This window comes from Plodia interpunctella, chromosome 28 (assembly GCF_027563975.2).
Source record: "Plodia interpunctella isolate USDA-ARS_2022_Savannah chromosome 28, ilPloInte3.2, whole genome shotgun sequence".
Classification (NCBI taxonomy): Eukaryota; Metazoa; Arthropoda; class Insecta; order Lepidoptera; family Pyralidae; genus Plodia; species Plodia interpunctella.
The window spans coordinates 2030802-2088322 of NC_071321.1; the positions used below are offsets into that span (position 1 = coordinate 2030802).

The 57521-nt window shown below is 36.3% G+C and overlaps 3 protein-coding genes and 1 non-coding gene across 4 annotated transcripts; 3 read left to right on the top strand and 1 right to left on the bottom strand.

The window, feature by feature from the left end:
* Nucleotides 1-535: 535 nt before the first annotated feature.
* Nucleotides 536-20138, top strand: LOC128681867 (scavenger receptor class B member 1-like). Its single transcript, XM_053766137.2, has 12 exons — nt 536-810; nt 7631-7722; nt 8264-8427; nt 10818-10956; nt 11480-11595; nt 13005-13104; nt 13955-14082; nt 15342-15462; nt 16210-16357; nt 16839-16989; nt 17237-17333; nt 17822-20138. Exons 1-12 carry the CDS (start codon nt 573-575, stop codon nt 18026-18028), a joined length of 1701 nt encoding a protein of 566 aa, XP_053622112.1. The 5' UTR covers nt 536-572; the 3' UTR covers nt 18029-20138.
* A 783-nt stretch (nt 20139-20921) lies between these two features.
* Nucleotides 20922-26585, bottom strand: RpS3A (Ribosomal protein S3A). The gene is made up of 7 exons (XM_053766138.2): nt 26435-26585; nt 26036-26132; nt 24824-24909; nt 24125-24220; nt 22852-22999; nt 21768-21929; nt 20922-21089 (listed from the first exon to the last, which is right to left on the bottom strand). The coding sequence occupies exons 1-7, from the start codon at nt 26494-26496 to the stop codon at nt 20946-20948; spliced, it is 795 nt and encodes a 264-aa protein (XP_053622113.1). The 5' UTR covers nt 26497-26585; the 3' UTR covers nt 20922-20945.
* A 1024-nt stretch (nt 26586-27609) lies between these two features.
* Nucleotides 27610-55638, top strand: ifc (infertile crescent). The gene is made up of 9 exons (XM_053766139.2): nt 27610-27872; nt 41949-42125; nt 45982-46121; nt 46783-46897; nt 48163-48261; nt 49198-49263; nt 49864-50009; nt 50814-50959; nt 52346-55638. The coding sequence occupies exons 1-8, from the start codon at nt 27791-27793 to the stop codon at nt 50952-50954; spliced, it is 966 nt and encodes a 321-aa protein (XP_053622114.1). The 5' UTR covers nt 27610-27790; the 3' UTR covers nt 50955-50959; nt 52346-55638.
* On the top strand, nt 29858-29930 carry TRNAK-CUU (transfer RNA lysine (anticodon CUU)). The gene has a single exon. It is a non-coding gene; the product is annotated as a tRNA-Lys (tRNA).
* Nucleotides 55639-57521: the final 1883 nt, after the last annotated feature.

Below are 57521 nucleotides of genomic sequence, written 5' to 3' on the forward strand. Positions count from 1 at the left end.
AGAAGAAGTCAGGTAGACGACCGGCCATAAAAATAGAGCAAAATCTTTAAAATATTTTTTTTTTTTACCAGGGCTTCGGTCGCCACACACGCACATACAGGTCTACCACTTTTGTAAGTTACACCGATGTACCTGCACAGAAGTCTAATTTTTGTACGGCGTAATATTTTAGCTAATCAGAGCGCGCCATGTTTGTTTACCCGCGAACAGAGCTGTCCGCTATTGGCTGACGCATACGCGCAGTCACGTCGTACGCACGAAACATTGAATTTTTTTGGATTATAAGACTTATGTCCTAGTAATACGGTCGTTATTTTATTGAGTTTGTATTCGGTTTGATTCGGCGGTACGACGCGCTATTCTGCGCCGTCGAATATTGCCGATGTAACGTATGAACGTGGTAGTACTGTACACGCATATACGAAACGTAAATATGACAGGGCAATAGACTAGTCACTACCACTCGCCTTCCAACTCGCTCAATCTAACAAACTCGTGTGACCATTAAGAATCAGTCCTGATAACACATGATAAACTTAGTCTCATCGAGTCCACCGTAACGTACGGTCGCTATGAGTCATATAAACTTGGAAAACGCGCCTTCGACAGCTCTAATGCTGCCTAAAGACGAAAAAGTTGTTGTTATTCCCGCTCAAGGCGTGGGGAAGATCTTGATAAGGGAGGACACGATATTAGCTGGTCTCCAGGGCTGTGCCGGATGTGGAAGGGCGCAGTTTTCGTGTGCTGGAGTCAAGAGTCAATGGTCTGTGCTTTGTTGGGGCAGACAATCTGATAGGAAGTACTATTTTTGTGAGTGTTTTTTTGCATAATTTTATTTTAAATTTCTATTATTTATGTTAAAATGTGGTTTACATTTGTTGTTTGTTATTACTACAACTAGTCCGACATATTAGCATAAATTAATAATGTTTTGTGAGTGTTAAATAAAATATTTAAAGACACTTTTTTATGTTAACATAAACATTTAATCATTTTATTCTTCTTATATGGTGATCCTAGGATTTCACAATATGTGTTTATGTATGATGTTCATTTGTATATTTTACATAAGTATAAATATACTATCCACCACTATTCTTGTATATTATAAGACAAAGTCTTCTTACGCGTCTGTCTTTCTGTCATGCGCATTTCATCAATAGATATAGCGATTCCCTATGAAGATTTTTAGGTGTATAATTTAGCCGGCACGGGCCGCTGGTATAGTGTACCTAAAAAATCTCCCTCTGTCTGTCTGTTTGTAAGCTTTCTTCTTTTAAACCACAGTGTGTTCTTTCGCTATAGGTTCATAACAGTGCGGTCTTATCACTTCAAATGATAGTTAAAGCGATATTTACGAACGAACAGAGCGATATTAAGTTCACTGGAACAAGCAAAATGAGATAATAGTCACCAAATAGACTAGTGATACTCGTGTGGCTCCGCCCTAAAATAGGACCATGTGGCTGGTGTGATTCCGCATTAAAATAGGACCACACAATCTCTCTCTCATCTTAACCTTTTCCGGTTGTTTCCTCAGCCGTTCATAGGCGGAGCTTAGAATCCACTTTGCTACATTTTCGTCTTCACTTCAGACCACCTTTCACATCATCAAATCATTAAAAATAAAATAGGATCACATAAAATCGTACGAAGCGATTAGACAATTATATAATCTTGGCAGCTGACAGGCAACAAAAGCATCCCGGGAAAGGTTGACGTCAAGCAGACATTGTAAATCACAGCAGAATTTTCAAAAAAATTAAGGTTATTTTTTATTATGCTGACCCTGTGATTTGCGGCGTCACAGCCCTGTATGCAACGGGGAATACTCGAATATATTTTAAGAAAGAGTTTCTACTCGTATACAAAATTTTATCGAAAACATCTCAGAACAGCCTAACATCTCAGCCTAGAACTTTACTGCGGTAACCACTTACCATTGAGTTGCATGCCTAAAAAACATTTTACAAGTTTTATTTTAGTTTCACCTGTCCCTATGTTTTCTGTCTGTAATCAAATCGTGCAAGTTAGATTGCTCCTACTTCCAGTTGTCCTACAGAGTTGAAATTTCCCACGTCGCTTCAGTTTCCATGACAATGCATAATTATGACAAGCATGACCAGATGGTGCACCCAGAATCGGCTCCACACTTCGAACTCCACAACAGTTTACACCACGGACACGGGTTTTTTATACCACTGATATCCCTGACGACAATAAAAGCTTGTGGACATGTTTTATAAAAAACTTATTTCTTGTATCTATTACATAAACTACACGAATGTTTATGAATGTTTCAGTGTAGGTAGAGACCAAACATTCGACTCCGTGAGATTAAACGGAAGGACAAATCAATTGTGAGCATTAGGTACAATACATTTCAAAAGTACTTAAATTTTTCTTTTCATCAGATTGACATCGAGTATGTATTTTGTGTTTTTTTTTAAGTTAAAACTTCTTTAGCGCCGTTGTGCACTTTTTGTGATGGGTAAAAAATGTTAAACCCGACCTGATTAATGCACAACGTTAATATTCAAGATTTCACCTCTGCCGGCACTCCCGGAGTGCAACCAGATATTTTTTGTTGATCTATGTATGGCAAGGCGAGATAAGTCTACAATTTCCTTAGAACTAATTTACTTATTAATGTAAAAATAACTCACACGAACGGGAAAAAAATGTGATGGTGGTAAAATGGTGACCAAAAGCTAGTTTTAGTCGTATTCCTCACGGCTGAGGTTCGCGGCCATTATGTAGAATGTAACAAACACACACACAACGACTTAGATAATAAAAACAAATTATTTAAAAAGGAGTGGTCGCCACGGCTTTCATCCATTTCACACACAAAAATTATAAATCAAATAGATTAAACGACGTTTTCCTGAAAAAAGTTCTAACAAAACTACTTACATGCACAGATCAGATGTGTGTCACAATCTTTTGTGGCATGAGTAGGATTCGAACCTGGGACCTTTCGGCATAGACCACCACCGCTAAAACCTGGTTACTGTGCCTATATTAATACTGTGGCAATAAAAGATTAAGAAATTCGGTGTTCTGTAAACATGATTAATCTTTTGACTAGGTCACCATGTTAATAGGGTGTTACAAAGATATGGTATGTCTTGGGAAGATCATTAATGCCATGTTTCAAGTTAATAATTACACTTCTTGCTTTTACTCCTAAACTCTACGAAGTTGTTAAAATTAGAAGATTATAAAAGTTTTTTTTTTCAACAAAAAGATTTTTTTGTGATAATCTGTAACTGTTTTTCTGGTTAAATAAATAAAAATAAAAAAAGTCGATGAGGTATGTGCTGTTGGATAGACAATTTATTTTGCAAATGTTTCAGTAATACCTTATCGATATTGTGTTATAAGTATTTTTCAGCACGACCTAGGTCATTAGCATCTCTTTGTATGAAAACAATATGATAAAATGCTATCAATTACATTCTATCCGGTACATTCTAATACATATACAGACGTAGATGATATAAACACTGACCAATCAGAATGGGAGAGATAGAATAGATTTTTTTTTCCACATTATTCCAAAAAAATATACACAAATTGTGGACATGACCATCACGCCACTATTTTATCAATTTCTTTTAATTAACACCGAAAACTAAAAAAAAATACCACTCGAGATAATGTCACACTCGATTCATAGACGTATTCCTCATGGCTGAGGGTCGTGGTCATTGCGTGGACTGAAACACACATAACTTTCTTGACACTATTAAATGGAGTGGTTTAACATTGCCTTCTTCATTTCACACACAAGTTATATATAAGATAATCAAACAGTGTACAGGTTTCCTCACGATGTTTTCCTTCACCGTAAGCAAGTGGTGGTCGATGAAAACTACTATATACGAGTCAGATTGGTATACAAACTCGTGTGACACGAGTAGGATTCGAAACTGGGACCTTTCGATCCACAGGCGGCTGCTAACACTATAAAACAATCTGAAGTTACTCTCTTTAATTCCTGTATCTGTCTTGCACCCCGTCCTATCGCCTTTGTCAAGTGTGCTAAAGGTAAATGGCAGACAGTGATTACCATTAAGTTGTACCTATTGTAACTTAATATAAATTACAATAGGTACAACTTACTAGGTACACTTTTATTACCTAATGCAATAAACTTTAAATAAATCACGAATGAAGTCGCGGACTACCGGTACCTACTATTGATGATATTACCAAATGTTTAGTAAAATATTATAGAATAGCCATTTCAATTACTAAATATCCGTAACTCAATGATCCTTCTTTAAAAACGGTAACCACAAGTTTGGGTCACGTGTACAAAAATACCCAATAAGTTTTTTTTTTAATTTACTGTCAAATAAACAACTTAATGGATGTTTATGAATATATATAATAAACAAAATATGCTAAAAGTGATAACGATAAGAGATCAGGCCATATTATTTATACTTGAATGAATAAATTATTTAAATGTTCGCTACGTTGAGATAACTATATCTTAGTAAAAGGCGTTGAACTGCAGAAATGAACCATTTTTAAATTGATTTACTATATACATAATATACATATACATATTAGCTGTGTACCCGCGGGTTCGCCCGCTAAATGCCACCTGGAACAGTTCTTTCTTCTTATTGAAATGGGTTTAGGATAGTTGAAATAAAATATCATTTCATTACTGGTTGGACGCGTTTCATTAGTGTCATTTTTTAAAATGAAGAATCTTTTTTTTTTAATTAATCATTTATAAAATCAACATTGTACCAGTACTTTATTTATAAAATATGATAATTAAATTGATCACTGTGTATGGTACAATTTAATAAACACTAATGACACTAATGACAGCCCGCGGCGGAGTTCAAAACTCGTGAAATTCGTCCCATGTAGCGCTTTTCGAATAAGACACACAGCGCAATTGTTTTTATTGTAAAGTTTATTTTATTTGCTAGCGCTACAGGTTTTTCGCAAATCCCACGGGAACAATAGTTTCTTTTTCGGGATGAAAGGTTCCTGATGTTCATACTCTTAATTAGATATTGGGAAATTTGAAGAAGACTGGTTGAGTAGATAACGCGTGAGGAGGTAACAAACAAACAAACTTACTTTCGCATTTATAATTAGTTGGCATAGTGAATTTAGAATGTTGATTTACTCAAATAAAAGTAGCCACGTGCGAGTCGGACAAGCGCACGCACGGGTTCCGTGATCTATAAAAAATAGTAGGTGAGATCGTGTAATTAAGAAACAATTATCATGACTTTATATAATTAATTAAATTTTATGTCATTTTAATCGACTGGGTTAAAAATAAAATGCATAGAGGTTAAAATTTAACCTTTTTATTAAAATATCTAGATAAGTTAGTTTTAAAATTAAATTTTCTTTTTAAACCCCGACGATAGAAGGAGCGGAGTTATAGTTATAAGTTTAACGTGTCTGTGTATTTGTATGTCTATCCGTGGCATCATAGAAGACAAACGACTGAACTGATTTTCATCTAATTTATTTTATTTAAAAGATAATTTCATTGAGAGTGTTCTTAGCTATGTGCGTTCATCCGTTTGGAACCACACGCCACAACAACTATCATTATATCGATACGTGAAGGATATGTTTACAATAATCCATTAATTACAAACAAGTTTGTATGTTATATATATATCATTATTTCATCTCATAAACTATTTTTCTCGATATCTCGGGTTCTAAACAACGTATCGCAATAAAACCTGTACCAGATTTTAAGTTAGACCATACGCTATGCAACTGTGAAGACCGCATTAAATTCCATCGAGCAGTTTTTGCGTGATGCGCCAACAAACATACATACGAACAGAAAAAAAAATGTTTTGGCTTCTATAAGTCATATAAAGACCCCCAATCAATAAATTTCTTTAATATCTCCTATGTACAGACATACATACTTACAGTTTTACTATATGTATAGATTATTGAATTACTGAATGGAGCGTAGTTAGCTAGCGCGTTTTATTACAACACCATCTCATAGATATTGACGCAACGTAAGAAAATCAGTCTGAGTCTTATCGCGGGTCACACTGATAATAAAGATCTACGCAACTATATACATATTAAAGTATAGTGTCGATAGTTTAGTCTCGTTTAATTTTTAAGTAAGCAGTTTATTTATCATTCGCACAAAAAAAACCAATACTTAATAAGATAGACAAGACATTAATTTTCCATGACAATATAAAAAGCAAAATAGAATTTTATTCTTATGTAGGTAATTAGAACATTTCAAAGTTTGATTTAAGTTTATATCGTAAATATTTGATTTCAATTACCGTTGGTTTTTATAAGTTTGGAAATTACACGTACTATAATATTTTATGTCGGCTCCTAACTATCGGCGAATTCAAACATTGCAAATAAACCTACATTGCGTAGTAAATATACCTATGAGCTTTTTTACCGCAAAGAAAAACCAGCAATATACGACGAATCCAACAAGTTTGGCAAACTGTTCGCTGATAGGTATATCCTTATCCTTACGTATTATAAAACAAAGTCCTCTGCTGCGTTTGTCTCTCTGTCTGTTCGAGATAAGCTCAAAAACTACTGCACAAATTTTGAGGAACAAAAATACATATTTTATAGGTATGTATGTAGGATCTGTGAATAGAATTTTTAAGTTCGTGGGGCGACAAAACCGGTTAAGCCGTTTTTGAAATATTGTCAGTTTTGTAAAAATTTATTGTGTTCGTGAGATCTAAGTTCGCGGCGAACAACTAGTAACCTTAGTTATAAGATAATTTTTAATGACCACAGATTTCGATGATGGCCGTAAATTATTTCCGATGATGCATAGAAACATATTTTTTTGTTGCATAAGAATTGCAGATGCAATTATATGCCTTGTATAGCTAGCTCTAGACTCGCGTACGAGTGTTATATTTGTAATTATACGTCAACGTAACCATTTTACAACACTAATTAGATACATTGTAAATAAGTTTTTATTGAGAAAGACAAGTTTTTTTTTTCCTTTTCATGCTCGCAAAGTTTAACACTGGATGTAAACCGCCTAAAATTTTAAGTTCTAGATCAGTGAAATCTTCGTATTTAAATTTCTTTTTTGCACAATAGCTTTAATTAAAATTTCATACAATACTCTAGAGTACCTACCTACCTATAATAGAAAAACAAGCTGCGCCCCCTGGTTTAGCTTCCGTGGAAATTTCGGGATAAAAAATAAGTTACGTGTTATTCCAGATTATATTCGAGTATTCTACCCTAAAATTACTATACATAAGTCAGATTGGTATACAAACTGATGTGGCATGAGTAGGATTCCAACCTGGGACCTTTCGATCCACAGGAACAGACAGTCTTTAACCATTTACACCACCACCGCTTCAAACCCATTTCTAAAATGCTTCGCTATACTATCTCAGTGTACAATCTACTATTTTTCAAGTTTCGAGCGATTAAGCTATGTCAGACAGACAGACAAATTTTTTCGTTTATAAATATTTGTTTAGTAATGGACTGGCCACAGATTATATATTATATCATGTTTCATGTTTTTGTGCTAAATAAACGTTTCTTTTTTCTTTCCTCCTATAGCTGTATGTCTGAAGAGTCCCGTTTGTTTCAGTGGTAACGCTGGTGTCGGCCATATTTGTTCTGAGTCTTATCGGCACCATTTTCTTTTGTTTCACAAACGCCATCAATGATGCTATATTATCTGTGAGTATATTGTGAAATTTGTTTTTTGTTTATATCAGCGATAGTATATGAAATTCAACCATCTGGCGGGACGGCCTTGAATTTTATAAATAGAATCTGTAAAAGAAAAATATCGATAAAAACAAAGAAGAATGCCACTATATTATTAATGTATTTTATCAGCTAGTATCATTTAAAGAAACCGACTTTATTATTAACTAGCTTATTGCCCGCTATTTCGCCTGCTGAAACTTCACACGGGATCAGTTATTTTTCCGGGATAAAAAGGTACCCTATATCCTCCACACTTCGAACTAAATGTACGCAAAATTTCAAGATGGTCGTGATGAGGTAACAAACAAACATTTACTTTCGCAACAGCTTACTTTCGCAACAGCTTACTTTCGCATTTATAATATTAGTTAGGATACTAACTTACCTACTGTACTTGAATAAATTTATAGATTAAGTGCATTCTTATGTACCTACCTATAACATCTCCATTACTTCACGTTCAAATTATTTGATACGAAAACTTTCTAATACCAATGTTTTTACCCAGAACATGGTGATAAGGAACAACTCCTTGGCCTTCTCGATATGGAGACGACCCAACGTGCAGCCTCTGATGAAGGTCCACCTGTTCAACTACACCAATTGGCAGAGGGTCAGGGACGGCTTCGAAGAGAAGTTAACGGTGGAAGACGTCGGTCCTTATGTGTATGCGTGAGTACAGATTGCATTACAAACATTTATTTGAAGTCGTACAAACTTCACAAGTTTTACAAAAGCAACACATTTATTGCACTTGAAATATCAATGAAAATAATTGGACTAATTAACTATATAATTGTATATTTTTAATTAATTGTTTAAAACTGGCGATAATTGTCATAAACAATTATTGATTATATGAATAACAATAGTATGATGGGTACACGGTGTCATTCGAATTATCAGGTAGGCAGAAAAATGAATCTTTGAATGGAATATTATTTTTGCACAATGCATTACATTCAACTTCATCATTTTCTCACATTATAGTTTTTAGAAAAAACTTTGTTCACATTTACACGAATCGAGACAATATATAAACAAGCTTTTGCCCGCGTGAATTGAAAAACTCGGTCATTCTTTAAGAAAAATTATGAAGAGTATTAGAGTTTACCAATTATCAGCTTTTTATTTTGAAATTTGTATTCCAAGACCCATGCAATCTTTCACCCCTTTCACTTTTTGAAGGGTTTGAGGGTTAATTTTCAAAAAATCTGAAACACGTATTCATTAATTTATTGTAAACAACCAAAATGCAAATTTTCAAGTCATTAACTTCAACGGTGGAGAACTATCATATGCTTAAAAGTTTTTCACACCTTTCACCCCCTTCGGGGTGGAATTTCCAAGAATCCTCTCTTAGTGCTCACCCACACTCCCCAGGGAACCTACATGCCAAATTTCAGCTTCCTACGCCCAGTAGGTGGCGCTAGTGTGTAGTTATGTATCACCATAAGGTAGACGATACTTTTTACATCTCACAATCAAGTCGATTCGTAGTGAAACGCAGCTGGCGCATTGTGATTGGTTAGCTGCGTCTCACTCTGAATCGACTCGATCAAACAGCAAAGTCGCTACTAACGCACACAGGCCCCACCGATTTTAATATCCTCAAGTTTATAGTTATCATAAAACAGTAATTTTGGCCACAATCATACTTATCATACGTGTGTTATCTAAAGCTCAAGGGTTCAAAACAACTAACAAATGCCAGCCGCAAATATTGTGTTTTATTCTTTTTCTTTTTTGCAAGTGTGTTATTATTATACTGATGTCAGATTTTATTTAAGTCGCCTAAAGGCATCTGGAATGACTTTTACGACTACTTATCAACCCCTACTGACAAATAGTCGCATAAATACTAGTGAACTTAAACTAATATTAAAACAGATTTTAAAAACTATTTTAACAGGTTATGCAATAGATAAATAATTTTAGTAGACACAGTTCATTAAACGGATTTTGATGGTCACCGTTTTCGGTTTAGTCAACTGTGACTATATTGTGTAATGGAAAAATATAATACTTAGTTTCTAATAAAATTCTTTATCTAGTGGGGCATAATCGGTTAAAACATTTTTTGTATTTACACAAAGAAAAAATAAATTGATAAGAATATTATAAATTGACAAAGATATTGTATAAAAACAATGATGGTTCTAGTGTGCAGGTGCAAGTTGCCTTAATATATTATGCCCTGTAAAGACACATCGAAACAAACTGCTGCTTTGCATGAGATGTTGTATGAAAATGTACTTTGTTTTTTGGATATGCTAGTTCGTAATTTTTAGTTTCCATTGTTCTAAACGAACACCAGGATGTTCGGGTTAATTGCCCTTGCGTATCTGCTCAATAAAAAAAGAAACAATTATAAAGTAACATTGAAATATTTCAATAAATACTGTCAGGTCGTTTATTGAAACATGCTAATAAAGTTTTTTTTTAATTATTGGAACACAAAGAAATTGATTATCATTGTTCTTATAATCGAGTAGAATTATTGAGATAAACTGCATTTATCGATGTCGATGAAGGCTGCGCAACAAATTTTAATTCGAAAATTACTTGTGATTTGTCCTGTTGATAGACAAAGAAATGTAAAGGCGATTTAATATAATCAATCAAGATAAGGTCCTTTACCCGTGGAACGTCATATTTATAATTTAACTAGCGGCTCGTCCCGACTTTACTCGAGTAAAACTATAATAAATTATACTACTAAACCATCTTCAAGAATTCGAGCCTTCCGTCCGGATTTTATTAAGTTTATCGCGATCATACGCGATATGCTACTAATGTTGTATATGTAATGATAAGAATTGGGACATAAGCGAATAGATTTGATGAAATGGTTCCCAGAAATGAAGGACCGATCATTCGTTTGGTGTTGCGCAGGCGTCTCCAAGCAGAACTGAGTCAGATACCTTGGTATATAATTCTAATTGTTTGAAACCCTTCTTTTAACACAATTTACATTTGGTTTGAAACCTTTCTTTTAACACAATTTACCATAATAAGTATATTAGTGAATAAAACTTAATAATTAATTTTATTTGTTCCAGACAACAGTTGGAGCGAGTGAACATCAAGTTCGAAGATGACCAGCTGAGCTTCCAGGAGAGGAACTACTTCAGGTACCTGCCTGAGAAGTCCACTGGAGCTCACTTCGATCAGGTCATCGTGCCAAACCTACCACTACTTGTGAGTTCCTCCTTCTCCCTCATTGCTGAGCTTCGTGATTCTCATTCCAGCTCCACGCTGTCGCCGAACTCGGATACATGGCGACGCTAATGCGTGAGTGAACATTGCGTAGTTGGTATGTGAGCTTTTATTTACCGCAATGAAAAACCAGTAATGTATACCGAATAAAGTTTGGCGAACTGTTCGACGACAGTGTGGAGCCGGAATGATGTGACACGTTGCACTGCGTTCCGCAATTCAGATACTCGGCCGCTCGAATTACGTCGCCGACTTTGATCTTCACTCTCAAGCGAATCTAGTCGGACCAACGCAGGAGGCAATGTCCTCTAGATCTTCTTCCATGTATTAACGTATATTTCCGTTATACGTTTATCCGACGTATAAACGTATATCTCCGTTATAAGTTTATACGTCGCTTCATGCGTTGCCCCGATCAGAGTATGTAACCCTGAATGAGTCAGTGACCCTGTGCTCACGCCATTGTTCTTTCTGTGAACGATTGAATGATCTCTTTTGGTTCCAGGGCGTGGTGTCGAAAGCCAAGGACATGAACCTGAACAAGTTCCAGGAGTTCTCCTTGCAGACTGCGCTCAACTTCGTGCAGAATAAGGAGGCCTTCGTCAGACTGCCAGTTCACAGGTAAATAAATTTAATAAAGTTGTGTAAAATGGGACCATCCAATAGAACTGCGTAAAAGAAGGGAAAATAAATAAGTACTAGCTTTTGGCCACTTGCGTCTGGTCACTTGAATATATAATTTTTCATTCATTCATACGTTTCGCCCGCGGCTCCGCGTGAATTTCTCTGCGAAGGCGGAACAGACACGATTTTCATATAAAATTTCACCCCCCATTACAATCATTTGGGGTTGAATTTTGAAAAACGTAGCCTAGATTCGAACGGGGGTATTTAATACATGGATAAGCCCTTCAGGCATCTTCAACAATATATCCTCTGGTGATTTTTGCGAGTAACGCCCAAAGACAAGGTTCGTTCTCGCCTGGGAGCCGTTTGCGCTGCACAGTTTTCGGCTGTACGGCCCTTGCGATTTTAGCCATATCTCCTTGTAGACCAACTGCAAGTAGGCTTCGATAGTTAAACCTTTATTTATGTAAGTACTCACTTCGATCGTTAACTACAATTATAGAGAATACTATCGCAAGTTCACGATGCGTGTTCATAGCAAACAATCGTCAATTACTTAATGAAATGTCAACAGACGCAACCCGCTTGTATCGACGTGAAACAAATAGGTCATGGGTTAGAAAATTAATAAATATTTTGTAATAAAACTTACTTACTTGCTTCCTGTGGCAGTACTTAGATACTATAACCGCCAAGTTACATTAGAAACGAATGCCGGCAGCCTGGCCCTGTCAGAAAGGCCAACCAAACCAAAGAACACAGGAGTTGATAATCAAAATAGAGACCAAGGTTCATTACTACACTTAGCTATGAGAAAAATATTGTAAATAAAATTAGACGAAAAAAAATCCAACAAAACTTAATATAATAAAACTGTAAGTGGGTTATGTCTGTATATATATGACTTATTAAAGAAAAACAATAATGGGGAGAAGAAAAACAAAAATTTAATAAATAAATATATTAGGACAAATAACACTGATTGAGCTAGCCCCAAAGTAAGTTCGAGACTTGAGTTATGGGATACTAACTCAACGATACTATATTTTATAACAAATACTTATATAGATAAACATCCAAGACCAATCAGAAAAAAATCATTTTCCATCATGCCCCTACCAATAGAAGCCAAAACAATTTGATTTAGAATAATTTTCTCTCTGTCTGTCTGTGTTTATTCGTAACGAGATTAGAAATACGAGGACTTCCTTCTTCAGTCGCCGTGCGCTACGCAATGAAGTGCGTGTTTATTGGCATGACTAGTAAAAGTCCGGTCTCGAATGGAATACGAACGGGATCCGGTCTTTTCTTTGAAAGTCCGGTCTAAACTGGATTTATCCGGTAAAATGGTAACCCTAAACCGGGATGGCAACACAGTGAATAATCTAGTATTTTGTCGACAGATTCCTCTGGGGTTATGAGGACACGATAATCGACTCCACAAAGCTGATCCTCAGTCTACAAGGCAAGCTGAAATTCAAGCAGTTTGGACTCCTGGCTACGGTAAGAAAAATAATATATTTTCTTCTAAAATACGCGCCACGAAAACCTCAGCATCACCTGTAGTTAATAGTCAATAGGGATAGCTACACTGGAGGTCCTGGGTTCCCCAACCAGGTCAACATGGAAAATGATCCTTTTCAGATTGACCTGAGTTTTAGATGTTAATCCATCTATACTATTTTTATTTATAAAGAGGTAAGCGTTTGTATATTTGAGGCGCGTTATTTCCGAAACTACCGAACCGATTCCAAAAATTCTTTCACCTTTAAAAAGGTACCTACGTTATCCAGGTTTGCTATACCTAGGCTATATTTTATCTCAAAATTCCCACGGGAGCGAAGCCAACATCTAATATGTAATAAAATCTAGTATCGTTGAGTTAGTATATAAAAATATAAATTATATGAATTTTGAAGGTTCGGCTGTAATTGACCGTTTGCTTGACTTCAACCGTCCTTGGGAATGCTACTGTTGCCTGTCAACTATCTAGGCTATGTTTCCCTTACTCGTACGACATCCACGGGAGGATGGAGTGGTCGTATGTTAAGGCGGAATCACACGCCATAAAGCCGTCTAAATAGTGATAATTATATTGCTCTATTTAGCTTGGTATCGGTGACATGTGAAAATAAACTCGTACGAAACGTAATACCTACACTTCTTTTAAAAATTGCTACACATTCCGGTACAGCCTATACAGAGTAGAAAAGAAATGAGAGCGGGCAATACTGGGTGTTCGTCAAGCAATCTTGACCATTATTGCAAATGGCAAATGAATGTAGTTCGTTATGAGTACGTTTTATAGTCTTAGACTTTATAGTCTGTATATTCCCCCTTATATTTTTTTCAGAAAAACGACACATTATCGGACAGAATGACCATCAACACGGGAGAGGTAAACAAGGACAAAATGAACCTGATTGAGAAGGTGGAAGGGGAAGATCACCTCAACTTCTGGGGAAGCCCTGAATGCAACAGGTAACCCTTATTTTCAAGTCCTAACTAATATTACAAGTGCGAAAGTGAGTTTGTTTATTTGATACCTTTCACGCTCTATCTACTCAACTAACTATTTAATCTTCTTGAAATTTTGCATACATATAGTTTGAAGTGTGGAGAAGGAAATGGGTACCTTTCATCCCGGAAAAATAGCTGTTCCGCGAAGCCGCGGGCAACAGCTAGTTAGGAGTATTTATCCAACCTAAGAAGAAGTTGAAAGTCGTGTCAGATGTATTAAGGCGACTTGAGTAAAGTCTGCCACAGTGTTAGCAATAACACTTATACGATAAGGAAGAATGATAATAAATTTGCATAAGTTAAAAAATTAATTAAATTACATAAACGAAATCTACTGTTGAATTCCAAAACGCAGAAGAAGACAAAGCACGGTTAGTTCATAACAAATCATAGATTTATTATGAACTACCGTAAATTGTAGATTGTACAAATGAAACACTACTAACGACAAATACCATACCTAAGTTTTTTCGTGAAAAACAATAAGTGATATAAACAATGTTTTCATACAAATCCAAATTCGAAATCAGTGTTCTAAAATCCAAATTATATAATGGCGGCACATTCATAGTCCAACGAAAATTAAAAATGTTTGCGAGAATTAAAAAGCGATCCATTTTTTTTTAATTTACTTCACTTTTGGCGGTAAAGAAAATAATATTACTTTTCCTATTTCTATTTGTTTATTGTTTTTTGCTTTTCGTCGTTCAGCAGATGCTTTATATTTTATAACTTTCGCATTTATATACCTATTGAAAGCATCTATCGCATTTATATACTTATACATATATATACCTATTGAAAGCGCCAGTGTAAAATAGGCCATTGATAATCTCCTTTCAATGTAGTTAGAGTAATATCTCGCTAATTACAACAGTTCACAGTTTATCTGCTTTGATAACTGTCGATAGAAGGGTGTTCGCCAATTTCGTATTTCTGTATGATATATGTATTTTTACCCGTGTTATTCCATTAAATAATGGAAAACTATACATTACCGCTGTGCAGTTTGCCGAACTTGACGGATTCGATAAACATTACTGGTTTTTCATAACGAAAACTATACCTACTCGTATACAAACTACACAATATTTATGCACATGGCGCGTCTTCTGAGTTCGGCTAACCGTGTAATCCAGCATTAAATACCTATTTATTGCGCCTTCCTATAACGAAAGTATATCTATCCATATTATCTAAGGCTTCTTTCCTCCTTCCAGCATAGAAGGGTCAGACGGCTCAATCTTCCCGCCTTCCCAGCTGGACCGCAACAGGACCCTGCACGTCTTTATGCCAAACCTATGTAGACGAATCCCCTACATCTACGAGAAGGACATTGAGGTGAGTCCCCATATTAATTTCATGAAAAGAGTTCATGCTCATCTTTTGGACTCCTTTTCCTCCTGATTTTCTCTTTTCTGTTTAGCTTTTATCTGTATTTCTTGGACATCATTTTTATTATTTTGGTTTGTATGTATTCATATATTGATATATATGTAGTCTTATCTATATGCTTTGCTATTTATATTTTATATATGTAGTTATTATTGTATTTTAGTATGTGGTAGTACTTATTTGTGTTTAAGATATTTTTGCGCCGCACAACTTTTCTCTGTTTCTCCTAATGGTTATCTGGGAGAGAATGCTTCTCGTAGCATTAAGTTCGCCATTTGTTTATAAGTATGTTTATACTTGGAACAATAAAGTCTTATAAATAAATAAAAATAAAAATTGATTCTTGTCACTTTTCCTTTATGAGTCCCTTATGTCCAACCACTAACCACATGCACGCGGCATCTAACTTTTTAACTTCTCCCTATCGAGTCGATTCACAGAAATTCAAATCATTTATTTATTAGAAATTAATTACAGTGACAACTCAGCCAACCAATCACATTGAGGTGTGGTTGTCGTTGCGTCACAATGGCGCACTATGATTGGTCAGGCTGTGTCCGTCGGCTGGCAACACTGGGTGTTTATCAACCAATCATGATGGTATTTCAATGGCAAAAAAATGTAGTTCGTTAAAAATCAGTTTTCTCCATTTTCTTGACAGACTGTAGAATGCCTCTAATTCCCCCCCCCCAGGTGGACGGCATCACCCTGCTCCGCTACCGCCTCCCCCTGGACGTGTTCGACGACCCCGGGCACAACCCCGGCAACCAGTGCTACTGCGAGATAGACACGGCCACCTGTCCGCCCAGGGGAGTCATCAACGTCACAGCCTGCACCATGGGTGAGTTTTTAACAATCTCTCATGTTCCGCTTATCTTAATCTCCAAGCCCGGTGACCGCATAAAAAGCAATCCTAAAATCAAACCTGCTTAAGATCAACAATCTTCTAAGAATACTATATATTGTTGCATATCAGCTGCCCAGCCATGTCCATATCCATGAGAAGATATTGAGTTGTCGTATTTTAGGACGGGACCACACGCTACAAGTTATTTACACCGGACAGCATAAATTGTTTTGCATAAACTGTATTGCGCCTGCTAGCGGAAAGAAATCGACCAATGACAGTGCCCAAATTTCTACCAATCAATACACTTGTCATTTCTACGCATTTATAATTGGACCGATCCTAATAAGATGTACCTAATGGGGTTTGTTTCGGCGTGTACGAACCACTGCATAATCTACCTTGGAAATCTTACGTGATGACTAAGTATTTTTAGTGCTCTAGTACATTTTAAAATTGATATCTTTTATTCTAGGCGCACCAGCCATGGTGTCGTTCCCCCACTTCTACCTGGGCGACCCGGCGCTCCGCGCGGAGATCCTGGGCCTCCGCCCCGACCCCGCGCGGCACGACTCCTACCTCGACGTCCACCCCACCTTAGGCCTATCACTTAACGGAAAATCCAGGTACCTACTAACTTTGTCACTCACATGGAATTAGTAGGTACTCCGAAGTACTTATTTCATATAATTACATGGTCACTCACCATTATTTTTCGTACGTTTGACGTTTTTTTTCCTTACGTGGAAAGTCCAATTCCACATACAATGTCTGTGTTAAACTTAAATATAGCCGCACACTAGCGCCACCATCGCCAGTAGTCTCTCGTTTGTAAACTAAACCTGTAAATCACAAATTAACCATTGTTTTCAGCTTGCAAATCAACTTCCAAGTGAGGAAAACTGGCATGTTCACGTCTCTCGGTTTCCTGAAACAAGGCATCATCCTACCGGTTGCCTGGATTGAAATGGTAAGTGATAATCTATACAATCTGTACAATTTTGTCAATAGAAATGATAATAATACAGATTTTCATGCGTGCTTTAAGTCCTAAGTAATTAGAAACACTATCCAACGTGTAACGCCGACGCGAATGCTTGAACATTGCGTAGTTTGTATTGTAACTAGCAATGTATAAAATTCGACTAAATGTTTCGTGATACTGTATACAGCCGGCATAATGTACTGCTACATAAATACCGACTATAGATCTATAGCCAAATAATGGTCTCTTTCCGTTATACTACTTCCCAGCATGCTAAAAAGAGATAACTAGTGTGTGGACATAGCGTAGTCTATCAAGAAAGTGAAGAAAATGATCTATCTGCTGGCAACACTGGGTATTTAGTATTTATCAATCAATCTCGACGATTCTATTTGGTATTGCAAATTTGTTAAAAATCAGTTTTCTTCACTTTGTTACATATTGTTTACCAAATATTCTGCTTTTAATTCTAGAGCGTAGATGAACTACCGGAGAGCCTTCGCTCGCTAATCTACCACGGCACATACTCGACGGCAGCCGTCCAACTCGGTCTAACAGTGACGTGCGTGGTCTCTCTGGTCGTGTCTGCTGTGTGTCTACTAATGCTGCTGTTCGGGAGGCGACCAAAACCATGCGCAACTCTAAAAGTACCCATTGAAAAAACGCAACAGTTATCGTAATGTGTAAATTGAATAGGATTTTTGAAATTATCCACCGATTTATAGGTGTATACTTTTTACTTTTGATCTGGAGTTTATCTGTCACAGAAGTAGATCAACAAAAAAAAAATACGAGTCACAGATAATCTTTGGGTCAACATTTTAGAGGAAAAGCGAAGAGCAGAAATGGAGATGTCCCAATTAATATTATAAATGCGAAAGTCTGTTTTTCGATCCCATCGACAATTTTCTGGAAATTTCGCGTACACAAACATTTTGAACAGAGGGGATAGAGTACTTTCATCCCGGAAAAACTACTTATACGGCGAAGACGCGGGCAAATACTAGTTATTTATTGTTTTAATATCATATCGTTCTTATTGTAGACATTTACAGATGAGGTTTAGCTTATATTTTAGCTTAAAATATGTTTTTACTTTTTTATGTATAAAGGGCTTACCCCCTTACTGGACAAACTCCATAAAATGTGATTTTATTGAGTTTCAGTTGAGAAAGTCTAGATCTGCATATTTTTTTACACTGTGCACGTCATACTCAAATAAAATTGTACCTTACGAATTTGTTGTATAAAATTCAATTTTATTTTGACATTGTAGGTAAGTTGTCATGAGAAACGTGCAAAAGCTTTTATATGTGATGTGAATCTAACATTCCAGTAACAGTAAAATAAGATAAAATAAGTACATAAAATTCCAGTGAATATATAGATTACAAAAAAAATTGAAATTGTACTTAGGTGTGTTAATTTTACTATATATAAATCTTCCCATAAAAGAAATCTCACGACATATTGAGGAATTATCAGTAAAGGGCGAAGTGTTGACTTGCATTTCACTACCGAGTCGATTCGCAGTAAGACGCAGCTAACCAATCACAGTGCGCGATTGTGCCGCGAGCACAACTGCGAATGAGACTCACTGCGAATGGACTCGACGGTGAGATGTACCTAATATAGCAAAGTCGCACTACGCACACAGATCGGCCACGTTATTTTGTCAACAGTTGTAATTTTAGGATTAAAATGCGTTAATCAATCATAATGGCGCAACAATAGTTTTACAATAGACAGCGTTTTCATTGAAACACAAACATTGGATATAATTATTATATAACGTTTAGGGAAACTATAATAAGTACATTATTATATTTTTATCTAGCTTAAAGTTAAGTAGGTACATGTGTAAATAATGTGTAAAACTGCTATCAATAAAATTTAGCAAAGATGTATTTTGATACGGCCATTGTAGTTGGTTTTCAATGTTTTAACCATGGAATTATTACCATTAATTAATTCAAATCATTTATTCAGAAATTAGACCATCACAGGCACTTTTTCACGTCAATTTTTATATTAAATCGGTAGTTATTTCTCACAAGCTACAAACTACTGGCATTTCGGAACGACCACTGCTAGAAGAAATGTCGAAAGAAACTCATTTGAACAGTGTTGGTCCCTATCATGCCAGAAGGGCTTACCATTGTTTCTTACAATTTTTTTTTCTAATAATATATCAAAGTACATAACGTTATCATTATATTATTATTTGGTTACAACAAAACTTTGAACAACCAAAACGGCATCCGCTCAGCATATGTCGTGGGCCTTTAATTCGTACCATGAAACTTACCAACACGTAGCACGTTACTGACATCCACATGCTGTCTCTTTTTCCCATATAGTGTATGTATCGTGTAAAAAGAGAGACGACGTGTTCTATGTATTTCATTGCATACGTAGCCAGTCATTGCGTTCGTAATTGTAAATATAGAAAGTAAGACACGATTTTTTCAATATTTTAATTGATTATATTTTGTAATAAAATAACAGTATACGTTGCGATGCTCTCTCAATACATCTCTAAAATGAAAATCATCAGAAAACCTTGTTGTCTCGGTGAATATGACGTTTAGGAAGTATAAGTTTGGAATGCAAGTAAGATGGCATACGTATAAATCCAAGAGGTTTTTGTAAAGCTCGATACAATATTTTTCTCCCGTTAATTTTACTCATATAATTCTTGTAACTAATGTTTTAACATTTTGCACTACAACACACTACAAAAATTCCCATCGTGTTGAAAGGTTGGGGAATAAAGTAGAATTATTTCAATTCAGTGTTTTATTTTCTGACCCTGACCTGACACGACACAGTGCCCTGGCGCTTGTTCTCACGCATACGGAATTCATTTAAAAGGAAAAAGTTCGATCGGTCGATTAGAGGGGTAAATCCAACCAATCACAATCACATTGCGCCATTGTGACGCAACGACAACCACACTGCAATGTGATTGGTTCGCTGCGTCTCACTTCGAATAGATTCGATGGTGAGAAGTAAAATGCAAACCCGCACTTGCCCCTAACATCGATCGATCGAACTAATCGGAGAAGTCACTCGTATGCGTGACTCACTTCGCCCAGAGTTCACTCTTCAATTTTTGAGTTATTTTTTCTGTAATGTACAGAAACGTAAAACCTCCAAAATCAAACAATTGGAGCGCCTGTTCGATATGTATAAGATTTTTTAAATTTTAGAGTACCCGATCCAGAGTATTTTCCCAATTTCTGCCGGCGGCATCGCCCGCGTGTTTCGTTTCTGAACAAATTTATCTAAAACTCATTTATGTTTGCTGTTTATCTCAAATTTTACGTCTCTTGCTCCAAAAATTAGATTTCATTTCATATAAATTTGCAACCCCTAATTCACCCTGCAATTTTCAAAAAGTAACTGATGCAATTTTCAAAAAGTAATTGATGCATTTTCATAATGACGTCAGCAAAGAAGACTCCAATGCATAAATGATTTTGATAAACACAACTACCTATCGGGGATAGTTTAGGTCGGAATGGTAGTATGAGAAGGTCAGAGATGGTATGAGAAATAAAAAACCGAAAATTCCTTTTTCACATTATAATAAAGTTAGACGCTCTCCTGCACTGGAGGTTCGTATCCCTCGGGGCGTTCAGACTTGTCGCCGACCTCCCCCCTCTTGCCCCCACCACCTTCCCCGTGCAACTCCATCAATTTGGAAATCTCGAAACGCGGCCTCTTCAGTACCTTGACCTGTGGAGAAATATCTTCTTAATGGCTGGATTTCTGATAGACATTTTTGAGGATAGGAGGGTTTGTCAGAGGTAAATCAAAAGGGAACATGAATTTTCATCATGTATGTGTCATTGCGAGCTAGGTGTGTCATCATTGGAATATTTCTAAGATAGTATTGGTTTAAAATAATATCAGAGAAATCTTATTACATTCAACAGGTGACAAATCATGTCCGTGCAAACCGTTGAGGGGTTCCCTCGTCGGCACACGACCTTGGGTGCATTTCATAATAATTCATTATCATCCAAACTAAATGTGTTTAAAAAAATATTTTAGCTCAAACTGTTAAAGATATCTGAGAAGCAAGTGCCTATAAAAACTACAAAATACAAGTCAGATTGATATACCAATTTGGATTCGACGTTTGGATTCGAACCTGGGACCTAATCATAGTTGGACGGTCTCAACCACTGGACCCCGACCACTTCATTCTTCATTCAGAAATTAGACCTTCACATTTTTCATCATATTCTCAATTAAATATTTACCAAAGCTACAAACTACTAGCACTTAAGAATGACCATTGCTGAGAAATGTCGAAAGAAACTTATTTAAACAGCGTTGGTACCTATCATGCAGCCACCAGCAGGGCATACATTTTTTGAAGTGCACGACAGTGAATACACGAACACTCACCTTCCTGATACAAACATCCCGGAGCGGGTAGATGCCATGGCAGGCCTTCTCAATGTCCTTAGCGATAGAGTCCGGGATCAGCTTGTTGACCACCTCCCGCAGTTCAGAGTTCGTCACGTCCCTGGTGATTATCTCACACATCTTCTTTCTGATGGCACGGACCTTGTGATGATAAATACATTATGTTAATATAATGACAAATTTTAATGAAATTTGGCACACATGTCAATTGAAATGTGGAATAACACTAAAAGAATATCTCAGTCAAACATTTTTCTCCTCTATACATGTAAACATCCCAACTAATATTATAAATGCGAATAAGTTTGTTACCTCATCACACATTATCTACTGAACCGATTTTATGAAATTTGTTACACGGTTAAAAAAATAACCAGGAATAACACATGGATACTTTTTATTTGCAATTCTATACAGAATTGAAGACGATCTTCAATCATCATCTCATCGAAATTGATACCAAATTGCCGATCTCCTTTGTAAGTGAGCATGAACAAAGAGTTATGAGTATATAGGAAGCAAGTAAGCTTTGTCGGGATCGTGGCATGTGGCAATCTCTGTCTCTGTCCACCACCATTACAGATAGGCATGATAATATTTATGTATGTAGCAGCGACACAAATAGCCGACGGAGAACCGCAAGCCGCGTTCGTGTCATTGCCTGTTGCTCTGCGCAGCGAAACGAAATCACAGACCGGATTTAACACCAAATCCATGACGACAATTACTGCAGGCTAAACTTAAATAGCGTAGATAAAGCAAGCCTGCGGCTGAGGAATAAACACTCAGATGAAAGAGCATATCGGCGTGTGATTCTGCCCTTAGAATACGGCCCACTCAAAATCCTCTCGTGGATGTCGTACAAGGCGACTAAGGGACACACAGCTTTAGCAGTAAATAGGCAACAAACGCGAGCGTTGAAATCAGAGCCACATATTCAAAATTCAAAAGGTTCATTTTTTACACGGCTTAGCCGCAAATGCAACACGGAACGCAAAGATGACATTTGGCTGATATTCAAAGGTTAACCAAACCTGTGTTAGATCATCACAGGGCCACTCACCTGGGTGTGCTGAGCGTAGCAGGTCTTGCGTTGGCTGAGCGTGTCCTTGTTGGTGAAGCCGATGCAGAACACGCGGAGCAAGTAACCGTCCGTGGTCTTCACGTCGATGTTGGCCTCCACCAGCGTCTGCCATTTCTTCACCATCCATCTGTGGTGTTGAGATTTCAAATTACTCCAGGGTAGGTATAGGGAAATTGTATGGTGTAAATCAATGTGAGCTAATTTCAGTTAAGTCACCTAACAAGATTGAAATGTCGTATATTGATTTGAAAAAACAACGGGCTTCAAGTATTACAAATGTTTTGTAATTAAACAGAAACTAGTTACACATTGCCCATCTTCCGCAAGCAGAAGACGTGGCCGTACCAGTGCAAGCTTACGCTGGTACGGCCACGTCTCGCGTATATCACAAATATCTCAACAGTTTCCGCTAATATCTTCGTCTCTAATCATATGTCGACTTTGAACCTATATAAAGTGGATAATTAAAAGGCGCGTCTATAGTTTTCTTAGCCTGTATTGGTAATGTAGCAATGACATGAAGGGCCTATGTGTACAAACACAGAAGCGCTGTATCATGTGACGGCGTTCATATATGCAGCTTGAAACGATATAATGGCCATATTGGGCTCGTCATATAGCTGGACTGCAAGAAATGGAACGAAACACGATCATGAAAGAAGTGGCGTGTGGTTCCCGCTCTAGGATAGGGCTACTTCATATCTTCCTGTGGATGTCGTGCATGACGACTAAGTGTATAATGTATTCACAGATGATATCCAACAACATTACCAAAGAGAGTTGATATTAGGTAGATAGATCCTACATCTTTCCTTGATAGTATTCACTGTATTGTAATCTTAGGCCTTAAAACGTTAGAGCGACGACGCGACGCAGCAATGAGGGCGTGCGTGATCTAAAAACTAAGACCATACAAAAGTAGTGAAAACTTTTATAGGAGAGTTTTACGACCTAAGCCTAACGTCAATCATTATTGGCAATTGTTATGCTATGGCTGACTCCACTAATCTTTTTGCGTGTAAATGGCAAATCTACACGCTATAATCGAGACTAGATATTATTCTTGCCAGAACCAAGCTGCTTCAATGGCTTTACCTAGCTTGGTGACAATCTGTTAGTTGGTTTTTCCATATCTGCTGTCATGCTTAAAGTATGTATATGATGGAAATATCTTGGTTAAATGTTTTTTTGTTTTATGTTCACTGAAAGCTGCCATCGAATCTAGACTAATAATCTTATGTCAAAAACATACCTGAGCTTGTCAGTGGTGAGGTCCATGCCGTGGAAGTTGCACAGCACATTGCGACCCTGCACGTCTTCTGCGATCAGGCGGAACTTGCGGAAAGACCTGGAAAATATTACGTTTGTTGAAAATGACAATTCTGGTAAATAACATTGTACAAATTATATTGGTCAAACAAAATACCCTTCTGATATATGACTAGATTTATTGCTAAAACTGATGTCAGATTATGTTTAAGCCGCCTAAAGGTATCTGACATGAGTTTTTGTACTATGTAAATGAGCTCAATAATGTAGCAACGACACAAAAGGCCTCCACAATAATACGGAGGCACTATATTATGTGATAGCAATTATATCTGCAGCTTGAAACGATACGAAGACCATAGTGGTGCATCATATAGCTGGACTGCAGGTTTTACAGAATAATCTAATCTTTTTAAATAAAAAAGAATACAATTAATAATCATACCTATTTCTTTATTTGTCTTTCTGTCTCGTCAAAGAGACAAAAGATGTGTAGTATTGCAATTTGTTAAATAGCACTTCTTTTATGTATAGACAGATTCTAAACTACATTTTACATGGGCGGACATCTAGTATGTTATTCAGATGTAAAGTGCACCAGGAAATGCTTAAAAATTTAAACATCTACAAGTCCTAGAAAAAATTAAGCGCACAAAGAAAAGGATAAAAAATACCTACATACCTCTCAGCATCAGTGTCTGCTTGAAGATCGGCCAGCGAAACTTCAAATACACGGCCTTTCAGTCCTTCCGAAGCGATTTTGGTACCCTTAAATGAAATTATAAAATTTGTCAATGGCAATCTTAACTATAATATTAGAAAAAGTTGGTTGGTATATGATTTCAGTGGTAAATCAAAAGGGAACAGAATTTTTCATCAGGTCTGTATCATTGCGAGCTAGGTGTGTCATCATTGTAGTACTTATATGGAATTTTAATATTTATAACTGGTGATTTAATATTAGTTATATTATGTGCTAATTTCAAATATTTCATTGACAAACCATGTTGTGTGTAGCCCAGTTTGCATTTGATTGTATTGCACTGATTAGTATGTGAAGATGTTAGTAGCAATACTTGGATTCACACAAATCAGTGCCTGTCCAAATTGAACATGATACTTGCACTTAACAGTACTAAATCAAAATGCAATTTGGGCTTATGTTAATTGGTATATAATAAATATAAATATATTGGGACTAATCACATAGATTGAGATAGCCCCAAAGTAAGTTTGAGACTTGTGTTATGGGATAATAACTCAACAATACTAAATTTTATAACCAACACATATATAGATAAACATCCAAGACCCAGGCCAATCAGAAAAAGATCATTTTCCATCATGACCCGACCAGGGATCGAACCCGGGACCTCTCGGTTCAGAGGCAAGCACTTTACCACTGTGCCACCGAGGTTGTCAATACGGTTGTTACTATAGTTATCTTTACAATTTTTCATGACATGTGGCATATATTTACATTTGTGGATTTATTGTTGAAGTATGCTGTTGATTTTCTTAAATTTACTTATTGTTCAACAGATAACTCAATAACTCAAATAAATTACCAAGTTTTTACCTACATTATTGTTACATCCAATCTCGTTTATAACGTGGCAAAAGGACTGTTGACCAAGCTCACCTATTATGTCTACATTTATAGCTCGAAATCATGGGCATGGTAATTATCTAAATACGATAGGTAAGCATGATTTACAGTCCCAAAAATTTTGACGCCATTACAAAATCGAAACTCACACCAAAATTAATCACGATGTGACTTTTAAAGCATCTTTACTGTGGTTTCAAAAAACAGGTAGGTACGTACCTAGGCACTAAAAAACACATCCCTACCTTTTAGGTTATGATAGCATCCGAATAATAAAAACCTTACCTGGGTACGGTTGACGAGGGTGGTTCCCACCTGTCTCTTGGTGAACATAGACGGGGCCTTAACATCATACCAGTCTTTACGAGTGAAGGGATCAACACTGAAAATGGAAGTCAAAAGTTAACCTCAACATATAGACGTACAAAACACATGGAACTTCACAAGTTTACAACTCGCCATATATTCAAACATAAGCATCCGCTAACAAACGAATTGAAAATCACCATAGAAATGCCAAAGCCTAAGAAGAAAACTGATATTTCTCAAAAAGTTCCAACACACGAGACCAAACATTTGTATCAATATAAATCACAACAATCACAAATATCACAGGTTTCTAAAAGTTGTTGGTTGATAGGATATCGATGTACCGAATAGATTTTGACTGTATTGCTAACTTACATCTTCTTCTTCACACCTTTCTTTCCGCCTTTCGAGAGGCCTTTATTTTTACCGACCGCCATGTTCAAACACAAACTTTGGAAAGAATCTGAAATTGACAGACTTGACAGTTGTTTATGACCGGCCTAGATTTCATTGGTTGGTTAGTGGACTTGAGAGATGTTGCCAGATATAAGAATTTAAGATTACCTGAAACCTACTAGTAAATGATAGGTGTTTTCAGGAAGAAAATCTTATTATTACTAACCGGATTATTAATAACAATAATAAACTGGTCGAGAAAACTTTGAGAATGGTTTAAAAATATAATCTGTTGTTATCTGTCACTACAACAGAAAAAGCAGACATGTAATAAAAAACAAGTACATATCGTTTTTCTATAAATGAATATTTTTCTCCAACGACTAAACTTCAACTTTTGACCTAATTGTTTTGATTGGACATTTGTGGCGTTGAATAATTATTTTAAGCAAAATCGATTGATTATTCTGAATATATTTCTCCCGAAATATTGGGAAATTTATAAGAAATGGCAACTTTGCAATCATAGACAATATTATATTTTTCTTTACATTTCACCATTTTTGTGACAATGACCGAAACGAGTACCTAACCAAACCAAAAAAAACCTTTTGAATTTGTGGAAAGAAAACTGTAGACCTCGTCAATGTCATATCTTTCATTTCACAAACGTACAAGAAAGTGATGAGATATATTGAGAAATAAAGCAGAAGAAACGAGACAGAGAGCAGTCATCTGTTGTCTGTCCTTCATCACGTGCCTGGCTCCATCTAATCTGCCACGTTATGGAAATAGCACAGACATATAAGCATAATTAGGTGGATTGGGTCGGGAAGTTGTAACGTAGATACCTACCTAGCTTTCTCATTTGGTTGGTTATATTCATCCGTCGTGTACCTATATTCTTGATGTGGAAATGAAAAACGTTATTTTTTTAATGAAATACAAAAAGCTATTGAATCATTTCCATGGATCTAATAGGTAGTTCGTACGAAGTACTTACCACAGAGTACTTTCTATTTATAAAGAAAGTATTTACTAAATCCATGATCATTTCATACCATTCATGATATTATATTTCATTCATTTAATTAAATTCATTCATTCATTCAAATTAGTAATTTCTATTCCGCAAGTTAGTCAGTCAGTGTCCTGTCATATCAGTCATTCATTATCTGTCATTGTGGGAGGCTGTGTTGAATTTGTGTAATTTTATTATACGTTAATGTATATGTAGCGGCATTTCTCGATTTTCCATTATTTCTGTTGAAATTCCATTTAGTTTAATTGAACGGCTGTGTTGTAATGAGTGTTTAAATTAGATTACTGTCGAAAATGGGTGCAAAAGTATCTAGAACGGATTTCGAATGGGTATACACGGAGGAACCTCATGCCAGTCGCCGAAAAATTATTCTAGGTATGTTATTACGTCATGTATATACTAAGTAAACTGTTTAGGCAATACTAACAATTGGTTTATGATGATAATTCATATTGTTACCTCTGGAAACAATTTCAAATGCACAGGAAAGTCATGGGGACAAGTCATTAATTTGGGACATGCTATTTTGTAACCATCAAGTTTTTAGTGACATCTAATTATTGAAATCGAACGGCACATCACATTATTACATTTCACATGCGACAGTTTTCTCCTGTATTTTGTAGTATGTGTTCGCCAAAAATTCAGTGGATATTCAAAAACCCAATCGAATAAAGGCGCAGTGCAGTTAGCAGATTAGTATAAATAAACCTTTATATTGTATTCTTTACATTTCTAGCGTACTAGATTTTGTTCGCGACTCCGTACGCGTGTAAATAATAACGTTTTGTGGGAAATTTGGGAAATCAAGCTCAACATTCCCCAAAGAATCAACATATGTACAAAAAAAAATGTAACACCTATTGAGGTTCATTCTGTCTCTTTTCCATGATGTCCACTGATTTTAAAATGTCCCTTCTCCAAAATGTCCAATTCCCAAAATTTCGAAATAAATACAGCACTTGTCTATGAGTAGAAATCCTAGAATTTCACCTTGTAGCTGAGGGGGATACCTTTCATCCCAAAAGAAAGTACCTGCATTGTGTTCCTTAATAAAAATGTGCAGGTAAAGCTGTGGGCAATAGCTTGTTGCCTATAAAACTGTTATCACCACTTTACACCACATTAATGCTGTGTAAATGGTATTTTCCTTATCAAATCCATTGTATTATTGATATTATTGCAATATATTCCCACAAATGTATTACTAGCGACCGCCTGTGACTTTATACAACTGCACTACATTACAGTCATATTGTGTCATTCAGTGGATTGAAACATACAATAACTTGGCACTAATATTTTAGTAAAGTGGTTTTCCAGTTGTCTAAATTGTATAACAATCCGTCCAGTAGATTTTGCATGAAGAGTAACAATCATACATAAAAACTTACATCCTCACAAACTTTCGCATTTATAATTATTATTAGTACGAGTTATCTAAAAAACAATGAAAACTGCATCAAAATATGTTGTGTTTTAATAGAAGAAAGCTTGGAAAAAGGCAGACAGATAATATGTATGTAGTGATTGTGACCACTCCATAATCCTATAAATTTATAAATGAAAGATCTATCCTCCCATGGAGTGGACATATGAGGCGGCAAAGTGACACAGCCTTGGCAGTTTATAGGCTACAATAGCATTCCCGAGGAGGGTAGACGTCAGGCAGGCGACCGGTTGTAAAATCACAGCTGCATCTTCAAGGGTTAATTTTTTATGCTCACCGCTTGCAGCTTCATAGTCCCGAATGTAACCGGGAGAATGAGGGAAAAATTAATGATTCAGTTTATATTGCTTTAAAATATATCCCTAGACCTTCCTCAGGAATCACTCTATCTATTGGTGAAAACCGCATGAAAATCCAAGTTTTTTAGTTTATGGCAAACAGACAGACAGACGCGGTAAAGGACTTTGTTTTATAATATGTAAAGATAAGGATATCTTCTTTGAAGCCACAGTGTAATAATATAGAGTACTGAAGCAGTGAGCTCAGACACAAACATTTGTTTTCATCTAATCTCGACAAACAAGATAATAAGAGCGAAATTTTATGCCGGCTACACACGCTCGCCGAACTCCGACAGATGCCGACTCGAATGGATGAACATTGCGCAGTTTGTATGAGAGCTTCTATTTGTACCGCAATGAAAAACCAGCTATGTATGTACGTAATTGGCAGAATGTTAATGGGAAATAGTACCTTTTATCTTTTGTGTTAGAGATATAATTATATCGAGAGATCGTTAGGGATTCAACGATATATCTGCAAACCGATAATATCAAAGTAAAATATCGATATTTGCGCTATAACGATACAATAATATCGATATCATACCTATTATAGATAAACGATTGACGACCTCGGTGGCGCAGTGGTAAAGTGCTTGCCTCTTAACCAAGAGGTCCCGGGTTCGATCCCCGGTCGGGTCATGATGGAAAATGATATTTTTCTGATTGGCCCGGGTCTTGGATGTTTCTGTATATGTTATAAAATATAGTATCATTGAGTTAGTATCCCATAACACAAGTCTAGAACTTACTTTGGGGCTAGCTCAATCTGTGTAATTTGTCCTAATATATTTATTTATATATTTATATTTATAGAAAAAAGAACGATAATTCACGACTTTAGATATGGCTGTATATATGCTTTGAACCTTTTCTTTATTCACTATTTTTTCGCACTAATTAAAGTATATTAGAAATGCAAAATTAACTCCAAAAATGTTAATTTGTCACGTCATAGCACATCATTGTCATACAAGTGCTATATTTATTTGTTTTTGACATTAGACAAAGTCATGGAATTAGTACCTATAAGCTAACAAAAATGTGACTTGTTTTGTTTCTCTTTTCTTTCGTTCTTCTCATTGTGGCGTAGTCTTGTGGACAATCCCAAATCACAAATGAGGTAGACGTACTTATATTTTCGATCACTGCGTATTATTTTATAATAAAATGACATTTCTATTAACATTTAAATAAATTCGATATTGTCGACCAAAATCATCGATATTATCAACTATCGATAATTTCATCGGCTCGATGCCCTAGTAATCGTATCGATCTCGGCTGTTATAATAAATTTTTGATGTACTCTTCCTTTTAGTGTAGGTACTGAAATAAGTGTAATTAGAAATAGTTTAGTTAAGATGAGTGTAAACAGGTTAGAGTTATCATACAGTTCACCGAACTTTGGTGGATTAGGGTACCTAATACCAACAATAAGTAGTTGCTGGTATTTTAGGCGTATTCCAATTAACCCCAAAGCCATTGTTTTCAAAACTTAATCTTTCATATATTCATTCCACTACAGCCCCCGAAGTCACATAATAGCTATTGCACTAAACTATTGTTTGACCACATATTATCCTACATCCATATCCTTACACATAAAACAAAGACCACTGCAGCGTCTTGTCTGTTCGCGATAAACTCAAAAACTTCGTGCGGTTTTCACCAATGGATAGTGTGATTCTTGTATTTTTACCCAAGCGAAGCCGAGACGATTAATAAAATTATTATGTACAGGTTGACTCACTTTCGTATTTATAATATTAGTTAGGATTAGGAATAAGGTAGACAGGTAGCTTCTGTCTCTGAATGCGTTTATATCAGCAGCATTGAAGTTTTAAGTATTTTTTTTAACGTCAATAACTGATGTATTCCTTAGTTATTTGAATAAAGAATTTTTAATTTGAATTTTTAATTTGAAACTGACACGACTACATTACCTGAAAAATTTATTTACGTAAGAAAAGGATAATGTTATATGATTTGACCTTGTATGAATGAGTAAGTCACATTGTGTAAGCATCCATACTAATATTATAAATGCGAAAATCTGTCTGTCCCAATTCCACTTTTGATGAAATTTGGTATTCGTGTTTTAAAAGAATCCCGTACAAACATAGGCATACTTTTTTCAAAAATCAACCCCCCAATGACTGTAATGGGGGGTGAAAGTTTGTATGAAAATCATGTCAGAGAAATTCACTCGCGCGAAACCGCAGGCAAAAGCTAGTTGACAAATAGGTAATTAGTTACGAGCGGACGCACAAAATTAACGCGGACGTAGCCGCGGGCGATAGCTTGTAATTATTACATCGTGTACTTAATTATAAAACGGATGAATTATTAGTGACATTTACTTAGGTATATCGTTTTGATTTTATTTAGATATATCTTAGTACTTTTTACATGTATGTGTATGTGTATTAGTCAAATTGGTACTTAGCTACTTCTGTCGAGATCCAACTGAACAATACAATGCCACATCGTTTGCCTCAAGTCTTAACAAGCCCATTCATTAGTTACAATTAGAAGCGAGCCGCGAATGTTCTAAAAGGTTGTTCACTACGTCAGATTGTGTAAGCGGGATGCCTTTAGGTGACTCGAATAAAATCTGACACCATCGAATAACCAACACAGTCTAAGAAGAATAACGTGAAGATGGGTGAAGATGTGACGTGCCATGTTGTTTTAAATGTGCCCTAAAAAAGTGTCAACTCAATCCCTTGAAATAATGAATGGGTTCTCACAGCGTTTCGACCGCTGCGGCCGCGCTGTCATTACGATCTGTCAATTTTCTTGAGGAAGGAATAATTTCCAAAATCAATCTATACTAGGTATTATTATAAAGAGGTAAGCGTTTGTGAGTTTGTATGTTTGAGGCTGGTAATCTCAGAAACTACCGAACCTATTTCAAAAAATATTTTATGATTATAAAGGTACATTATCTAAGATTGCTATAGGCTATTACTTTATCTCAAAATTTCCACGCGATCGAAGCCCCGGGCAACATCTAGTCATTTCATAAAACTGACATTACCACTGTACAGAATTATTGTAAAGTCAGATAGTAAATTAATTATTGTAAAGACAATAATTGTTGTTAAAATTTGAAAAATTGTAATGACAGCGCGCCCGCAGTGGTCGAAACGCTTTGAGATCCACTCGAATATAAACTTGATTCAGTTGAAATTTTCATACGCGCACAGAAACGATTTCGCGATTTTCATACGCGGAAAGAGTGTCAAATTTGACTTAATGGCACCTTAACTATATACGTCTTCTTCGGAATAAGTGGTAATTTAAATTTATGAAAAGGAAAGTTATCGGCTCGAACCATATCTGGTGAATAAGGTGGTTGCCCGGTCGTATTTGTTTAATATTTGTTCAAATATCCGTTCACAATGATGCTTTGTGCGAAGGCGCATTTACGTGGTGCAAATTCCAACAATTATTATCTACAGTTTTTTTTACACAACCTTTTTCGTCGCCTTTTTCGTCGAATTACGCTTAAATATTATTCTTTATTTACCTTTCATTTCTATCTATTTATCATTCATTACCTATCTCACTATAGTTTAAGTGACAATTTCGTTCACTTTTGTGATGTTAAGTGCAGTTTCAGACATTCTGATGGCCTACCAAAGCGGGGCCTACATTTCATCCGTTATTGAACTCGATGTACCAAGTGTATGCACGTGTTTTTAATAAAGTCTATTCACCGCAAGACTTCTGTAACATTTTCAGTGATTAAGAATATAAAATTCCATTGGAGATTCAAAATTCAAGAAGATAACTTATATTTTAATCTACTTATTAATATCTAATGCAAGCATTTTCGTTTCTTCAGAAATATCAGGGCTAGCTCTAATCTGTGTGATTTGTCCTAATATATTTATTTATTCATATATAATATTTGTCATGATTGGCCTCGGTGGCGCAGTGGTAAAGTGAGTGCCTCTGAACCGAGAGGTCCCGAGTTCGATCCCCGGTCGTATCATGATGGAAAATGATCTTTTTCTGTTTGGCCCTGGTTTTGTATGTTTATCTATATAGGTGTGTAATAAATATGTTATAAAATATAGCGTCGTTGAGTTAGTATCCCATAGCACAAGTCTAGAACTTACTTTGGAGCTAGCGCAATCTGTGTAATATATATTTATATTTCCCAGCTAATTTTGACACAGACCCTTCGCAGGCAAGCTAAGCAACTGTTTTCAAAAAACAATTCAGGCTTGAAATAAAACTAACAGACTTTGGCGCAAAGTGCCAACGGAACCACTTGTCTTAATTAATAGAATAAAGAAACACGTGTACGACCGGCACGTGATGTGTCATCAGTCATCCTCGTCACATCAAATCGTATTGATTGTTGCTCGTCGCTGGGCTTCGAATTTGGATTATTCTTCTCCCATTTAAATCACTGTATCTATTGAAAAAACTCGCATCAAAATCCGTTGCGTAGTTTCAAAGTTCTTAGCATATATACGGACAGATAGATAGCGATTTTGTTTTATAGATACTTATGTAGTGTTGACCGAAGAGTCAAATATAGCTTGAAATCGTAAGTGGCGGCTGTCGGTAACTAAAAGTGAATCCCCAATTAGCATCCAAACATTATGAATCATAGAAAGTCGCACAATCTGCGCACAATCACCCTGGTTTAAGCTCGACGCACACACAACACTGCTACCATACCTAACAGCTACAATTTTTATTTATTTATGTATATCCCACTGCTTCCCCAAAGCCTCCCCACTTTCCTTCACATAACCCTGGTCTTTTCCATTTCTCGGACATCTGAAGCGGTGGTGGTGTAATGGTTAAGACGCCCGCCTGTGGATCGATAGGTCTCAGGTTCGTATCCTACTCGTGCCACATGAGTTACCAATCTAACTCATTTACATATAGTAGTTTTCGTAGACCACCACTTGTTCCCGGTGAAGGAAAACATCGTGAGGGAACCTGCACACTGGTGGACAGTTTAGTTCACTAGTATGTACGCGACTATCTGCCACTAGATGGCGGTAAGTAGTCGTAAAAGTCATGTCAGATGCCTTTAGGCGACTTGAATGAAATCTGACACCAGTGTTACTAATAACACACTCGATATGACGATGATCCATTCATCTCTTGTCGAATCTTTTTTTATGAAAATAATATTCAAAATAAAATTACCTTCTAGCATGATAAGGACCAACCCTAGTTAAATGAGTTTGTATCTTTTTGAGAAATGTATATATAATTTAAAATTGCACATTTGATTTTCAGTTAATAATATCACGCTGAGCGGGAAATGTTTTATTTAGCTTTCATCCCATGTAACTTTGCAGGTATCCTATTTTCAAGGGTAATTTGTTTCCCATTATCTATTTAGTGTGCGGTGGCCCTAAAAATTATCATTGCATTCGGTGAATAGTGTTTTAGTATGAGAATCGTAATGCTAACATAGTTAACACGCCAATTACCGTGACTCAGACTGTGTTATCACGGCTCTGAACATCTGGCGAATAGACGCGATTTTTTTTACTATCGCCTTAATAATCTATCTTACAAATAATTTAATTTCAATCGCAAAATAGAATTAACAATAAATACAAAATTATATATTGATTTAAACTAAAAACTATCTATCTATCTTAAAATATTATTTATCTATAATCCTAACAATATTATGTTGTTAACGCTTAACAATATATGCGAAAGTTTGTTGGTTTGTTTGTTACCACTTCACGCTCCCAACTACTCAACCAATCTTTTTGAAATTTTGCAAACATGTAGTTCGAATCACGGAGAAGGACATATGGTTCCTCTCATTCCGGAAAAAATAACTGTTCCCGTGGGAAAATTACGCGGGCGAAAGCTATTTGTGATTTTGCAAATAAATACGCAATTTTCGTAGGCTTTTAGTTTTCTGACACTTCCTTCACCTGTCCTAGGCCACACAGACAGCGATTTGTTCCATACAATCACACTGACGTGCCTTCAATGAGATGGCCGGGCGTTATAATGGAAAGTCACAGGTCGTACAGTCGACAGCACATCAAGTTATACCTTACATGAACCTCTATGGTACGGTAATAGCGGTGATTTTGCAATTGATTTGGGCAGGTTGATGTGCTTTTGACTGTCATCATTATATCGAGTGTATTATTGCTAACACTGGTGTCAGATTTTATTCAAATCGCCTAAAGGCATATAAAAATGACTTTTACGACTACTTTCCGCCATCTAGTGGCAGGTAGTCGCATACACACTAGGGAACTAAACTGTCGACCAGTGTGCAGGTTTCCTCACGATGTTTTCCTTCACCGGAAGCAAATGGTGGTCGATTAAAAATACTATGAGTCAGATTGGTATACAAACTCATGTGGCACGAGTAGGATATGAACCTGATACCTTTCGATCCACAGGCGGGCGTCTTAACCATTACACCACCTCTTCTGACTGTAATGTACATGGAAAGAGAGGCCCTTAGCTGCTCAGCGGTGGGGGGAAGGTGGTGAAATTATGATGACGACTGTCTGCCTCTCACTCTCTCTCTTATATGAGCGACAGGGAGCGAACTCATATATCTCTATACAAACAAAAGCAATCCGGCCATGCCGCTTCCACCTGGTTCGGGCAGAAGGGCCAAACTCAAATGTTGGCTTGATATCGTCCAACGTATTGGCATCCAGACATTGTGGAAATTTAATCTTTATGACAACGCGAGTAGGTCTAGTTTGCAATGTCACTATTTTGATATTTGTTATTTGTAATCATTTCAGTTAACATACCTTGAAAATATATGGTGTTGATAATACCACTACTCAACAATGTGACTATAGTTATGATATTTAAGTACGTGTGATACGTCATACCGCCTACGGGCGGCGGTAGTCACGTATGCACAGTGGCGTAGCTACCGTAGGTCTCGATGGGACGGTGCCCAGGGGCCCTAAAGCTCAGGCAGCCCCCGCGAACAATGATATTCATATTCATTTAACTATTTGCTAAATTTAAATTATTCAATTTATTAAATAAATTTGTTAAATTGAACTTGTGAAAATCTCCCAGTAAGTATTATATTTTACCAATTTACCTACATTTTGATTTTGATAATAACCTGAAGTACGCCGAATACAGAACAAACTTGGGCCCTAGTTCAACTCTTTTGAACACACAAACTCCTAGCTATGCCACCGAGTGTGCATTTGATATCGTGAAACAGAAATTAGTTTGCTGTAATTGTTTTTTTTAGCACAACGCCTCGCCCATATACTAATGGGTCATAATTATATTTCTAATTAGGAGTAGCTCTTTAGGAGGTTTTATGTTAGTCTTTTTGCAATGAAATGAAACGAAATTTCTGCTACTGCCGTTTGTCATACAGAGTTTAAATTTCCCACGTCGCTTCAGTTTCCATGACAATGCATGTCACCCAGAATCGGCTCCCAACGAGGGAACTCCTCAACAGCACGTACTTGGGATTTTTGTCAGGCGATATTTATATATATATATGTGGGAGGGTCTAAATAAAATAATATTTTATGTTAACTCTGCATTCTTTTATTATTAAATCACAAAGAAAAAAAATCTTACGCACTTCACAATGTCCTGTCTTATATCTTATGTCTGTCATTCTTTTTTTTTTTTTAGAGCGAGCTAGCTACATCCGCTCGTTCGGAAACCATCAACTTCCGAATTAGCCTTTCTTAGCGTTCAGAAATTAATTAACAAAAAAAAAATCCTACAGCTCGGCCATTCTGCTGTTCAGTCTGACCCCAGACTGAGTCTAGTTACAAACCAAAAATTGTAAATTAATATTAAATAAAAGTAAATTAATATTTCACATACAGATTGACTAATTCTACTACAACATTTTAAATTTGAAACTTATTTATAGACTTAACATTGAATTCCAAGCAAAAAGCTATTACCCTTTACAATATAGGACAAACTAAGTTAAAGTAGTAAATGCAGTAACATTATTTTATAATTTTTACTCTCAGCAAAAAATAAATCCAACATCAGCTAACAGTTTAAAAACATGTGTAGTATACCCAAGACCATACCATACATATGTTGTTTCATACACCTTTATGACAAAAGTAGAAATATAAAATAAAATGTTGAACTAAGGCCATCTTTTCATGAAATCAACTACAGTTGATGTGTTAATAGGTCCCTCCTTTCCCCTATCAACTTTTTCCACTTCATATCTATCCTTCCCTAACTCCCTCTTAACTCTGTATGGACCAAAATATTTAGGTTTTAATTTTAACGCATTTCCAAATTGTGTACGCTGGATCGCTACAAGATCGCCCTGCTTATACTTCTCTCCCTCCTTCCTCTTCTTATTATAATGCTTTCGATTTTCTTCTTGTATTCTTAATATTTGTGCTTTAGCTTCTTTTCTCGATTCATCTCTTTTTTCCATGAATTCGGCTCTATTTTCTTCTTCCAAAAGTTCTATAATTTTTATATCTTCCTTAATTTTCATTTTTACACCAGTCAGCAACTCGAAAGGGGTAGTGTTGATTGATCTTTGATATGTACCATTGACGACTCGCTGCAGCTTACTAACATATTTATACCAATGTCCAGGTTCTTCAATACACATCTTAGTTAAGGTTGAAATGATGATGCGGTTCATACGTTCCACCTGTCCGTTTCCACGTGGAACTCCTGTTGTTATAATGATGTGTTCAATTTGTTCTAGAAGGCAATATTCTGCAAACTCATTCCCAGTGAAAGCTGTTCCCCGATCAGTTATTATTCTTCGTGGATTACCATAATCTTTTTGATGAAATTTTAATTTTTCTATAGTCTCCTTTGCAGTCACAGTTTTAACGGGATAAATCCATACAAACTTAGTAAACCCATCTATAACAGTAAGTATATAGTTATACATCTTCTTAGTTGCATCTAATGGTCCTAGGTGGTCACAATGCAGTGTATCCAGTGGTAAATCTCCCTTATCTATAGGATTTAACCACCCTTCTTTTTTTCCAGATTTTCTAGAAGCCAGAATACACGGAACACATGTAGAAATAACTTTGTCAATCTTATATTCCAACTTTGATATGTAATACTCTTTCTCTATAAGATCTTTCACCTTCTTCTTCCCAAAATGTCCCATTCCGTGCACTCTCTTGATATTTTCTACATCCATAATTTCAGGAACCACTAGTTTCTTCTCTATGCCTTTATAAACCACTCCACTTTCTAAATAATAGTCTTCATATTCCTTTTCTTTAAGTATTGCAGCTATTGTCTTCAGTTTTTCATCCTCATCTTGTGCCTTCTTAATCCTAGCATGCAATTCCACATTCACCAAACATATATTTCGGCTTAGGGCATCGACATGCTGCATCTTCTGACCGGCTCTATGTTCTATAGAAAAATCAAAATCCTGGAGATACAAAATCCATCGGGCAACCTTAGCCGGAACATCCTTCTTGTTTAAAGTCTTCTGAAAAGCTTCACAATCTGTTACAATCTTGAAATGTATCCCAATAAGATATCTTCTAAATTTTTTGACACCTTCAATAACTGCTAAAGCTTCAAGCTCATAACTGCTGCATTTTTGTTGAGGCTCAGTAGTTTTTCTGCTCATGTAATGAACTGGATGCAATTTCCCATCGTAAGAGTCTCTCTGCATTAAAATGGCTGCATACCCGTACTTGGATGCATCGGTATGTAACTCAGTTTCCAAATGAATGTCAAAAATTCTTAAAACAGGTTCACAACACAACCTTGACTTTAATTCCTCAAATGCTTGAATTTGTTCTTCTCCAAACTGGAATTCACCCTTCTTCTTGAGTAAATCAGTTAGAGGCTTAGCTATCATAGCATAATTATTGATAAATTTTCTAAAGTATGAGGTGAGCCCTATATAACTCTGTACATCCTTTAAATTCCTTGGCAGGGGATAAGTCTTCACCGCTTTAATCTTCTCACTGGAAGGCTTCACTGTTCCATTAGAAATGTTGTGTCCTAAATATTGAACTGAGGTTTGTAGTAACTGTGTTTTTTTCCAATTTATTTCCAAACCATATTCAGAGGCCACCTTCAATACTTCTTTAAGTCTTGAGATTCCTTCTTCTTCATTATTTGATAAAATTATCAAATCGTCGATAAATATTAAAACTATTCCTTGTCTTATGAAGTCGGAAAATATTATGTTTATGTAACGAGTGAAGTACTTCGGGCAAACAGATAGTCCAAATGGAGCCCGCAAGAATTCATACTGTCCTTCTGGATTACTCGTAACAAATGCAGTATATTTTACAGAGTCTTCCTCAATTGGTAGGTGGAAAAATCCATTTTTTAAATCTAATGTACTGAAAATGTTGACATTGCTCAATTTATCAATGTGGTCGTCAATAACAGGAAGTGGATATTCATCCTTTACCATCTTTTCATTAATCTTCCTGTAATCAACACATACTCTGGTGCCTCCATCTTTTTTCTTAACGAGAACCAAAGGACTTGCATACTCTGAAAAACTTGGACGAATTATGTTCTTTGATAACCACTCTTCAACTTGCTGTTTTACTATATTTTCTTCAGCTAAAGCTAACCTTCTTGGCCGTTGTGTGACAGGAACGTCATCTTTTAAAACTATTTTCAACTTTATGGGAGCATCTCTAATCTTCTTAGGTGTATAATTATGTATAATTTCCTGTACTGAAGGGCGTTCATCACTGAGACTGGAAAATAAACAAATATTATGTAAATAGGAACTATCATAACACTGAGGCCTTATTTCAACAGAACCCTTGTTAATGACTGTTATGGTATTGACCAAAAACGGTTGTCCTAAAATTATGTCATATGGTATAGCATGGTCAGGCACAATATGAAAACCAATGTGATAACTGTGGTGATCTATAACCACGTCAATCTCGAAAGTACCGATTGAAAACACTTTGCAAGTACCCAGACCAGTAAGTAACATTTTTTCAGGCTTATAAGTAGAACCTAGCTTCTTATACAATTCAAAAGTAACTAAATTTAAATCACTTCCCGTATCAATCAAGCAATGCACCATAATATTACCAATTTTCACGAGTTTTACACTTTTATTTAGAATACGCTTTGCTTTGTTTATATTTAGTACCCGCCCACGTTGACACCTGTCACGAATGTCAATGTCACACTGATTACTGGATGACGGAAAATGAACATGGCCGAACGAACTAGACTTGGTGATTTGATCACTCACCCTCGCTGACGCTTCCGGTTCACCGTCGCTCTCTTCATTCACTAGGTCAGAATTGCCAACCTCTTGTGACGTCACGAACATGGATTTTCGAATGCTCCTTGCGCCGCCATTGTTTGATGATTTTTCAGTGGGATTTTCTGTCTTGCAATTCGTTGCTATATGCCCGTACTCGTTACACTTGAAGCATTTTACACCTTTCAAGCAGCTTGTTGATGTATGCCCCTTTTCGCCACACTTATAGCAGCGCAGGAATTGCTTAACTTGTCCGCCTTCCTTTGGTTTTTTATCACTCTCTTCTTTCTCAGACTTCTCGCGTAACGGCTTCTTTAACGTCTTTCTCTTAAACGACTCGTACAGAGCCAGCTTTTCTTTGAGCACCGGGTATGAGGTTACTCCATAAAACAATAATTTGTTGGACTCGTAGTCTATTATACCGTCTATGATATATTGTATCGACACATAGTCTGGGAATTTCGCCCTTTTTCCTAATTCTTTCATAACAAGCATGTATTGATAATATGACTCGTTGCTCCGCTTCTTACGGGTGCTCATCATCTCGTGCATTTGCTTACTGTTAACCGCCTCAGGAAATTCTTTTAAGAGCGCTGTTTTCAGTTCCTCGTAATTTTTAAAAGCTTTTTCCGTCCTCAGCCACAATTCAGCCGTGCCGCCCAGGCACCGGCGAGCAATTATTAACTTTTGCTGCGGGGTCCACCCGAATATCTCTGCGTTATCCTCCAGGTCTTGTGTCCACCTCGCCGACGAATAAGTCATATCGTCGCCAGTGAACTTGGGTATGGAGTCCACCACGTTCATCAGATTACCGACCTTGTTGCTATCGTTTTTATCGTCGTCAGGCATCTTTTCGTTTGTTTGCACGTAGTCCGCGTCTTCTTGCTAACCTCGTTCGTTTTTATTTTTGGTTACCGGCCGGTGAAACGTGCAAGCCACTAATCCAATTATTGTGATGTAAGTCTTCCGAATTATTTAGACCCAATATTATCCCGGACGAGAATTTTGTGGGAGGGTCTAAATAAAATAATATTTTATGTTAACTCTGCATTCTTTTATTATTAAATCACAAAGAAAAAAAATCTTACGCACTTCACAATGTCCTGTCTTATATCTTATGTCTGTCATTCTTTTTTTTTTTTTAGAGCGAGCTAGCTACATCCGCTCGTTCGGAAACCATCAACTTCCGAATTAGCCTTTCTTAGCGTTCAGAAATTAATTAACAAAAAAAAAATCCTACATATATATATTTGCCACAAGATCTCTCTCAGTTAAAATGCTAGTATAGATATAGTAATGCAGGTATAGATTTTGCCTGAAAGAAAGAGTAAGAAACATGTACGCATTTATACAGTTAGTAGGATTATTCTCAAGTAGGTAAATGACTGCTTTGTCTTGAGAAACAACCTAATACTTGATAATGTTTGTTGCAGAGAAATACCCGGAAATAAAACAGCTCTTTGGCTACGACCCGCTGTTCAAATGGGTGGTTACGGGCATGGTGCTAACACAGATAGCTATGCTGCCTTTAGTCCAACACCTGAGCTGGCCCGTCATGTTGCTGCTGGCGTACTGCTTCGGCGGGGTCATCAACCACTCTCTCATGTTAGGTGAGTACGTGACGACATCCAGTGTGCCACATGCATAACGCCGAAATGATGGTTAAAAGCAGCGACGGCGCTATGATCGAACTGACTAGTCTAAAACGCGCAGTTGAAGTTTTCAAGGGTGGATGCATAAATACAACCTCCGACATGACTGTGCCATTTCAGTTTATATTCAACATTGGATTCATTTATTGCAATGTCACAAGTGGAAATGTTAGATGTTACATAGACAATAAGTAAGTACAGGTGACGCCCTGCGAGGGCGCAGCGAACATTGGGGCAGATAGATGCCATTTACTTAAATATTTAACATTGTTAATTGTCATGCATTAAACAATTAAATTATTAAAAATGAATTACAATCGGTCCAGTAGATTTTGCGTGAAAGAGTAACAAATATCCTCGCAATCTTTCGCATTTATAATATCATTATTAGGACATTTATTATTTTTATTTTTTTGTTTACTTAGGCATTTATGATATTACAAGAAGTTGCCCGGGGCTTTGTTCCCGTGGGAATTTTAAAATAAAATGATAAGTGGTTCGGAGGAGACGTCCGCCGCAGCTGGTGGTGCCCGCCGCTAGGACTAATCCGCTGGCCAAAATGGCTTTTACGCGAGGTTTTAAAACCATTAATATGGTCCATGGGCGAGTCGATATATTCTCGTGCGCCTTGAGTGAATTCACAAGAGTCCCTTTATTTGTCATTTGTTATGTGTTGTAATTAATAGTATATAAGTCTGCACTATCACATTAGGTGTATACCTGTAATGGTAGTTGTATGAATGAATAAATAAATAAATAAAATATAGCCTATAGAATCTTTAATAAATAATGTACCTTTCTAATGGTGAAAGAATTTTTGAAATCGGTCCGGTAGTTTCGGAGATTACCCGCCTCAAACATACAAACTCACAAACGCTTACCTCTTTATAATAATAGTATAGATTAGGTACTTTTTATCCCGAAATTTCCAAGGGAGCAAAGGCCCGGTGTGCAGCTAGTATAAAACATTGCAATAAAACAAAATTCAGTTTTAATCTTTACGATTGAGTGGATCGTATGGTGTTGTGGCGATCGCTAGATGGTTTATCGATAGTAAAATGACGGCAAGTAATTAAGTTTAAGTTAGCAAAAGTAGACTTTGGTACAAAGGTCGTCTGCATAGGTACCTCTCTCTCATCTATTTCTGTGGCCATAAAGCAGCGCTTGCTTTGTTGTGTTCCGGTTTGAAGGGTGACAGAGGCGGTGTGATAACAGGGTACTGTGGCAAAATATCCTAGGACATAAAGTAGGCAACACGCGTGTTACACCATTGGTGATGCAGGCGTTGATAGGCTGCGGTGACCACTTAACATCAGGTGGGCCGCATGCCTGGTAGTTTAAAAAAAGCTAAGAACTACCTTCGTCCTTTTTTTTCTCTCATCTTCGCACGTTCCCTGTTAATATGGGACTGTGACTCCGCGAAGCCCGGAGTAAAGAAAAAAAAACTCGAAAAAGAAACCCAAATGTATTCGGTTGTAATCTTACCGCCGGCCGCATGCCTGACGTGAAACATCCATAAGAATGTTACTATTTGCCTAGGCAATGTGTCCCTTGAAGACTCGGCTGTGATTTCACAACTGGCCGTCTGCCTGATCAATCCTCCTTGGAATTAATATTGAGTAGGTGTTTTTAGCCGACCATGAAAAGCGGTTTCACTGTTTTTGCCTAATCGATATTCGGTCAAATTAAGAAATAACTAAATGTAAACGCTTTCATAATATTTTTTTTATTATCCGTGTACTTATACTAATATTGTTACACGCAAGTCCTGTCTGCCTTTCTGTCTGTCATGCTTTCAGATATGACATATACTTTAGCTAACTTAAACTGTCAACCAATGAACTGCAGGTTTCCTCACGATGTTTTCCTTCACCGGGGAAGCATCAAGACTCTTTCGCATCCTTATCATTACATTATTATTAGACATAGTCCTCTGCCGCATTTGTCTGTCTCATAAACTACTGAACGGATTTTCATGCGGTATTCATATTTTGATTCCTAAGGAATCAGGTGTATAATTTACTATGTGTTTGCCTGAGCGAAGTCGGGACGGGTCGCTAGTTTATAATATTAGTTTGGATATGGATCCACGGATGGAGAAGCGGTGGTGGTGTAATGGTTAAGACTGTGGCTGGAAAGGTCCCAGGTTCGAATCCTACTCGTGCCACATGAGTTTGTATACCAATCTGACTCTTGTATAGTAGCTTTCATCGACCACCACTTGCTTGATTAGGAGAGAGGAAACCTGCACACTGGTTGATTATTGTTAACTTGTGTATGAAATGGAGAAGGCAAACCACTCTATTACTAATGCCAAGAAAGTTGTTGTGTGTGTTTCATTCCACGTAATGACCACGACCCTCAGCCATGAGGAATACGACTATGAAGAAGATAATGCGCAGATAGCGTATTATTATGGCTAACGATAAGGTATTGCAGCCGGTGAGTGAAGACTGATCGCTGGCACCTAGTGCTATTGATAACAGTAATAGTGAGTGTGACTAATTCTGTTGACATGATAACAAATATTGGCAGTAAACACCGGCAGAAAATAAAATTCCAGTCCATACAGTTTTTATGGAAAAGATCGCTGGGCAACCCGAAGGTGCGATGATCCGACGAACTGACACGGTCTTCGATAAGGAATGGCAACAACTGGCGTGGAATAGAAGTGGTTGGAAACGAAGAGGGGAGGCTTTTGCCCAACAGTGGGACCTGAGAGATACATAAAAACAGTTTTTATTTCAAACTTTTTTGTTTGTTTTATGGCATCCGCGGAAGCCCAGCGCCGACATATGCTGAGCGGAGACCATTTTATTTCAAGCATTACATTTGTTTTTATTTGTACTGTGCTGTATGTTCTACTAGCTGCACCCCGGGGCTTCGCTCCCGTGGGAATTTCGGGATAAAAAGTACCCTATGTGTTATTCCAGGTTATATTCTACCCGTGTACCAAATTTCATAACAATCGGTCATGTAGATTTTGCGTGAAAGACTTAACAAACAAAGAGTAACATACACACATACATCCTCACAAACTTTCGCATTTATAATAATAGTAAGATTATGTTACGTTTTTCTTTCATTCTATCTTACTAACAATAAGTCCATTATTTATCAGGATGAGATGAGATCATGAGAGAAATAATATTACCAGAGGTCCAGAGGCTTTGGTACAAATGTTATCTGTTTCTGTCGCCACACAGAGCGCTTGCTTAAATGCGAAAGTCTGTCTGTTCCGCTTTCACGGCTAAACCGTTGGGCTGATTTTGACGAAATTTGATATACATGTAGTTGAAGAACCCCGTTCAAACATAGACTACTTTTTTTTAAAAAAAAGTAATCCCCAAATTACTGGGGGCTTCCCCAAATTTCCAAATTTCCCCAAATTACATTTACGGGGGGTGAAAATTAATGTGAAAATCAAATCTGTTCCGCTTTTGCAGAGATATTCACACACACACAGATGAAGAATTTGCAAACTCATGTTATTGAAAGAAATTCTTTCTTTAAAAATCAAAATAAAATAATTTATCAAGAAATATGTCCTTCACAGGTACTGTTTCACGTCATTTTCTAAATTGAATAATCTATACTATTATTAGAAAGAGGTAAGCGTTTGTGAGTTTGTATATTCGAGGCGGGTAATCTCCCAAGCTACCAAAAACCGATTTGAAAAATTCTTTCACCATTAGAAAGGTACATTATCTAAGATTGCTGTAGGCTATATTTTATCACAAAATTCCCACGGGAGCGAAGCACCGGGCAACATCTAGTATTTATCTCTTCAACTATGTCGCCTTTCCTCTTCCAGCGATCCACGAGATAGCTCACAATCTAGCGTTCGGACACGCTCGGCCGCTACACAACAGACTGTTTGGGTTCTTCGCTAACCTCCCCATAGGGCTGCCCGTCTCCATCAGCTTCAAGAAGTATCACTTGGAACATCACAGGGTATGTTTATTACATAGGTACCTACCTGCTTTTGCCCGTGGCTTCGCCCGCGTAAAATTTCCCACGCGAACAGTTCTATTTCTGGGGTGAAAGTCCTTCTTCATACTTCAAACTGCATGTGTGCAAAATTTCATTGGAAGAAGATTGGTCGAGTAGAATGAAGAGGTAACAAACTTACTTTCGCATTTATAATATTAGTTAGGATTAAGTTTATTATTTATGTACTACCTATCACAAAAAAGTCAAGGGACAAGTGCGAGTCAGACTCGCGTACTGAAAGGTTCCGTGAAATTCGAGTAATATTTCTTTTGTATGTACATATTTACGGTTTAAGGATTATTTTCTTGTAATTGTAAACCATCTTCACAAATTACATGATTCTAAGTCAACTGGACGTAACGCATAGGTTTTGATTTCCTTTTGAAATCGCAAAATGCTACAAAAGCGGTCATATTTTGTTGTTGACTTATTAGTCGACGACGTCGACTAATAATCAAAAAGAAAGCATCAACATTGCGTAGTTAGTATAAATCCTTTTATTTACCGCATTGAAAAACCAATCGAAGTATGCCGAATCCGGCGAAATGCTCGGCGAACTTTTCCCCGATAAAGTGGAGCCGGCATTGTAATATTATCTTTTCAATGTGTATTCCCCCAACAGTACCAAGGCGACGAGGTCATTGACACCGATCTCCCGACGCTGATAGAGGCTAAGCTCTTCAACACAACTGGTGGGAAACTTCTCTGGTTATTCCTGCAGCCATTCTTTTATACAGGTTAGTTCAATTAGTCATAGTCTCACCTTTTAGACTGCCCATATTGCCCAGACTATTGCACGCTGGAAGACTAGAATGCCCTGGTCTTGGCCTACTGCTGATCAAAATTACTAAAGTCCAATTAGTCGAATCGACACGAAGGAGTAGTGTGTGGTTTTCCCTAGACTTTACATGTAGTTTTTCAAAAGGACGTGAAAAGGTTATACACAACCGGTAACGCACGTGTGATTCAGATTGCATTCAGAACAAATATCTGGCGTGGCCCTGGCTGAAGGCGAAACTCGAGAAATGCTTGGCTTGATGTCGTCAAGGATTATATGGGTGACAATGGTCTGATTTTGGCAATCAGGATTGGATGTTATAGTAATATATCCCATTCAACTAATTTATCTTTATGAAATGAATTTCGAAAATAAGGATTTCTTTTTTGCTATTCCAATACGGAATCATAAAAATCTCAAAATTCTCTAATGTTGGTTATTTGAATGTCTATTTATTTACAGCCAAACGGTAAGGTTTACAATGAAAATGTGTTATATAAAATCAGGGCTCGTGACCACTATTTTATTCACCGAAATTACATTACCCAAAGTTATTCATAATTGCTCCACTCCGAGCGGAATTCTTTTAGGTTTAACCTGGTTTAATCAAACGAGCGCAAGACAAGTCGACGCTGTGTTTTTCTCATATCCTGTGGTCTGTGGTCGTTGGTGGACGGAAACGAACATAATTATTTTGGTATCAACTGATAATTTATACAAAATAGAAATGAAATTGCACTTGTATTGGTACCCGAAAAATTTGGGTTCTCTCCTATGAAATGTTAGAAGAGAAGCGCGAACTGATTTAAAAATTAACCTGGTATCCGAGCTCTGTATAAAACTGCGTATAAAGTGATTGTAACTTACGCCTCGAAAGTGTTAATGTCTTTCCTGCAATTTTATCTCATATAATTAATCGAAATATAAATTACTTTTTTGATGTTATTTTAATGCTAATTTGAGACCTTCTCTGTACACATATTCAGCAAATAAACCACGTTATTTCATTCCCGGCTTCGCAGGTGTCACGAGGTCTATAAACCTTCGCCCATAAACTGTCTAAATAACTGTGAAAACTGCATCAAACTCCATTGCGTAGTTAGCTAGAAACAGTGAGACGCGGAGGGGGACTTTATTTTAAGTAGTGATGGTATGGAACCCTTCTTGCGCAAGTCCGTTTCGCACTTGGCCGGTTTTATTTTAATTTATATTTTGTTATTACAGTGCGTCCACTAATGGTTCGTCCGAAGCCCCCCACTCCATTGGAGCTGATCAATTTGGTAATACAGCTGTTCTTCGATGCTGTGGTTGTCAAGTTGTATGGTGAGTTTTATCATAAAATCACACATTTTCGACTCGTCCAAACTCTCCATTGAAGCGGTTGTGGTGTAATGGTTAAGACGTGTGGCGTGCCCACCTGTGGACCGAAAGGTCCCAGGTTCAATCCTACTCATGCCACATGAGTTTGTATACCAAACTGACTCATGTATAATAGTTTTCATCGACCACCAATTGCTTCCGGTAAAGTAAAACATTGTGAGGAAACCTGCACACTGATTTATTATTAACTTGTGTGTGAAATGGAGAAGGCAGCGGCAAACCACTTCATTAATAGTGCCAAGAATATTGTTGCGTGTGTTTCATTCCACGTAATGACCACGACCCTCAGCTATGAGGAATGCGACTAAGAAGAAACGTTCCATACTAAAAGACACTAAGAAGGGACGTCACAATTAGGTAACAGGTATTGATGTGGTACTTTAATTTAATATATAGGTATGTATAAGACTAATATTTGTTAATTGACGTCCTTGGAGAAAAGGCTGCGGTGAAGTTTGTTGCGCCGCTTCTTCTTCACCTGCGCTTTGGAAGCCGGCAGTAAACTTAGTTTAAGTAATTTTTTTGACGTCAAGTGATGTATATCATCCTAAATTGAATAAAGAATTTTGAATTTGAATTTTGAATTTGAACTGTTGGAATCTGCTGCAAAAAGTAATCAAGTACATTCATTAGAGTAATTTGTTATCATTTTATTTACGAACTAGATGTTGCCTATGGCTTCGCTCTCGTGGAAATTTTAAGATAAAATTAGCCGATAGCAATCTTGGATAATGTACCTTTCTAATGGTGAAAACATTTTTGAAATCACAAACTCACAAACGCATGTAATAATAGTATAGATTTGTGATGGTGGCGCTAGTGTGCACGTGTGTGTAGCTCTTAAGTAAGAAAATATATTGAAAGTATTTAATATTTCAGGTTGGAAGGTGCTTGCGTATCTTGTTCTTGGCTCTTTGATGGCGATGGGCGTGCATCCAGTTGCAGGTGAGTTTCAATTTTCTTGGCGAAATCAAAACGTTTAATTCGTATATTTTACATTCACGGGCGTTTTTTCATGTCGAACTTATCTATTTATGTAATACTAGCATTTGCCCGCGGTTTCGTCCGCGTTAATTTTCCATGATGAAAGGTATGTCCTTCTCCATACTTCAAACTACATGTATGCAAAATTTCAAGAAGATTGGTTGACTAGATAAAGCGTGAAGTGTTACAGCGCCATCTACCGACTACGCGGCACATCATCACACCCACGGCGATATGTCAGAGTGACATATAGAAGAGCTGTCATCTGTCATCTTCATTCGTTCCACTCATTCATACGTTTATATCTTTCATTCGATCCAAATTCAATTTTTGAACCACCTATGTAACAACTCTGAAAACGAATTATATACGAATTTTACAAGATAATCGTCAATTATTTTAATTTCAAATTCATATGAGTCATAAACATGAAGAGTTGACAAACAAAATTACTTTCGCATTTATAATAATAGATAGGTTAAAACTAGTAGGTAGTTAGTTAGGATTGTAGTAGAAAAAATAAACTTTAGATACAAGTTCTAGATGACTTTATCCTTCCAGGCCACTTCATATCGGAGCACTACATGTTCCGTAAAGGTTTCGAAACGTATTCTTACTACGGACCCCTAAACTGGATCACCTTCAACGTGGGCTACCACAACGAGCACCACGACTTCCCCGCGGTTCCTGGGAGAAGATTGCCCGAGGTCAGTGCGTAGGTGTACAGGATTTTGGCGTGTGGTCCCGCCCTACAATAGGACCACTACAAATTCCTTCCGTGGATATCGTACGCGGCGTTTAAGGGACACGTGCCTTAAACTGAGAGGCGACAACGGCATCCCCTAACATCGGTCGTAACAGCGTAGCTTAATCTTCAAAATCTAATGGTTGATTTTCTACGTTAACTCTGGGCTTCGGGACGTCACAGCTCCGAATGTAACGTACACGCGACGATGTGGAGAGCGTTGTATACAATGTGCTGTTTTATACATTGGCAACTCAACAATACTATATTATTTACTAACTGCATCCCGGGGCTTCGCTCCCGTGGGAATTTCGGGATAAAAAGTACCCTATGTGTTATTCAAAGTTGTATTCTACCCGTGTACCAAATTTCATAACAATCCGCCCAGTAGATTTTGCGTGAAATAGTAACAAACATACATAAACGCAAACTTTCCCATTTATAACATTAGTAGGATATTAAGTGGCGCCAGTGCGTTATATATATATATATATATATATATTTATGTACTAGCTGATGCCCGCGACTTCGTTCGCGTGGCCGAACAATTTTTGGTAAAGAGTCAAAATTATTAGAGAAATTTAATTATACAGACAAACAGTACTTCCGAAGATTAGCGTGTACAAACAGACATACAGACAGATTTTTTTTTCAAATTATTACTTTGTTACTATGTACTCTATTGCCTAATTTTGTTTTTATGTAAATTTGTTCAATGTACAGATTTTTTTTCTACTGTTTTATTATATGTATGTATGTATGTCAGGTCCGGAGAATAGCCAAGGAGTTTTACGACGATCTCCCGCAGCACCACAGCTGGTCGGCCGTCCTCTACGACTTCGTGATGGATCCCGATATCGGCCCTTACGCCAGGATCAAGAGGAAACACCACGGACTGGACAGCTAGATTTGGTAACACCACAGCTAATAAACAAACATTATTTTATATTAGTTGGCATCAAGTAAAATTTAATATTCTTTTCCATGTGTCATAAACAAAAAAAATATATTGGGCACATGTTAAGTCTACTAGTTAGTAGCTTTGGTAAATATAATTTAATTTAGTAAATATAATTTGATTTTGATTTTTGACAAATGTTGGAGTCAAAAAGCGTTTTAATTATACTTTAATGAGAACAAAAAGATGCTAAATGTTTTCCGTTTAACGTAGTCTGTCAACTAAACGGGAAATGATGGCCAGCAAAATCTTCATAGTAGAATGTCTAGATCCATCTACATTGTCTAGCAGTTTTTTTTACCTTCAATTAATATCTAGTATCTAATGAATAATTATATTACTTAAAGCACTACATTCCTTTACCTATACCCTATTCATCTTGGACTGAGACAAAAGGTAAACAAACCTTGAACATAAAAACATTGTCTCGTAATTCCTTTGTTAATTTTGTTCTTACTTTCTATGTTAATGTTAAATTTTTTATTGTTGTTGTTTTATGGAGTCAGTCGCTTACTTAAATGTTTGGGTTGTTAAATTTCTCGTTTCTTTTTTGTTTACTTCTTGTCTCAGTCCAAGATGAATAAGGTATAGGTATATAATAATTTGGAAAGAGGATTTTTTAGTTTTTGCTTTTGCAAGAAATTGGTAAAAATGTGATATACTCAATACTTTATTTGCATAAATGTGGTTACATCAGTTGTTATTACATTACATGGTCCATCACACAAGCCTGTGCCGGCCATGCAAAAACATATTTACACAAAATAGGAATGATTGTTTACATGCAATAATAAATTACGTTGTTATTTATCATAAAAATGTCAAATTTCAACAAATGTCAATTATTTTTTGGGTCGATCAAAACTGAGTAAAAACAGAATGGTGGCGTGAGATCGACTGAATAATGTATGATGTTGATGACATCATGTCGATTGTGTAATAGCTAACACTGGTGTCAGATTTCATTCAAGTCGCCTAAAGGCATCTGACATGAATTTTGCGATTACTGACTAAATTTAGTCTATATTTGTTTATTAAACTACTAGCTGCGCCCCGGGGCTTCGCTCACGTGGGAATTTCGGAATAAAATGTATCCTATGTGTTATTCCAGGTTATTTTCTACCCGTGTACCAAATTTTATAACAATCGGTCCAGTAGGTAATGCATGAAGAATAACAAACATACTTTCGCATTTACAATATTAGTCGGGATTGGGATATTATTCCAAGTAAAAATATAAACAAATGTCGAACTTCATGCTAAAAGCTTTCTCTCCTAGCTAACCGTTAGGACAAACAGAACACTGTGTGACAATATTTAACATTAATATTTCATTTCAGGTCTTGGATTTGGTGTTTTTTAATCTGACGAACACCGAACAGACGAAAAAGAATTTAGTCTTTTATTTTAGTAAAACAAAAATACATATTTAGCTAGTTTTGTTTTGGAATTGAAAAAAAATGTATTTTGTGTAATATATAAATGAATATTAACATTTTTCTGAAAATGTTACACATTTTTTAATATATAATAGTTGCTGTAATCTAAACAAAGGTATATTTTGAAGTAAGTTAACTTTTTTAATTATTATTTCTGCTAGATACAATCTAAAGTATTTTATCCAAGAAATTTTGTTTGCAATTTGTTTTCTTGTTAAAAAACGCGAGAGAATTTTTAAAACGAAATCAAGTTTTAAATTCGCCTTCTTCTTTGCGTGTTTCTCCAACGATTTTAGATATTTTAAATTTAATCTACCTTCAATGAATATTTAGTTTAGTAACTCAATGAAATGTTTATATAATAAAATTATGTATTGTGTACATAAACAGCTATGTGCTATATTTTTATATGCCTATTATATATGTGTATTCTTCTGTATTATTGGTATAACTTTAAACTACATAGTACACTTCACCGCACCGCTCCTCCTCGGCAAGATTACGTTCATTGAAAATTGAGCTTTAAAGCGTCCGTTGTAGACATAATTTACATTGACAACACAAGAGGAGACTGGCAGAAGTCCGCCATAGGACTAGTAATACTCCAGAGAGGATGAACACGCGTTGACACGAAGCGGTGCCAACATAAGATCTTACTACACAAATTGGCCGCAGCGCTTTTTGTTAACACATCGCGAACAACTACCCTGATTTTGATTATTTGTTTTTTTTTATATTGATTTTTTTCCCAAATTTTTTCTCTGATGTGACTTTATTTGGGGTACCATATGTATACCTAACGACTATGTCGGAGGTAGTATTACACCCTATAGTGTATATGTATGTATACATATATACAAATTATTAAACAATATTTTCATAACCACATGTATCGCACTTATACATTAGCGTAATATACAACAGTATTATGTGCTTTATATATATAAGGACGCATTTATACTATACATTTATATTTACTTATTTTAGATCATTGATGCAAGTTTTGTCTAGAAATGCAGTCGAGTCAAATCAGATTTTTCTACATCTATAAAGTGTAGAAAAGGTGGACGCTGTCTCCTGTTGGATTGACACTAGGTGTTTATCGACCAACCTTGACCATAGAATGGTCAAGGTTGGTGTATGAAACACACAAAGGGGTTTGGTGTTGCAATGGTAAAAAATACTTTTATATGGAAATTATGGTTTCTATTTCCAGAATAAAAAAGATTTCTTAACAAACAATGTGAGCGAGTTATACAGGGTTACTGGTATCAAACGCATAACCTCCTAAAGATAACTTGGGTACATCAAAATGAGCAACTTTATTCTACGACTTATTTTCTTTTTTTTTTTCATATAAAAAAAATACAATCTAATTTGCGAATCTACACATATTAACTCTATTAATAGCCAAGCAACACGAGACAGTACAGTAGCGTTATGTAGCGGAATCGAACATAGAGTTAACGTTTTATAGAAACGATATTAAAACTAAAAAAAGGGGGAAAAAATGTATTCATTACGTCAAGACAAGATGTTAGTCTCTATGTGCCTTATGCGCCTTTGGAAGGTTATGCGTTGGATACCAGCAACCCTGTATATATGAGTGAATTTTGATGTCGATAAGTGATGTATATCATCCTAAGTTGAATTTGAGCTAAAAATTGTAGATCATGTAAAAATAAAATTGATCAATATAAGTGAGATTAAATTAAATATCGTGTTTGATTATAAAAATATCTTTACGCTTTTTTTCTCCAGTGTATTATTTTATTATAGATATCTGATCTATGTCACACATTTGTCTATTTCTAGGTTAAATATACCTTTTTATCTACCTATATTGTTAAGTTTTATAATAAATAATGTACTATATGTATATTCAATATAATTTTATAAAACATTTCAACATTTAGTTCTGTATATTATTTTTGAAGCTGTGGTGGTGCAGTGGTTGAGACCTGTGATCGAGAGGTCCCAGGTTCGAATCCTACTTGTGCCACATGAGATTTTTTACAAATCTGGCTTGTGTATAATAATCTACTATGCGATTCTACACATCTTAACTCTATGTAATATCCAAGCAACACGAGACAGGACAGGGTGGTTCGCAGAGCGTTTCGACCGCTGCGGCTGCGCGGTTATTACAATTCGTCAATTTTCTTGAGGAAGGAATCATTTACAAAATCAATCATTCATAAAATTGACATTACTGTAGTACAGAGTAACTAATGTAAAGTCATATAGTAAAACTCATTCTTGTCTTTGTCAATTTGAAAAATTGTAATGACAGCGCGACCGCAGCGGTCGAAACGGTCGTCTCTGCGAATCACCTATAATAGCGTTATGTAGCGGAATCGAACATAGAGTTAACGTTTATAGAAACGACATGAAAAAAAATATTTTTTTTGTATTTATTACTTTTAGACAGAAGTCGTAGAGCAAAAGATTTAAGTCTCTATGTACCTTATGCGCCTTTGGAAGGTTATGCGTTAGATACCAGTAACCATGTATATATATATATATTTTTACGACCTCGGTGGCGCAGTAGTAAAGTGCTTGCCTCTGAACCGAGAGATCCCGGGTTCGATCCCCGGTCGGGTCATGATGGAAAATGATCTCTTTCTGATTGGTCCGGGTCTTGGATGTTTATCTATATATGTATTTGTTATAAAATATAGTATCGTTGAGTTAGTATCACATAACACAAGAACTTACTTTGGGGCTAGCTCAATCTGTGTGATTTGTCCTAATATATTTATTATATTGTTTTTTATTTTTGTCTTTTTCTGGTTTAGAAAATAATTTTAACAGAAAACATAAATCATATCAAAGAGTTCCTTTTACATTAACTTCTGGTCACAATACGCTGGTAAAAATAGTACTTCGTTTTTGCTTTGCATTACTTTAAACATATTGTTATCTTAGTAGCTCGATGTTACATAACCATAAGGGTGATATTATTTTTTACTATATGCATTTTCATTTAGAAATAAATGTACATATTGTTTTTTATAATTAGCTAGCGTACAGCTAAAACCGCAGCGGCTTTGCTCGCCCGTGGTCTTTGGTCGTAGATGGATGAAGGCCTTAACTATGCCTTTTTACGAACTTGGCAAGGTTTACTACAGGTTAAATGTTACAGATGTTTCTAAAATGTATTGTGAATTGTTGGAATAAAATCTATTTCAATATTTTTGCCTTTTAATAAACCTACAAAGGTACATCACACCTATTGTCCTATTATCCTACTAATATTAATGCGTAAGTTTGTGTAAGGATGTATGTGTGTATGTATGCAAAAAATCTGCTGGACGGATTATGATTGTTTGGTGCACAGCTTCCATCCATGGATTTAGTAAGTACTTCGTAGTACCTACTAATCCATGCTTCCATCACAATACTCCAGTTTGACAGTTCAGAAAGCGCTCTCTGCTCACTAGCGCCATCGGGTGAATTTCGTGAGAATTTTTAACTCCGCCGCGGACCGTCTTTAGTGGTTATTAAATTTTACCATAGACAGTAATCAATTAATCACCTAAAATGCACTGCTACAATTTTATCAATGTTTAATTTAAAAAATCTATTCGAAAAAAATCAGAAACGAATGAAACTACACGCCGCGTTCAAACGTTAGTGAAATTCACCCCATCATCGCGTTATATCAAAAACAAAAAATACCACGCCCGACTCACCTTCACACCGCTCTGTCACACTAGTATAATACGTAACAATGTGTATTGTTTTTATTGTCTTTAAAATGATAAATAAATAAAAAAATGCGACTATACAAATATTTATTGCAGATACAAAATAGTGTATACAATAAAATGGACGGCCATACATTTACATCTATTCAGTACATAGGTAATTATTTAGCGCACACACAATATTTAGATTATACAAAAAATTTACAAGGGTTTTGTAGACAACTGCATTCAATTTTAGACTTTGTCACGTTGGAATTAAAGATGTGCATACATATTAAAAGCACATGCTATTTTAATGGATTTTGGAGATTCCTAGGGAGGCACTCATGAATAAGGCACAAGATTATTCATTGATACTACACACATATTAATGCAAAAGTTTTTTTATTGGTGCTATCTAAGGCGGAACCACACGCCACATGATGTATGCGTTATTAGAATAATTCATCAGGTAATGGGTGAATTTCACGAGCGTTTTGAACGCCGCCGTGGGCTGTCATTAGTGTTTATTAAATTGTACCATACACAGTAATCAATTTAATTGTTCTATTCTTTTCTAAGTACTGGTACAATGTTAATTTTATATGTGAAATAAAAAAAAATGATTTAAAAAAAAATGTTGGTTACTAATGAAATCACGCCGCACACACGCCGCGTTCAAATGCTCGTGAAATTCACCCTAATCTTCATAGTAAATAGGATAAGAACCAAAAGATAAGAATTTTCGATTTACGCTTACTGTACTTAATTCCTAGAAATGCATAGGTAAGTATAAAAACTAATTATATTCTATCATTTCACACTCATGATGTATACAACTTCTTACTAATACTTATAAATGCTTGTGTGCGGACGGACAGATTTGTTACGCTTAAAATTTCCCCTATTTTATCTGTGACGCACATTAAAAATAAATCTAAAAATATAAATAAAAATAATATTGCAAGTGTTGCCTGGCAAGCATAATAAAAATAAATTAAAACACCAATTATTAAGCATGTTGTCATGATTTCAAAATATCTGTTACTTTTCAAACAATGTACTCTTTTTAAGCTTGTCATATACCAAACACAACAAAACAAATATATAGATAATAGATGAGTTTTATAAAATAATAAAATACTTTTTTAAATCAAAATAAAAAAAGAAAACATTTTAAATGTTTTAGTTATTCTTGATAGTATTACACATGGAAAAACAGTGTTGCCAGCAAATATATGTAATTTTCAAAAACGCCGCAAAATTTTCACTAAACTATACTATTGGTGGTAAAAAAGCGAAAATACTAAAGCGTTTAATAACAGTCAATTATAGCTTAAACTATATAAAATTAATCTTATGCCAGCTTCACACTGTCGCCAACACGA

Coding starts and splice junctions, on each gene's coding strand:
- LOC128681867 (XM_053766137.2), top strand. CDS start 573: ATGAGTCATATAAACTTGGAAAACGCGCCTTCGACAGCTCTAATGCTG. Junction 14,083..15,341: donor GGAAGCCCTGAATGCAACAG/GTAACCCTTATT, acceptor TCCTCCTTCCAG/CATAGAAGGGTCAGACGGCT. Junction 17,334..17,821: donor CGGTTGCCTGGATTGAAATG/GTAAGTGATAAT, acceptor TTTTAATTCTAG/AGCGTAGATGAACTACCGGA.
- RpS3A (XM_053766138.2), bottom strand. CDS start 26,496: ATGGCGGTCGGTAAAAATAAAGGCCTCTCGAAAGGCGGAAAGAAAGGT. Junction 26,133..26,434: donor AAAGGTGTGAAGAAGAAGAT/GTAAGTTAGCAA, acceptor TTCCATTTTCAG/TGTTGATCCCTTCACTCGTA. Junction 21,090..21,767: donor GGGATGTTTGTATCAGGAAG/GTGAGTGTTCGT, acceptor ATTTCTCCACAG/GTCAAGGTACTGAAGAGGCC.
- ifc (XM_053766139.2), top strand. CDS start 27,791: ATGGGTGCAAAAGTATCTAGAACGGATTTCGAATGGGTATACACGGAG. Junction 48,262..49,197: donor TGTGGTTGTCAAGTTGTATG/GTGAGTTTTATC, acceptor TTAATATTTCAG/GTTGGAAGGTGCTTGCGTAT. Junction 50,010..50,813: donor CTGGGAGAAGATTGCCCGAG/GTCAGTGCGTAG, acceptor TATGTATGTCAG/GTCCGGAGAATAGCCAAGGA.